The sequence below is a fragment of the Muntiacus reevesi genome, chromosome 9, assembly GCF_963930625.1.
Source record: "Muntiacus reevesi chromosome 9, mMunRee1.1, whole genome shotgun sequence".
In the NCBI taxonomy this organism is placed as follows: Eukaryota; Metazoa; Chordata; class Mammalia; order Artiodactyla; family Cervidae; genus Muntiacus; species Muntiacus reevesi.
This window is the reverse complement of record NC_089257.1, coordinates 12,010,985-12,083,073: the sequence shown is the minus strand read 5'-3', so window position 1 is coordinate 12,083,073 and position 72,089 is coordinate 12,010,985. Positions and strand designations below refer to the sequence as shown.

Genomic DNA, 72,089 nt, shown 5'->3' with positions numbered 1-72,089 from the left:
CCATGGACAAAGGAGCCTGGAGGGCTACAGTTAATGGGGTCACAAAACAGACGGACATGACTTAGTGACCAAACAACAGCAATGTTCCCAAAAAGATGCTGCTGAAAACTACAAAAGTCACTTTACAAAACTGTGGTTAGTATTTATGTATCAGCAAATAGATTGATTCTGTACATGTGAATTATTTTATATTGAATTTGAGACCATCATTGAGGACAATTGCGATCTTTCCAGATGGACCAAGAAGAACTGATGGAGAGGATGAGCAATGTAACAGAATTCATTCTCCTGGGCCTGACCCGGAACCCAGGGCTGCAGACACTCTTATCTGCTGTGTTTTTTATCCTCTACTTGATCACACTGGCAGGGAACCTGCTCATCTCAGTCACCATCTTCACCAGCCCACCCCTCGGTTCTCTCATGTACTATTTTCTGTCCTATTTGTCCATGATAGACAGCTTCTACTCTTCCTCCATAGCACCCAAGTTGGTCTTTGACTTGGTCTCTGGAAAGAACACCATATCCTTCAGTGGCTGCATGACTCAGGTCTTTGCTGAGCACTTCTTTGCTGGAGCCGTGATTGTCTTGTTGATTGTCATGGCCTACAACCGCTATGTAGCCATCTGTAAGCCCCTGCGCTACATGACCGCCATGAGTCGACCTGTGTGTGCTTCCCTGGTTGGAATGGCTGGGGCTTTAGGCTTTCTCCATGGAGGGGTCCAGATTTGGTTCCTGGCTCAGTTGCCGTTCTGTGGCCCCAATGTCATTGACCATTTCATGTATGATTTAATACCTGTCCTGGAGCTAGCCTGCACGGACACGCACACTCCGGGGCCCCTGATTTCTGCCAACAGTGGGTCACTGTGTTTGCTGACTTTCTCAATGCTGGTGGCTTCCTACGCTGCCATCCTGCGCTCCCTGAGGACCCACAGCTCTGAAAGGCGCCGCAAGGCCCTGTCCACCTGTGCCTCTCATGTCACAGTTGTCATCTTATTCTTTGTACCCTGTTCATTCCTCTACCTCAGACCCACGACCTCCTTCCCCACTGACAAAGCTGTGACTGTGTTTTGCACCATAGTGACTCCTATGCTGAACCCTTTAATCTACACCCTGAGAAATGCAGAAGTGAAAAATGTCATGAAGAAGCTCTGGGGACAAATAATGAAAACTGGTGATGAATAAACCTTGTGCAGGTTAAAAAAAAAATCACGAGTGATATTTTATAGAAACTGATCTCCTGTTTTAGTCTGGATCAGTTTTTTTTTCAGGGGCTCATATTTTGTAAGCCAGGGCTGATATCCATTAAGGCATAGTTGACACAGTGCCTACAGCCCACAATAGTTTAAAAAGCCCCTGAAATGGTTTAATTTTAAAGCAACAAGAAAAAATTAATATAATTTAAATTCAACTCAGATTATAGTCCTCTATACAACAATGCAGTCAGAAAATATGATTTTTAATATTTTATGGAGGAAATAGTCCATGAGGATGAAAGTGCCAAGGGCTCACAAAGGTCATAACGTTGCCCTGACTGTGGGTATGAAAGAGACCAACAGCAATATTGTTGAATGCTCACTATACCCAGCACGACAGCTAGAGTGAAGCTTTATTTTAAAAGAGGGAAAGCAACTACACGTGAAAAAAATGTTATACAGTAAAGGAAATCTTCTAAAAGTACATTTATCAAAGTATACTTTTTCTGATCACCCTAGGTTTGCGAGGTTTATAAATGTTCTCCCACTGCAGTAATTAAAAAAAACAACTTTTTACTTATCACTTTCCCAAGAAGAGAGAATTTGCACACAGAAGTAGTTTTCAAAAATTAAATTTCCATCATTCCCTGCAGTATACCGTAGTTCACAAAAAGAACTGGAAATAGAATATTGGCGAGCATAAAAGAAACATCATTTATAAAGTCTGTACAGTTAAAGCAGAAAGTACCTGTATGTTAAAGTAGTTTTAGACTCCAACAAAAGAAAAGAAGAGTCTGAAAATGAAGCAGCTCTTTTGGGAAATTACCAGTGATTTAAGAACAAGTGTGTGTCATAGAGGGTTTTGCTGGTGGCGGAGTGGTAAAGAATCCATCTACCAAGCCGGGAACGTGGATTCAGTTCTTGGTTTAGAAAGATCCCATGGAGAAGGAAATGCAACCCACTGCAGTACTCCTGTCTGGGAAATCCTATGGACACAGGAGCCTGGTGGGCTACGGTCCATGGCATCACAAAGAGTGGGACATGACTAAGTGACCAAGAGCAAGAATGTGTGCCCAGAACTTGGTAGCAATCACAAATCTGCGTTACAGCAAAGAGTCCGTACCATAAATGGAGTGAAATTCCAAGAGATTTAGAAACAGGCAGTTGTTTTGAAATCAGAGATTAAGAGCTTTGGCTTAAAAAGTCTTGATTTCGCATCTTGTCTACAGCGTGAATGAGCTTTGTCAGTGTTAGCAAGTTGCTTCACCTCTCTGCTTTTTTGTTGTTGTTTTTTCATCTGTAAAAGGGAATTGACATTATGCACTTGCTTAAGTTGTGAGGATTAAATGACTGAATTGGGAAAGTGAGTCTGCTGAAAATCTAAAATAGCTCAGACGTTGTAGCCTTCAGAGATGCCACCAGAACACATGGGATGCTGGGAACAGTGGTTCCTGACGGAGGAGCCCAGAAACCACCACTGTTTTTCACTAACCACAACCACAGGGAGACCAAACGTCCATCCCAGCCTCACTTCACTGCAAAATATGGCATGTCAGCCCGTGAGCAGGTCTCTGAATATTGAGAGCTAGTCCTCACCGACGCCCTATTCTGGGATTAAAATGTCCTTAAATATCTGTACAGTGACAAGTGGGAGAGCCGGTGGAATCAGCTGTGAGATACTTGAGCAGCACTTATTTCAGAAGCTCTCACTGATGGTGGATCCTGTCCTGGTTCCATCCTCTGGAAGAAAGAGAAGGGACAGCTCAGTTCCAGAGACCAAAAGGCCGATCTCTGTACAGAGCTTGGGATTTCTGAGGGAGAGCTCAGAAACTTGTTTTCATGAGATTTCTCAACCAAGGATTTGAATATCAGGCAATGCTGGCTTTCCATTTCTCATGTTCTTTGGACTTTATTATCAGGTTAGATCTCACTGTATATGTAAAGGCTTTAAAAATAGATATTTTATTTTGCCATAACCTCCTATGAGTGATCATTTTGTAAATATATGTAAGCAACTGTGTTTAAAAAAAATCACATGTATCTTTTAAACACCTAGTCGTAGTCCCCAAGAAAGCTGGAATGAAATAGGATGATGTAAAAGCAAAGACAATAGTGATGATAATGATAGCTGTTTACTGAGCCCTTTCTGTGAATAAAGTCTTCATCTGAGCACTCACTCATTTTATATGTTTTGGAGGAAATAGATTTGTGACCTTAATTTATGTCCTTCTTTAATTTGTCTCAAACTGTAGAACTTATTTCTGTCTTAAATATTTCTTCACCTGAACATAATGGTGAACCTATGCTAAGGATGGTGTGAATGTAAATAAATCAATGCTACTGTAAAGAATTATGACAGCTTTTCTTACTTGTGTTTTCACCCTGTGCAAAGTGGTTTATATTCGTTTTATTTAATTTTCACTACAGCCCAATAATTGCAGTCATATTAATGTTCCCACTTCATAAATTAGGAGACGAAGTGTCAGAGAGGTTAATTATATGACTAGAGATCAGTAATCTAAAGTTGGGCTGAACAAGAATTTAAATCTAAGCCTATGTGACCCACAGCCTTAGTGCTTTACCAAAATCATTTTGCACCCCTCTAACATAAACAGCCAATAAACTAAATCTCTCATGTTTCCCTTGAATCTTTAGAATTCTCTTCTTGAAACCTTTTAGCCTTCATGTGTTAACCAATTGGAAAGTGGACTTTCTTTCACAGACCTGAAATGTATGAGTCTGAGAAGACCCACCTAGTGACTGGGTGGTGATTCCAAAAATTTTTGATTCCCATATAACAGGAAATTCCTTTGAAATTATTTTCTTCTCCATCTGCACTAGTTTGTACATAATGATTGGCTTATACTGTAGTACTTTCCTTTGTTAATTTTTTAAAATTAACAAATATATTTGATATGAATATGTATTCATCCTGCTGTTGTCCATTAAAATATATAAAAATAAATAAAATAATGCTCTGCCTGAGGTAGGGGAGTTCCAGAGAGATGGTGAGCTTTTTATTAGGCAGCTGAGCAACAGCCGTGTAGCCATGACCAGTGGGATAATAACACCAGATACAGTTTGCTTTTATTCCACAAGTATATTTTCAACAATTCATTAAACTCGTATCACCTATTAGATACAAAGTTCTTCATAGTCAATCTCCTTTCATAAGGTCATAAGGATGAGATTGCCCTGCTTTTTAAATTTTTAAATTAAAAATTTTAATTAATTTTTTAAAATTAAAAATTAAATTTAATTAAAAAAATAAAATTAAAAAAATATTTATTTTGGCAAAAGAGGAGAGTGAAAAATTTGGCTTAAAACTCAGCATTCAGAAAGCTAAGATCATGGCATACGGTCCCATCACTTCATGGTAAATAGATGGGGAAACAATGGAAACAGTGACAGACTTTATTTTCTTGGGCTCCAAAATCACTACAGATGGTGATTGCAACCATGAAATTAAAAGACTCTTACTCCTTGGAAGAAAAGCTATGACCAATCAAGACAGCATATTTAAAAGCAAAGATATTACTTTGCCAACAAAGGTCCCTCTGGTCAAAGCTATGATTCTTCCAGTAGTCGTGTATGGGTATGAGAGTTGGACTATAACAAAAGCTGAGTGCAGAAGTATTGATGCTTTTAAACTGTGGTTTTGGAGAAGACTTGTGAGAGTTTCTTGGACTGCAAGGAGATCCAACCAGTCAATTCTAAAGAAAATCAGTCCTGAATATTCATTGGAAGGACTGATGCTGAAGCTGAAGCTCCAATACTTTGGCCACTTGATGCAAAGAACTGATTCATTGAAAAGACCGTGATGCTGGGAAAGATTGAAGGTAGGAGGAGAAGGGGACAACAGAGGATAAGATGGTTGGATGGCATCACCAATTTTATGAGCATGAGTTTGGGTAAGCTCCGGGAGTTGGTGATGGACAGGGAAGCCTGACGTGCTGCGATCCATGGGGTCACAAAGAGTTGTACACGACTGAGCGAATGAACCAAACTGAACTGGGCCTTGCTTCAGGCTCGTGGGCTTCTCTAGTCCTGGCCTGTGGGCACCAGAGCCCTAGGGCTCAGTAGCTGTGCTCTCAGGCTTCGTTGTGGTATCAGTTCCCTGACCAGGGACTGAATCTGGGCCCCCTGCAGTAGGAACGTGGAGTCTTAGCCGCTGGACCCTAAGGGAAGTCCCTAAACTGCCCATTGTTGGGTGTGCAAACTGAGGATCAGAAATGTTTGTTTGCCTAAGATGCCTTGTAAACTAAACAAATAAATAATTTAGCCCCAGAGAGTGACTTTTAGAATGGTAGAAGCTTAACCAAGTTTGTAGAAATAGCTGAAGGAATAAGTGAAAGAGAAGAAAAAGATGGTGATGATTCAAAGGATATTTATCAAATTGTTGATGGTGATTACCTCTAGGTAGTGGGCTTATAAGTGGATTTACACTCACTCACACATGCACACACACACACACACACACACACACACACACACACATGTGTCTTATTTTCTAAATTCTAAGAGATATGTGTTTAGGAGGAAAAAAAATCTTACATGGTCTTGGAGATAACACTTCCTTTGTAAACAAGATCAGCAATAATTTATAAATCATCTAGAAAACTTCTGGTGGTATTTAGTGATGTGTTTATTCCAACAGGTTGAAAATTTTCAAAAATGAGCAGTATTCATAAAATAATTGAGCCACTGTTAATCATAACTTGAACAACAAAAAAGATCAGTCCTTTTGGCTATTTGCTATTTTAACTGTAATAAGAATAAAAGTGCTTTTTGAATTTCAAAAGTATTCTTTTCTATAAAGCTTCCTGAGATTTAGCTGTGGGAAGCTGGCTTGGCTACTTTTTAGTAACCCTCCCAATGATTTCATATTTTGTAGTTAATTGGAGAATTAGCTTAATTATATTTTTATAATCTAACAGCAAAAATGAATTGGTAAAGGCTCAAGATATGCTATACTTAGCTATTATTAACTATTAATTAATGTGGTAAAGTTAAGAAAGACAATTATTTTGCCTAAGAATTCTGCAACTGTTGTTTTTGTTATGCATAGAAGTTCAGGGTAAAGCAATAAGTATTTCCTAATTATCTCTTGAACTTAATGGTTCTTGGAGACTGATTTTGAATACTTGTAGGAGGAAAATTATTTTTCCATGCTAATTTCTAGTTTTTTGGGGTTTTTTAATGTAAAAAATCAATATTTGTGGCATGGTGAATTACAAGTTATTTGTCAAACAAGGTATAAGCTTATTGTAAATTATAGGAATCCACACTTCTAAAGGGTGCAGCTTGGGATGGATATGGTCAGAGTTTCATTCCTCTCATTCCAGAAAAGGAATGAAACGAACATGGGTGCATGTTTTAAACTTCAGAACACTAGGATCCTTTAGAGTTTGAAACAGAAAGAGTCAGTAAATATATAAGGAAATGTCACTTTCCATCACTGGTCGAAAAATAAACCATTCTGTTCTAAATGAAGTATGTATTTCAAACTTTAAATAGATACAGGAAAGTGAAAGAAAGCAGCCTTTTCATGGAAGGTTACAGAAGGTTCAAGTAGAAATAGCAGCTAAATTTAGGGGGCCATATGTGCCATAAATTGGATTAAAAACTTTACATAGATTGTCTAATTTAATTCTTATGATAATTCTTTGGACATGTTTATTTTATGTCTATTTTCAAGACAAGCACCAGAGGCTTATAAAGATTTTGTCACTTGCTTTAGTTTGTGCCGCGAAGAAATATGGGAAATGAGACTCAAACTCAGGTGGATCTGTCTCCAGAACTGAGATCTCACCCTCTGCTGTATTGTAGTAACTGTACTGCTGATGCTATAAACAGTGATGAGAAGGAAGAGAAGCCAGACTTGTATGCACACAGACTACTACATATCACTGTGAGTGAAGTTATTTGCTTTAAGGGTTTTGTCTCTCATTTCTATAATTCAATTGATTATCACAAACTCCAATGATGTCAGCATAGATCGCCATTTAAAGATCGGTAAGACGGATCAAAAATAACTGATTCTGAGTTTTGTTTCAGGCAGTTCAAAGCTAGATAATTTTAATGAATCAATTAACCACATCAATAGATATGGCGTCTTCATTTCTAAAACAGGAATAATGATCATTCATGCCATATGCATTTCATATAGTTGTTTTATTATCAAATTAGGCAATTCATATGAAAGTCTAAGTAAATCATAAAGTCTGTGAAAATGAAAGAATGGATAAGATGGATTAAGATGTATATGGCAATAAGGAACAGGTTTTGGTTTGTTCCTCTTTCCAAAATAAAGTCATTTTATTTCCTACTTTCCAACTTATTAGCTACATTTAAGATCTTACTGTGTGAAGAACTTTGTCAAGGCATTCTTTACCTCTTCATTTCTGAGTGTAAATGAGTGGATTCAACATAGGAGTCAGGATACCATAAAACACTGCCATGGTTTTGTCTATAGACAAAGTAGATGATGGACGCATGTAGGTAAACATACAGGGCACGAAGAACAAGGCAACAACCGTGAAGTGGGCCCCACAGGTGGAGAGGGCTCTGCGCCTCCCCTCTGCACTGTGGGACCTCAAGGAGAGCAGGATGACGAGGTAGGAGGCGGCCAGCAGGAGGAAGTTCAGCAGGCAGATCACGCCGCTGTTGGCCACCACCAGCAGGCCGATGACAGAGGTGTCGGTGCAGGCAAGTTCCAGCAGGGGGTACAAGTCACAGACAAAGTGATTGATGACGTGAGGCCCGCAGAAGGGCAACTGCAGGACCAGCAGGAGCTGCGCCAGGGAATGCAGGAAGCCCCCGAGCCAAGCCAGCCCCACCAGCAGGGCACAGAGATGCCGGGTCATGACGGCCGTGTAGTGCAGGGGCTTGCAGATGGCCACGTAGCGGTCATAGGCCATCACCGTGAGCAGGATGATCTCAGCACCTTCAAAAACATGAGCTCCAAAGAGCTGAGCCATGCAGCCCTCATAGGAGATGGCTCTCCCCTCCTGCAAGGAGTCAGCTATGAGTCTAGGGGCCGAAGAAGAAGAATAACAGGTATCAGTAAAGGACAGGTTGGCCAGGAAAAAATACACAGGGGAAACCCAGGGTGGGCCTAAAGGTGATGGTGATCACGATGAGAATATTGCCACAAGCTGTGATCCCATATATGGTCAAAAAGGCCACAAAGAGAACTCTTGTACTTCTGGGTTCTGTGAGAGTCCCAGCATGAAAAATTCTGACATTGTATGGTATTTCCATAGAGTCCAAGGACACCAAGGATGCAAGTCCAGTATTGGCTATAAAGTCAAGAGAGAAACAAAATGTTACAAGATTTCCTTTGACCAAACCCACTTCTCTTTACCCCTCTTAACTCTTTCTATTCCAAAATTTGTGTACCAGTTCATCCTGTTAACTACAAAATGTAAGCATGTCTGTTAACTTTAGCATCACTGGGTAATAGATACCTAAGTTATTGTATGAAAATAATTATTTAATTATCTAGAATTTATTTTGTTAAGTGGAACATTTGGTGGACATCGATTTTCTAACTTGACCAGAGAACATCTCTTGACAGTTTTCAGTGGGGTTCCACATAGATACAAGGGCTCTCAAGAAACCCATGAATACTTAGGATCTTCTGAAATCTCTGCATGCATAGTTCATACCCTTTGAAGTAACTCTTTCTTCTCTGCAGTGAGGTTTGCTACATTTTCTGTTGTGCTTCCAATAGTAACAGAAATTATGCAAAGCAAACTGAAGTAGGGTAGGGAGAAGCCCAAGTTCTCTGTTTCTCTGCTTGTTCATTTATTCCCACTTCTGCCTCTGCTGTGGGCAGTATCATGTATAAGTTAAATTATTCTTCCCCTTGCTTCACACATTATATGTATGTCTGGGCTTTACTTTCTCTGGACCTGGTGAAATCCTTCTAGTTAAAGGCTTCCGGTCCTTCTACAGTCTACAGGGCTGAGTCAAAGTTAAAAAAAAAAGTGACCAGCAGTGAAAGATTCTATGATTATCCACCTATTCACTACATGAAGGAAGCTACAGGAGGAGGGAGAAGAGATACTCTGTCTTAACCAATGTCCTTGTAAATTATAATCTCATCTGACAAAATATTCCTACTCGTGCTTTATTCTCCTAATTATATTAAGGAAATGTCTGTGCTAGTCTAAGTTTTGATTAAACAACAACTGTCACTCATCCCACCCACCAACCATCTATTATTTTCCTGGAAACATAAATCTTCTTAAAGTAACTAAATCTCCCAACTTGCTGAGAATTTGATGCTCAGCATGATATGAATGAAAGGAGAATCATTGATTGTCAGAGGAAGAGACGCGCAAATCTAAGAATGCTGGAGAGAAGGTTCTTGTGTTGATCAGGAACCTGCACACTCTCTTTCTAAGCCTGGTTACAAAGGCAAATACAGTTTCTGCGGGAAACACATCTGACTGCGACCTTTTCAGAGGAGGACATTGTGGCCAAGAGTGTATGGCCACCTGTGTAACAGTCTTTGCAGGCACTGTCCTAAGTGTCTTAAATATATAAGCTCATTTAATCCTCATAACATCCCCATACGACAGATTATGATTTTTCTCCTCATTTCTTCAGAGGAAGAAAGTGAGAGGCACATTTAGAAACTTACAGAAGCACACTCAGCTAATAAGTTGCAGAGTTAAGACTTGCACCCAGGCAGTTCTGCTACAGAACTGTGGGCTTCACCATAGTATCCTGACACGTAAACTCACTTAAGCTTGAAAATTTCCAGTACCATTTATTTTCCATGTAATCATGGACAATTTCTCAAAGCCTCAATGTTCTCATCTATAAAATGAAAATAAGAGTACTGCTATGCCCTAAGTCTGCAAAGAGGGGTCAATGAAAACAGTGCATGTAAGTGTTTGTACAGAGCCTGGATATGATAACCACTCTAGCAATGGTATCGCTGAGGTCACCGTCATCAATGCCATGGACAACAACTTACATTTACTGGATCTGAGAGCAAAAGTATGTCATCAGGTGTTTTGTCTTCATTTTTGTTCTTTTATATCCTAACATCGTGAAATGGTGGACCTGGGCGAGTTACTAAAGGGTCACCTAGACTGCTCCAAGCATATCAACGCAAATATCTCTGCTTCATGTGCTTAAACTCCTGCGTGAGATTAAAACTCCTTTTCTCATTTAGGCAGATCTCAGACTGGGGAAGTACTGTTTATTGCAGGAATGCATCTGAGCTGAAAGTTTCTTAGACTAGTATTAGGAGAAAACCCCAAAGGGCATCATGCATTCATAAGCAGCTGAGAATTTGTTCCATTGTCCATTTCCCTCTTATTTCCTGAAAAACCCTATGGCATTTAAAACCACCCTTTCCAGTTGTCTCTGTTTTAAAGGTAGTGGATTTAAGGCTCAGAAAGATGCGGTGCAGACTGTCCAAAGTTGAACTGATGGTTCCTGGTGGAGGTGCAGCTGGAACCCAGGTCACTCAACACTCCAGGCTCTGTGCTTTCCAACATCACCACCCGTTTCCAATGTCTACTTTCTCTATCATTGACAAGCTATGCTGTGGCTCACGTTAGGGAGAAAAGACTTGAAACGAAATAGCTGGCTTGTCGTCCCTGCTTTCTACTAACAATGCTCGTCAACATGGTCTCAGAAACTCTTTCTCTTGCCACTGAGAAGGCTGACTTATACGGTGGGCGTGATGACACGGTGATTATCACTGCTAGGTTTCTCTGAAGACTGATGCTCTCCCCGCAGCATCACTTGCTGAAATAGTTCTGGGGCTTGGTTTTGCCTCATTCACAGGCTAGAACACAATGTGGTGCCGTTGTTAATTAGACCCTTTGAATGCAGTTTTGGTCTCACAAGGAAGAGACTTTTACATTTCTTCCTAAAAGTGCCCAGTGACCTTCTAGTGTCTAGAGAGAGTCCACAAGCTGTCAGGAGGAAAAGGGAGTTAGGATATTTTAGGAACAGATATTGGAGGGTTAGTGTCTTTAGGAAAATTACTGACTGGACAGCAAGGACAAAAATTAATAGCATTTACTGATCATCTTCGAGTTCTAAGTGCAGGTCCTAGGCGCTTTCATCTCCAGTATCCTTTGTCGTTTACTCCCTAAGTTGTGTCTGACTATTTGCGACCCCATGGACTGTAATCCACAGGCTCCTCTGTCCATGGAATTCTCCAGGCAGGAATACTGGAGTGGTTTGCCATTTCCTTCTTCAGGGGATTTTCCCAACCCAGGGATCGAACCCAGGTCTCCTGCATTGCATGTGACTCCTTACCGCTGAGCCGCTGGGGAGGCCATATATTACACACAACAATGTTAAGTAAATGTCAATATTACTGCACTTACTGGGCTTTAATAAGAATTAAAGAGCAAAGAAAAGCTCTTTGCACAGAGTAAACACACAAATAAGAAAAACTGCCATAATTATTTTTTTTACACTAGCATTGATTTTTTGATGTTTACCCCATCCTAAGGGTAGGGTCACCATTATGTTCAAATAAAGAAATATTTTAGACAGAGGTTTTCTCAGCTTGAGGATTAGAGAAAGTCATAAATTAAGGTCAGAAATCTGTTGCCTCCCAAACACATAGAATGAGTGCTCAGGTCAAGACTTTATTCACAGAAAGGGCTCAGTAAATAGCTGTTGTCATCAGCGTTACCAGTATCATCGTCACCCTCATCACCTTTTTCTCTATATCATCCTGTGACATTCCATGTTTCTTGGGAACTACAACTAGATGTTTAAAAGATAGCTTTGAGTTTTTAAACACACAGTTGCTTAAATATGTATTTTTTCAAAATAATCACTCATAGGAGTTTATGACAAAATATCTATTGTTTAAAGCCTTTATAAATACAGTGAGAACTAACCTGATAATAAAATCTTAAGAACATTAGAAATGCAATGCTGGCATCACCTTATGTTCAAATTCCTGGTTGGGAACTCTCCTGAAAACAAGTTTCTGAAGTCTTCTCCATAAATCACAAACTCTGTGCAGAGATTGATCTCTTGGTCTCTCCAACTGAGCTCTCCCTTTTTCTCTTTCTTCCAGAGGATGGAAACAAGATAAAAGGATTCATTACCAGTGAGAGCTTCTGAAATAAGTGCTGCTGAAGCTTCCCTGGTAGCTCAGCTGGTAAAGAATCCGCCTGCAATGCAGGAGACCCTGGTTTGATTCCTGGGTTGGAAAGACCCACTGGAGAAGGGATAGGCTCCCCACTCCAGTATTCCTGGGCTTCCCTGGTGGTTCAGCCGAAAAAGAAGCCACCTGCAATGTGGGACACATGGGTTTGATCGCTGGGTTGGGAAGATCCCCTGGAAGAGGGCGCTGGCTACCCATTCCAGTATTCTGGCCTGGAGAATTCCATGAACTGTACAGTCCATGGGGTCGCAAAGAGGCAGACACGACTGAGTGACTTTCATACATCTCATAGCTGATCCCACCGGCTCTCCCATTTGTCACTACAGAGATATTTAAGTGCATTTTATCTTTTTTTTTAATTAGTTGGAGGCTAATTATTTCACAACATTTCAGTGGGTTTTGTCATACATTGACATGAATCAGCCATAGAGTTACACGTATTCCCCATCCCGATCCCCCCTCCCACCTCCCTCTCCACCCGACTCCTCTGGGTCCTCCCAGTGTGGTTTAACCCCAGAATAGGGAGTTGGTGAGGCACCCGCTCTCAGTATTCAGAGAACTTTTTATTGGCTGAGATGACACATTTTGGAGTGAAGTGAGGCTGGGATGGACGTTTGGTCTCCCTACCATCCTGGTTAGTGAATAACAGTAGCGGTGCTCTTGGGCTCCTCTGTTAGGAGCCACTGTTTCCAGCATAGTTTATGCTCTGTTGGAATCTCTGAAAGTTGAAAAGAAGTCTGAGCAATTTTTTTTCTCATTTATTTTTATTAGTTGGAGGCTAATTACTTTACAATATTGTAGTGGTTTTTGCCATACATTGACATGAATCAGCCATGGATTTACATGCGTTCCCCATCCTGATCCCCCCTCCCACCTCCCTCCTGTCCCATCCCTCTGGGTCATCCCAGTGCACCAGCCCTGAGCACTTGTCTCATGCATCCAACCTGTGCTGGTGATCCGAGCAATTTTTGTTAATTTTTAGCTGACTCGGTTTTCCACTTGAAGTCATTTAATCTGCACAGTTTAAGGAAGCATGTAATGTTATTTTCCTATTTGCTGTTGCTGCTTAGCTGAGATGTTGTGCTTGACTCTTTGCAGCCCCACGGACTGTAGCCCACCAACTGTCCATGGGATTTCTCAGGCAAGAACACCGGAGTGAGGTGCCAAGTCCTCCTTCTCCAGGGGATCTTCCCAACCCAGGGATTGAACCTGTGTCTCCTGCTTGACAGGCAGATTCTTGACTACTGAGCTGCCTGGGAAATCATGTTTTCTTCTTATTAAAGATGAAAAAATTAGAGAGGTGAAACAATTTGCTAACATTTACTGGAATAATTAATGCTAGAGACAATAAGAGAAGTTAAGCCTGTTTGGTACAAAGCACTTAATCTCTGACTATTTTTGAATCTCTTAGAATTTCATCATGTACATGGTATGGATTCTTTACTCTAGCTCAGATTTGTGATTTTGTGCTGTTCCATGACAGCTCCATGACTTGTTCTTAAATCACTGGAAATTTCCTATAACCACTGTTTTGTCTTCAGAATCTTCTTTTCCTTTGTCGGTGTCTAAAACCAGACTTTAATGTATAGATGTTTTCTGCCTTAGCTCTATGGACTTTATCAATTATGTTTACTTTATGCCATCCAATTCTGTTTCTAATTCTTTTTGTAAACTCTTATATACTACAGGGAATGAAGAAATGTAATTTTCAAAAAGTACTTTTGTGTGCAAATGTTATTTTTGTGGGATTGTGATAAGTAAAAATTTCTTTTTATTGCTGTGTTTATTTTATTTATAAACCTCTCAAACCTGGAAAGATCAGAAAAAGTGTATCAATGTTCTTTTTGAAAATTTATTTCCTACGGTTCTGTCCCTTTTTCATGCATAGTTGTTTTCCCTCTTTTAAAATAAAGCTTCACTCTAGCTATGGTGCTGGGTATAGCGAGTGTGCAAGAATATTGCTGTTGATCTGTGTCATACAGTCAGGGCAACATTATGACTTTTGTGGACCCTTTGTACTTTTATCTTCTTGGGTCTTCTCCTCCATCAAAATGTTAAAAATTATCTTTTCTGCCTGCATTGCTATATAGATGACTATAATCTAAGCTGCATTTGGATTATATTAATTTCTTTCTTTCTGTTGTAAAAGAAATGAAAACACTTCATGGCCTCCTAAAACTATTGTGGGCTCTTGGCACTGTCTGTACTATGGCTTCTGAATATCAACCCTGGCTTTCAATGCGTGAGTCCCCAGAGAAGACTGATCCAGACATGAGAATCTTCCCAGTTCAATCAATTAAGAAGGGGAGAAAATCTCTGTAAAATATCAATAGATTTTATTTTTTTGCCTAAATACTTCACACAAAGTTTATTCATCACCACTTTTCATTATTTGTCCCCAGAGCTTCTTCGTGACACTTTTCACTTCTGCATTTCTCAGGGTGTAGATTAAAGGGTTCAGCATAGGAGTTACTATGGTGCAAAACACAGTCACAGCTTTGTCAGTGGGGAAGGAGGCCGTGGGTCTGAGGTAGAGGAATGAACAAGGAACAAAGAATAAGACGACAACTGTGACATGAGAGGCACAGGTGGACAGGGCCTTGCGGCGCCTTTCAGAGCTGTGGGTCCTCAGGGAGCGCAGGATAGCAGCGTAGGAAGCCACCAGCATTGGAAAAGTCAGCAAACACAGTGACCCACTGTTGGCAGAAATCAGGGGCCCCGGAGTGTGCGTGTCCCTGCAGGCTAACTCCAGGAGAGGTATTAAATCACACATGAAATGGTCAATGACATTGGGGCCACAGAACGGCAACTGAGCCAGGAACCAAATCTGGATCCCACCGTGGAGAAAGCCTAAAGCCCCAGCCATTCCAACCAGGGAAGCACACACAGGTCGACTCATGGCGGTCATGTAGCGCAGGGGCTTACAGATGGCCACATAGCGGTCGTAGGCCATGACAATCAACAAGGCAATCTCGGCTCCAGCAAAGAAGTGCTCAGCAAAGACCTGAGTCATGCAGCCACTGAAGGAAATGGTGTTCTTTCCAGAGACCAAGTCAAAGATCAACTTGGGTGCTATGGAGGAAGAGTAGAAGCCGTCTATCATGGACAAATAGGACAGAAAATAGTACATGGGAGAACCGAGGGCTGGGCTGGTGAAGATGGTGACTGAGATGAGCAGGTTCTCTGCCAGTGTGATCAAGTAGACGATTAAAAACACAGCAGATAAGAGTGTCTGCAGCCCTGGATTCTGGGTCAGGCCCAGGAGAATGAGTTCTGTTACATTGCTCATCCTCTCCATCAGTTCTTCTTGAGTTGTTATTAGCACATGTTTGATCTGGAAAGATCACAGTATTTCTGAGTGGTGATATTTTAAATTCGATAGAAAATATTTCACCGTCTCTGTAGCCCAGGTCCCTGGGACTGGTGGAGCTACTCCTTTCACTTACCTCTGATATTTTACAGCTAGCTGGAGAGAAGAATGGGAGGAGTTTGAGTCTCTCCTGATTCATATAATTTAAATATATCGTGACAATACCTTACAAATACCACAATAAAAGCAAGATTTTTTTTAATGAGTATTGACATGCAGTTAACTTCTAAATTTTCTTTTTAGCTCTGAATATCTCATAGATAGCTTTCTTTTACTCTGGGGGACAAATTTCATTGACAATTCTTTGTAAAGTTATATTAATGCTTGTCTATTAGAATGAATATTCATAGGTATATGAACACAATATTTTAAAAATTAACTTTGTATCTGACATGAAAAGTACCAATCAAACCTTACTCTATACCAGCTGTGTTCTGTGACCCGTTATTCCTTTTTTTCAAAGTAATGCACATGCACACGCAGAGGCAGAGCTGCAGATGGAGTTTTTGTCCCTTAAAATGCGAAGAAACTATCTTTATAACAGCTCTTTGAGCAGCATTCACTCAACAGCCCCGGATGTTGTGTCTGGCTCAATAAGATAGTTACGCTCACTCTTTCCACATCTTTGGATGTGAACACGTAAAAGTGGTGCAAAGTTCCCTGAAAAGTTCTCAATATTTCTGAAATGAACTTTCTGTGCAATTGTTCTTTCATCGCACTAGAATGATGCTCTGGGTTAGCTATATTACCCTACTCACATTTTGCTATGAAATGATATAAGTCAAGAAGTTTTCTTGAGTTTCCTATTGACCAGACAAAAATGTTAGGACCACTTGAAGTAATACAATTTCCCCTTTTGGAATAAGTTTTATCAATTAAGATGAACTTGAAATTTTCATTACTAATGAAAAATATTGAATATCTATAAGAATGCATTCTTTCTCTTGGGGAGTGAGCCTGTATATAGGTTTTCAAGATAGACTACACATTGTTGAAACCAAGATCATAAGTTATTTTATTCATTATCTTTCTTTTTCTCTTCTTTCCCTAATCCTTGCCAAAAACATAACCACATATTTTTTCCTCAAAAATTTCTGGGCACAGAAGTCAGCATCATGATCTCTCACGTTTCAATAAGGATGAGGTAAGACGGTTTAGAGTTTTCAGGAAAGCTTATGCCTGAGCTTTTTTTCTCTCTCCATGACTCCAACCATGGTGACTATGGCCAATCATTCTTCAAGATTTAACTCACAAATCCCGACTTCAGTGTGGTGACACGGAAGTCATGAAAAGAGGGAAGAATTTTTAATAATTGCAGAGATCTTCAGGATCAATCTACTTAGTGAGACTTAAATGTTAATCCCAAGCTTGTAAAAGTGGCTTTAGTGGTTCTCAGCATCATCTTGCCTGGGAACATTCCAGACAGTATTTCCTACTGACATTTTCACATCATTGTGTCCAAATTCATTTTTAGAGAGAAAGACTAAGTTTCAATTTACAGAATCTAACTACAAATATTATTTCAGTGAAATGAAATTGGCTAAGTTAACCTTCTTAAATTTTGGAGAAAAGAATTAGTTACCACTAACTTGGATCATTTGGTTGTGGATTCCTCAGTTTCTAGATTAAACCCAGACATTGCTTTCTTCCCACCAGGCATTTGCCCCACAGCTGCAGATAGGCTGTAAACTAAGGAGGAGGACAGTGGAATTCTTCTGTCTCTAGACAACTCTCCCGTTTTCTGGATTTACTCAGAAAACAAGCTGCTTTAGTTGGGAAACTTTGATAGCTTTCAGATTTAATTTTAATTCAATTTCTGGGCTTATTATGAGATTATAAACGCATCTTCAAAACATATATTATTCAAATGTATACATCAAATTATTCACATGATTCTTCAAAGTAAGAAAAAACTTGTATATGAAATTGTAGAATGTGTGTGAAAGTGAAAGTATTAGTCGCTTATTTGTGTTCAACTCTCTGTGACCCCATGGACTGTAGCCCGACAGGCTCCTCTATCCGTGGAGTTCTCCAGACAAGAATACTGGAGTGGGGTGCCATTTCCTCCTCCAGGGGGTCTTCCTGACCCACGGATCGAGCTCCTTTATTCCTGACTTAAGCCCTTCTTCTAGCTCATACTGACCTTGGGAGCAGGGTCTCCCAAACAGACCTTCACGTGTTGATGCATGGCTCTGTGGCTGTTATTTACTTCAAGGTACTTTTTTGTAATTCTTTCTTCACTGACTCTAGAGAAGTGTTTAAATAGACTTTCAAAAAAGCTCAGGGTTTGGTAATACATTGACCTCCAAAGTCCTCAGAGGATTAGTAATTGGCTCTGTTGGAATCTTTGCTAAAGCATCAGCCAAGGACTTTTTTTTTTGTTTTTTTTGCTTCTGTTTGACTCCCACAAACAACATTAGAGACCAGCTTTAGAAATGCTGTTGAGCTTTGGTTAAAAATATACTTCTAGCTATGGGCTTCCCTGGTGGCTCAGGTGGTGAAGAATCTGCCTGTAATGCAGGAGACGTTGTTGACCCCTGGGTTGGGAAGGTCCCCTGGAGAAGGGAATGGCTATCCACTCCAGTGTTCTTGCCTGGAGAATCCCATGGACAGAGGAGACGTGTGGGCAACAGTCTAGGAGGTTATAGAGTCAGACATGACTGACTCACACACACTTCTGGCTGTAGTTTAGGATGAAACTTAGGTAAGGTAAGTGCAAAGCTTGGTATTAGGATTTTGTTGCTCATTTTGATGTTGGTGACCTTGCCAAAGGATATATGGGGTGATTTTAGGCCTAAGTCAGAGTTCAGAGGATGGATTTCTCTCTGAAAACATGAGTGTTTGGTACTACATGGTTGCTCTCAGAGTAGAAATGTCAGTCTGGGCCAGATTACCCTCGGACATCGTGACATGTTTATTAGTGACCGACCGAGGAGACTTAAATAGCAGGTTCCCAGCTCCCAGTTAAAAGAAATCAGGGCAGTGGGACAGACTGAGAGTGAGGGTGGCCGCTAACAGGAGCAGCATCGTTAACCGCTGAGAACAGAACTGAAAGCATTGCTTCTCTCTCTGTTCTGAACACCAGGAATGCATCAGTTTGGTTTAAAGTTAAAGGCAGGTGAGAAAGAAACATGATTCTGTGCAGAGTTCCAGCCAGCTCTTCATCACCTCGAAGCTGAGGGAGAGAATACTGTATGGAGCACCCTTTCGAGTAATTTAAAAGTCATGAACATTTAAACTATCTCTGGGATGAGTACCTAGGTGACAGAGTCTCATGGTGTGTTATAGAGCTTGTGGCTCTGCCACACACAGAGAGAAGAACCACAGGAATGTATAGTGATTTTACTGCACTCTATGCTTTCTTGGAGGAGCCTTTGAAAAAAGTCACGCTCAGCCAAGCACGTATGTATAAAGACCTCCAGAGGGAAAGAATACAAACACTACAGAAAGGATGTTGTTTTATTTTTAATTTTTTTAATTTCTATTTTTTCCCATTTATTTTTATTAGTTGGAGGCTAATTACTTTACAATAATGTAGTGGTTTTTGCCATACATTGACATGAATCAGCCATGGATTTACATGTCTCACTACCTTTAACTTTAAACCAAACTGATGCATTCCTGGAGTTCAGAACGGAGAGAGAAGCAATGCTTTCAGTTCTCTTCTCAACAGTTAACGATGCTGCTTCTGTTAGCGGCCACCCTCACTCAGTCTGTCCCATGCCCCTGATTTTTTTTTAATTGTCATAAAACACAAATAAGATGAAATTTACCATTTTAAATACACACTTGAGTGGGATTAAATACCTCCACGTTGTTGTGCAAACACCTCACCAACCATCTTCATAATGTTTCACCTTCTCAGACTGAAACTCCATGTTCATTAAATGGTTATTTATCATTCCTCCCTCCCCTCACGTCCTAGGCATCACTATATAACTTTTTTTCATGAGGGTCTGCTACTGCTGCTAAGTCACTTCAGTCGTGTCCGACTCTGTGGGAGCCCATAGACGGCAGCCCACCAGGCTCCCCCATCCCTGGGATTCTCCAGGCAAGAACACTGGAGTGGGTTGCCATTACCTTCTCCAATGCATGAAAGTGAAAAGTGAAAGTGAAGTCGCTCAATCGAGAATGACTTTTAAGGACCCCATGGACTGCAACCTACCAGGCTCCTCCATCTATGGGATTTTCCAGGCAAGAGTACTGGAGTGGGGTGCCATTGCCTTCTCCCATGAGGGTCTAGGTGTCAATATATCATAATCTGTTTGGGAGAATAGAGGTTTGCTTCTATGATGGGGAATCTTGAGGACATAAGGATTATGTTTATGTGCAGAAGTGACTGAGAAAATCACACTCAGCCAAACTTCTTTGTAGAATACCCCTGTACGAAAATGAAGAAAAACCCTGTAAGTAGGAGATCTTTGCTTCTGTTTCCTCTTTTTCAGACTCTGATGAGGAGTTGATTGCAACCTTACCACCAATCATCTGGAGTGATGTAATTCACCGGGCAATTTGAGTTCAGGATGTTTTTCTACCTAAGGAGTGGATCAGGAGTAGGAATGGTTATGCTCCCTACCCACAGAACAGTGCCCTATTGAGAGGCTGTCTTTGAGGAAAATGTCAGAGTCCTTGGGAATTTAGAGAAACGCTTATTCACATAAGTAGAACATGGATTCCATCAGCTTGACTGGTTGGTTGGGGCTTTGTCCTGGGAGGAGGATGCCAGCAGACACAGGATGACTGACCCATAGTGGGACCTTCCTAGCAATGACCCATAATAATTACAATTCTGACTGATCATTGATTTCGAGAAGACAAGAAGGAAACTGCTTTTGTAATCATCCTTATTTTTTTTTCTTCTGGGACACAATCTCTTAGATTTATCAAGACCCAGAGACACTCTGAGAGATAGTGAGGGACAGGGAGGCCAGGCGTACTTCAAGTCAGTCCATGGGGTCTCAAAGAGGGGGCGTGACTTCATGACTGAACAACAACGACACGTGAGTGTGATCTGATAGCTGATAGAACGGTGAAATCATGCAAAAATATTGCGAATTCAGTAGGAAGAGCTGGTCTCCTAATTTATAGAAGGAAGGATGTATTGGAAAGGGAAATAAGCTAACAATGAGAATTTGGAGGGAGAGGGAAGAGTAGGGATGAGGTTAGGAATAACTGAGGAGGGACTTAAGTGATCACATAGATTGGAGCCAAAGGTACTGTTTCCTTGTTTTGACCCCAGATTGCGTGTGAATGGGGGTTCAGTTAGAGCATAAAGATTAATGACCAAAGGTCAAAATTTTGATAGTTAGCAAACTAAGATTTCTAAGAGGAGAGAAGGCAGTTGCATGCAGAACACACATAGCTACACTGAAACTAAATAGGAACCCTTGCATATCTATTAATAGCTTGCAATAGAGGGCAAAAAGGTGATATGGATACAATTATTGATGAGGAGGCTTGAGATTAACAGAAAGATTCTGTTTTGGTCCCGGTTTTTCCTGAGAAGCAGAGAGCATAGTATCCTCCTGAGATACATGGAAATTTTGTGGGGATAAAGTTTATAGGAGATCAGTGAAAATTTAGAACCTATACTAAAAAGAATGTGTGGGAAGAAGGAACTGTTTGGAACAGCCAGAACATTTGCTCAAGAAGTTTTGAAGACGTAATTTCAAGAAGTTGAAATTTTTGTTGTCACTCCTAGTTAATAATGGGCTCCCCAGGTGGCTCGGTGGTAGAGAATCTGCCTGCCAACGCAGGAGCTGCAGGAGACTCAGGTTAGATCCCTGGGTAGGGAAGATCCCCTGGAGGAAGAAATGGCCATCCACTTGAGTATTTTTGCCCAGAAAATCCCACTGACAGAGGAGCCTGGAGGGCTACAGTCAGCCCATGGAGTCACATATAGTCAGACATGACTGACCGACTGAGCAGCAATACCTAGTTAATAATTTTCTTCAAGATTGCCTTATATCTCAGGTGGAGGGAAAGACATGATTGTGTATGAACTTGTGGTTTAGATACTTCAGTTACTGTAGTGCATTTAGTTCAGTTCAGTTCAGTCACTCAGTCGTGTCCGACTCTCTGCGACCCCGTGAACCGCAGCACGCCAGACCTCCCTGTCCATCACCAATTCCCGGAGTTTACTCAAACCCATGTCCATCGAGTCGGTGATGCCATCCAACCATCTCATCCTCTGTCGTCCCCTTCTCTTCCTGCCTTCAATCTTTCCCAGCATCAGGGTCTTTTCAAATGAGTCAGCTCTTTGCATCAGGTGACCAAAGTATTGGAGTTTCAGCTTCAACATCAGTCCTTCCAAAGAACACCCAGGACTGATCTCCTTTAGGATGGACTGGTTGGATCTCCTTGTAGTCCAAAGGACTCTCAAGAGTCTTCTCCAAGACCACAGTTCAAAAGCATCAATTCTTCGGTGCTCAGCTTTCTTTATAGTCCAACTCTCACATCCACACATGACCACTGAAGCAAAAATGCTCTATTTGGACTTGTTTTTGTAAAGATTGTCATTTATTCATTCTGTGTTTTGAGAACGAAGATAACTGCAAAAGTGATGGAAACCTTTTCTCTCCTTGATATTTATAAGTCTTTTAAAAGATGAAATGAGTCAAGGTAACTAGTCAGGAAGGATTGTTTTGCTGTGGCAACAAATGAATCCTGAATTCTCAGTGGCTTATCACTTCAACTCTCATGTTGTGTTCAGGTCAAATTCACTGAGAGATAGTTGCTCCTCTAGGACAGTCCTCTTCCAGATAGCTACGGGTCGACACAGCTTGCTTCACTGGGTGGCCCTGCCATCTCAGTGTGTGTCTTCCAGGCTTGCTGTAGCAGGGAAAAAGAAATGGAAATAGTCCTGGCGAGGAACATACTGACTTCTCAATGTTTAAGCCTAACTGTGACACATATTACTTCCTGTTTAAAAACAAAGGGGCTGGAAAATATGGTAGTAACATATGGATTCTTAGTGATCAGCAAATGGATTGGTAACTACTCCAGTATTCTAGACTGGAAAATCCTGTGGACAGAGGAGTCTGGCGGACTGCAGTCCATGGAGTCAGAGTCAGACATGACTGAGTGTCTCCCATTTAGAATAAATTACTTACTAAACCATTGAAGATTAATGTATATGCAATGAACACCTTAGTTATGCCTGTGGAGTCATTTGGGTTAATTCAAGTCCTTCTGAAGGGAGACGTAACTTTGATGGATTTGCAAAACTTGAGTCCTGGCCCCAATTTGGATATCTTTCTTTTATGGGGTTATTTCCTTTAAACTTACACTGTGTCTATATCTCAAATTATTTTCCATCTCATTGGTTTATAATTGGTCTAAAATTTTCCATTCAAATTTGAATGTGCATGCTTTCTGACTTGATTACTTACCTATCACCAACTTAATTTTTGTTTGTATAGGATACTTTTCTATCCATTAGCTAAAGCACAAATCAGTTCACCCAAAATTATTTGGATATCTTTTACAAAAACAGTGCTCCACAAAACTCTGGCTGGGAAATTGTGTGCAAGATAGCTGTACAGCTGTGCCGGGAAGAATTTTATATCCCTTCTTGGCTTTAGACATAGATAATAATTCATTTTGATAAGAGCCCAGATTACACTGTAAAGGGCGCCCCTGGAATTGTGCAGCACTTGGTACTAATTTTGGAATGAGTCCTGTCTTTATGTCACTCTCATTTCTCAAAACTCATTCATTTCTCATTGGTCATCATCTCTCACAATAACAACTCTACCTTGACTACAGTACTAAAACTATTCATTTGAAAAAAAACTATGTGGTTGTTAGGACTTATTGTTTATTTAAATATTGTGGTTGTTAAAACTTATTTTAATTATTTGGCCTATTGGTTATGTACTGTATATCTGAAGCTTTACAGAGAATCATTCTACTGAAAATAGTAACTCAAAGTTTTTCCAGCCTCTGTGATTCTTTAAGGTGATTAACAATGCCCCTTTGAGGGCTTCCCTGGTGGTCCAGTGAAGAATCCACCTGTCATTGCAGGGGATACGGTTCAGTCTCTGATCCGGGAAGATCCCACATGCTGAGAAGCCACAACTGCAGAAGCCCACCACCACGACTGCTGAAGCCCTGACACCTAGAGCCCGTGCTCTGAAATTAGAGAAGCAGCTGCGGTGAGAAGCCCGAGCACCTCAACTAGAGAGACGCCCTCGCTCACTCCTACCAGAGAAAGCCGCGTGCTGCAACGAAGACTCAGTGTAGCAAAATAGAAAAAAAACAAAAACCCTGAAAAAATAAAATTAAAAAGTAATTTTTAAAAAAAAAACAACATCCCTTGATTAGTAGTAATTTATAGAAGCAAAGAAGTTTCTAATTGAAGAGCTTTAGTCATCATTTAATCAAATCTTGATGTTTTATGAAAGATGAACCATTAAAGATTCCAGAAAGCAAGGGGGTGAACAATATACTTAAAGTCACATATTTTAACTTAAAAATCATTATCCTTTCTATTAGTCACTCTTGTCCTTAAGATATGAATAGATTTTATCTTCTCTACTCACAAAAATTATTACCCAAGGTTACTCTTTGGCTCCAGAGCGTCTTCATGGCATTTTCACCTCTGAGTTTCTGAGGGTTAGATTAAAGGGTTTAACATGGGTGTTACCATGGTATAAAGCACAGCCGGCGCTTTATCAATAGGGAAGGTGATCTTGGGCCGAAGGTACATAAACATACAGGCTACAAAGAACAGGACCCCTACGGCAACATGGGAAGCGCAAGTGGAGGGAGCTTTCTGCTGTTCTGCAGTGCTGCGTGTTCTTAGGAGCAAAGGATGAGAACACAGGAGGTGATAAGAATGGAAAAGATGCATGCACATCAGCACCCTGTTGGCAGCAGCAAAAAGACCAAAGACGTGAGTGGCGGTGCAGGAGAGTTCAGCAGAGGGAAAAGGTCGCAGATGAAATGGTCAGTGACGCTGGGGCCACAGAAGGACAACCAGACTAAGAAAATAATCTGAAACAGAGCGTGAAGAAATCCTCTGACCCAGGCCGTGGTCACCAGGAGGCCACGCACTTGCCTGTTCACTGAGATGGTGTGCTGCACGGGCTTGCAGATGGCCACGTGGCGGTCACAGGCCCTCACCATGAGCAAGAGGATCTCAACTCCTCCAGAGAAATGCTCTGCAAAGAGCTGAGTCATACACCCGCTGAAGGAGATGGCTTTCTTTTGAGCAAGTAAGTCAAGTATCATTTTGGGGGCCATGGTAGAAGAGCAGCAGCAGTCTATGAAGGACAAGAAAGACAGGAAAAAATACATGGGGGAACCTGAGGCTCTGCTAGTGGCGACTGTCACAGTGAGAAAGCAGAGGAGGGTAAACAGAGCAAACAGGGGCTTCTGTACCTCCGGGCTCTGTGTCAGGCCAAGCAGGAGGAATTCTGTCACATTGTTCATTTGCTCCCGGAATCCAGTCTGGCGTTCAGATAACTGATTTCCCTGAGAATAGCACAGGGATCGCAATTGTGAGGATCAATTTAGACCAATCGCAGTAATTTTTCTCAGAATTATTTTCTGTAAGAAAAACATTAGGCAGATAAACCCAAGACTAAAGTTGGGCCATATTATTATTGGCCACAAAATGAACACGTAACTGTCTTCTCTCTCTCACACACACCCCCACTCACCCACACATGCACATACACATTCGTGTACACAAATGCAGTTTTATCACTGTTGACATTCCAGTCATCTTCCTACAAGTGTACATTGATGGGTATTCCCCCAAGAATGCTCATGTATTTTCTCCTGTAGGAAAAGAGGAATAAGAAGAGGACCCATACGAAGGAGCAGAGGCTTGAGTTCCTGAGAATTTCCCCCCTGTGTCCCTTCTCTAGTCACTTGTGCTGATGGGGTGCTGCAGAATTTATTATTCTTACTTTTAACTTGTTTCAGGATGAATATACAACATCAGGTAAACTCAACTCAAAATTAGGGATGATGTAATTACACCTCAGAAAAAACTGAACGGAATGAATGCTTAAGGCCCCACTAAGGTATAGCTTCTTTACTTAAGGTATACTTCTTAACGAGGTATCACTGAGGGTGTCCCGGGTGGCTCAGGTGGTAAAGAATTCACTTGCAAAGCAGGAGACCCTGGCTCAATCCCTTGCTAGGGAAGATCCCCTGGAGAAAGAAATGGCAACACACTCCAGTATTCCTGCCTGGAGAATCCCATGGATAGAGGAACCTGGGTGGGCTACAGTCCATTGGGGTCACAAAGAGTCGGACATCACTGAGCAACTTCACTTTTTGCACTTTCACTTTTGAGGTATAACTGGCAGTTATATTTGTGAATTTATATTACATTCAAATAAAACTTTCTAAGAATACCACCACACAAGAAGAAAAAAAAATATTTTGAAGAGGATAAAATAGCATGATGTAATGCAATATCTTGAAAATCACTGCAGATGGTGATTGCAGCCATGAAATTAAAAGACGCTTACTCCTTGGAAGGAAAGTTATGACAAACCTACATAGCATATTAAAAAGCAGAGACATTACTTTTCCAACAAAGATCCATTTAGTTAAGGCTATGGTTTTTCCAGTGGTCATGTGTGGATGTGAGAGTTGGACTGTGAAGAAAATTGAGTGCCAAAGAATTGATGCTTTTGAACTCTGGTGTTGGAGAAGACTCTTGAGAGTCCCTTGGACTGCAAGGAGGTCCAACCAGTCCATCCTAAAGGAGATCAGTCCTGGGTGTTCATTGGAAGGACTGATGCTGAAGCTGAAACTCCAGTACTTTGGCCACCTGATGCGAAGAGTTGATTCATTTGAAAAGACCTTGATGCTGGAAGGGATTGGGGGCAGGAGGAGAAGGGGATGACAGAGGATGAGATGGCTGGATGGCATCACCGACTCGATCGGTATGGGTTTGGGTAAACTCCGGGAATTGGTGATGGACAGGGAGGCCTGGTGTGCTGCGATTCATGGGGTCGCAAAGAGTCGGACACGACTGAGTGACTGAACTGAACTGAACTGAATTGAACTTTACCTGAAGCTGCTTTTTATTACTGAAGGACGTACATTATTGAAATCTAAAATACCCTGAATTATGTCAGATGATCATTCTAGTATGTCGGGAAATGAACAGAAAAGTTAGTTTATCAAGTAGGAAATCAAATTTAAGAATGTGTGGAGGCATGAGTCAAGTGCTCGGGCCTGTTGGGCTGGGAAGATCCAGGGGAATCGGGTGGAGAGGGAGGTGGGATGGGAGACCGGGATGGGGAATTCGTGTAACTCTATGGCTGATTCACATCAATGTATGACAAAACCCACTGAAAAAAAAAAAAATAAATAAAATTAAAAAAAAAAAAAAAAAGAATGTGTGAATGCGGCAATCATTGCATGTCTGAACAATGGCTGCTTTGCCTTCAAGCCCTATATTAGATCCTTCTGAAGAATATGTAAACCTCATGGCTGAAGGAGTCCCTCGCTATGATCAGTTATTGGAGGATGCCTAAAATCAGTATTATTTACAAATGGTGGCTCAAGAGTGAAAAGTCATCTCTCAATCTGGAAAGCAGCAGCATAGAAACCAATTCACTGAAGAGGAAAATGTAAATCTACTCAATGAATATAATTAAGAGTGGTGCTCCTTGTGTTGCAGGAAGGGGGACCCCTTCCAGGTCCCGAAATTGGACTCTTGTCTAACACTCAGAAATGAATTGTCCAAGGAGACACATGTGCTGATAAAGCAAGAGATTGTATTGGGAAAGGGCACTCGGGTGGACAGCAGGAGGGTGAGGGAACCCAGGAGAACTGCTCTGCGCGTGGCTTGCAGTCTTGGGTTTTATGGTGATGGGATTAGTTTCCGGGCGGTCTTTGGCCAATCATTCTAACTCAGAGTCTTTCCTGGTGGTGCAGGCATCGCTCAGCCAAGATGGATGCTAGCGAGAGGGATTCTGGGAAGTGGACCGACACGTGGTGTCTCCTTTCGAGCTTTCCGGAACTCTTCCGGTTGGTGGTGGCTTATTTGTTCCGTATCCCTTGTCAGGATCTCCTGTCATAAAACAACTCACGCAGATGGTCACTACGGTGCCTGGCCAGGGTGGGCGGTTTCAGTCAGTGTGCTTCCCCTGACACTTGTGGAATGAGAAGTGGATTAATGGTAGTGACATCAGATGGACTGTACTGATTCTTACTAAGTATCCAATGGATTCGTAATAGAGTCTGCAAAATGGGCCTTAGATAACTGGAAGATAGGGGGAACCCTGCATTATATCAAATGGGGGGATCTGAGTGAAAATTAATTCAAATAATAGAAACATAATTGTTGCTAAAAAGGGAGCCAGTAAATAAATCATAATGTACCTGTTTTTTATGTTAATACAGGTATAACTGGTAGGATTAATTTGATTTCAATGAAATCTGTGACAATACTGATATTGATGGTCAAACATGTTAGGAAATTGAATTTAAAATCTCTCCATGAGATTCATCCGATGAAAACTCATTTGTTAGAGGAGGAACTAGAGTTAGTTAACAATCAATGAATTGTTATATAATCAATATATTGATCCCTTTAATAAAGTTTAAATTATAGTGGTGGCAGGAGATAAAACAGTTATGAAACTCGTGCATCCTTATGAACAAGGGTGTGGCGAAATATTTGGTTAACTGAAATGCTTCTTTTAAAAACACCTGCACCTCATTTGATGATACCATGTATTAGCAGTTTGGCAGGCATCCATCTGTTTTTTTCTGTTCTATAAATGATATATGCAGGAGATGAATAATTATGAGTGATTTTAATTTAATGGCTTGACCAGGAGTCAGAGGATAGAATCTGTGGATTTCTGGGGCATGGTTTTCTGAAAAGTCTCAGAAATTTAATATAGCATTGGATATATTAAATACTATATTTAATATAGTATTGGAGGTCTTATCCAATATAATGTGCTAAGTTGCTTCAGTCGTGTCCTACTCCTTGCAAACCTATGGACTGTAGGTCAACAGGCTCCTCTTTCCATGGGATTCTCCAGGCACGAATACTGAAGTGACTTGCCATGCCCTCCTCCAGGAGATCTTCTTGACCCAGGGATCAAACCTGCGTCTCTTAGATAGATCTCCTGCATTGGAAGATGGGTTCTTTACCACTAGCACCATCTGGGAAGCCCATCCAATATAATACAACAGGAAAATAAAATGAAAGGCATAAAGATGGGAAAATAAAATATAAGACCATCATTATTCACAGATATCATAATTTTACATATAGACTCAAGGGCTCAGCTGAGCAGAAGAGAGAATTGAGTTGTCAGATGATAGAGGAGTGAATAAATTAATAATCCACAAATGAAGCAGCAGCCTTATCATTTGCTGACATAGTATAAGTGACAGGTTGAAACTTAAGTTAGTTAGTATCAACTTCCCCCTGTTCCTTTATCCCTCAAGAAACACTGTGCAGTGCATGGTTGCTGCTGAATGATAAGACTCTGGGATTCTTGGCCTCCGGAGGAGATGAATTCAATCCGGGGCCAGAGACGAGGCTGGATCGCTCAGAGCTTTTGTGTAATAAAGTTTTATTAAAGCATAAAGGAGATAGAGGAAGCTTCTGACACAGGCATAAGAAGGGGGCAGAAAGAGTGCCCCCCTGCTAGTCTTCGGCTGGATGTTACTTGGTCACTAGCAGTCTGTTAATGAAAAGAAAGGATGTCTTAAAACTCAGAATGGCACCAGGTAATTCATCCCAGACCATAAAACGATTGACTTGAATCTTGTAGAGGGGCAGATTACCACACAAATAGTTTTGCTTACATAGATTAGGGGAACAATATCTGAGTATAACATACCGGTTTGTCAAGTAGGTTGAGCCATTTGGCGGAACCAACATGAAGACAGTCTGGGATACATTAGCAGAGCTTAAGACAAATATTTCCATAAGAAAAAATGTATTGGTTAACTCAAGGTTTGAGAATAGTTAGTTTCAGGTGAAACCAGGTGTCATGGCAACACAGTATTTTAAGAGGAACCTCCTTCTAAATTTGTATAGAGAAGGAAAAAAATATCGGTAGTTTGTTTCCTCCTGCCGCTTAAGAGAGATAAAAATGTCTGACACTTGCAGCCTATTTCATCCGTTTGGAGACCCCTGCCTTCCTGCCTGTTACCCTCTCAGTAGTCAAGAGTTAGGTGGATTAGCACAGATATGGGAGTCATCTCATTGTTGAGGGAGCCCTGAATTACCAGTAATTTTATAAAATAGAAATGGTTTAGCACTCCAGTTAATAGGCAGAGATTGGCAGAATGGACAAAATCATGACTCATATATATTCTATCTACAAGGTTCATAATTCCAAGACACAGATAAGTAGAAAGTGAAAATGGCAAGAAATATATATTATGGAAATAGTAGCAAAAAGAGAGGTGAAAGAACAGACAATGCAAATATAGGACAAAATAAACTTTAGGCCATAAATTGTTGCTATAGACCAAGAAAGACATTTTATAATGGTTAAATAGTCAGTTACTCAAGATATAATAATCATGAACCTATATGTATCTCAACCTCCTCTGGTGACCTCAGTCAGTGAGTAAATTTTCTTAGGGATATTCCACCTGGATGAAACCCGACGGTTCCATCATTTAGAGTCCTTCGTGCCTCAGCTCTTGATACCCAAGGGCTTGCATGAAGAGTACTTTATCACATAGTTTTCCAGACCAAGAATACAGGCTGTCAAAGTTCAGGGGAAGAACCAATCAGGTGAAAATGTGTTGTTCATGGATGAATTCCCGCAGATACCTGCTTCTGGGCAAAACCTTAAAAAAAAAAACAGAGATAATTAATTCCTGGGAGGATAACGCCTTAGATAGAAAGGCTGGTTCTTTGATGTTCTCAGTGTCCTCTCTAAACACTAAGATTCATGGAGAAGATGTTTCCTCATTTTAAGAGAAGAGTAAGAAGGGCGTATTGGTAACAGAAGTATTTGCGTCTCTTCTTCTATGTCCATCGACTAGGTTCTGAAGGTCAGAAAGTTCCTCTTAGTACCTAAGACTTTGGGTTTCAAATTCAACATAGCATTTTCTTTTCTTTTGACTCGATTTTCCAAGGCATTGGAGCATGCTGAATCCATTTAAATAAATTTGTGTCATCTTGACAGAAATGCTTCCTGTAGAATTGTCCAGGCAGTGGGGACTTGAGAAACACACATGATTTGATATTACAAGTAATGGTTATTTCATATTTCTAAATACCTTGGGCATTCTTCTTAACCACAGGGAAGCCACAGTAAGTGAACTAGAATTGCTGTTTTTTTATAGAGTTTTTAATACTCCTGTTTTTTTCCAAGGGATTTTTACAGTGAAAATCATTAAAGATTTATTCTCTGATATTTTATGGGGGGTTACTTTTAGATACCCTGGGATCTTTAGCAGAAATATTTGTTCTTCCTGTATATGGATTTATCTATGATTTATCCAGAATAGGGTTACAATCTGTGGATTCTGAAGACAGTTTTTAAGTCTGCATGGGACTGAGGGGAAGGTCAGCATTTACATCATGTTTTTTGAAGGAATTTGTCAGCTCATATTGAATTCCAAATTGAGAATGTATAAATTTATAGCATTTACAAGGGAAAACGTACCCTTTGCTGTGGTTGGGAATACACATTAAACCCCAAGTTCTGAGGCACTTTTTATTCTGATTATTTTCAAACTTTCTTGGATCTTCTAACTAGCAAGATCTTATTTCTGCTGAAGTGGATGTGGTCCCTGCAATATAACTGAGATTTTGCATCCCTGACCTAAGACTTAGACCTTTCTCTTAGAGAGTCAAGGCACATATTGCTGAAGATAAGAGATGAAAGTTAATTTTCTTGGTCAGCTTAAGGTGATTTTTCTTTCCCCTTTGTATACACTAGACTTAAGTCATCTTATGGGAGGTAAGGTGTGGCGGGGTAATAAAATCACTGTGTTGGGCATTAAAAGACTTGGATTCTTACTGACCACTAATCAGCCATGTTCCCTCTCTGGGCCTCAGCTTCCTTATTTGAAAAGAGCATACGAGTTGATAAAATGCAAGGACCTGGAAGAATTTTCTTTTAAACTTTTTATTTGTATTGGAGTATAGCCAATTAACAATTCTGTGATAGCTTCAGGTGACTCAGCCGTACATATACACGTGTCCATTCTCCCCCAACTCCCCTCCCCTCCCGGGTGCCACATAACATTGAGCAGAGTTCCATGTGCTATACACTTCCAAGCATTGATCCATTTTAAATCCAGCAGTGTGTACACGTCCACCCCAAACGCTCTAACTATCCTTTGGTGCTGGAAGAATTTTAGGGCACAAAATTTCTGAACTTGTTAAATAGATCCTGAACTCATTAACATCTGACTATACATCACACAGCTTGCCAAAATAACTGCCATAGATTACACATGGTCATAGGTGGTGGCTTTGTCCGAACTCTGACATTGCTGATTCCAAGAAGTAAACTAGACCTATACTGGAGACCTAAATACCAAAGAGCTAGAGGCAGACATCCTGATTTTTTAATACAGACTGCTCTATTTTATTTTTCTATCATGACTCGGGCAAGTTGTTTACCTTCTAACCACATTTCCTTATCTTTAAAGTAGGTAATAGTTTACCAACCTCACAGGATTGTTGTGAAGTTGTTGTAAATGGAATAGTGAATGTAAAACTTAGTATAGTGTGAACACAGCAAAAACCCAACAACATTTAATGATTATTATAAGAATCATATGGTGAAAATTAATTTCTGCATTCTATTAAGAATGAGAAAACAGCAGATTTATAGTAAAAGTTTGTATTTCATAATGTGTGGGCATATGGAATTTAAACAAGTAATAAAGGTTTCTCCTCTTGGAAGGAAGTTTGTCTAAGTTCTTGCCTATCAACTGCAGTATGAATGCCCTTATGAGAGAAAAGAATTATTCTGTGAGATGAACACTTTATTTCTCATTTCTCCAAAAATATGTATTATAGAGGATTTGAATGTTAATAGGCATAGCTAAGGTACAGAACTACAGGTACACAGCGAAGGTACAAAGGAAGAAAATGATCATGTGTTTGAGTCTGTCTGTTAACAGAGGATATTGAAGACATTGATAAGAGAACTATTTTTAACTTATGTCCTGATTACTTGACGGTTTGCAAGAAGCTGAAACAATAAGTGAAATAATAAAAATGAATGAATCACATTTGAGATTTTCTATGTGATTTTGATCATGAAATCCAATCTTTGCTATAGGCCTTCAGGAAATTATAAAAATGTATTATTAGGTTCTTGGTTCTCCCAAGGGCCGTCTTCTCCAGGGAAGAAATGGCAGTTAGAAGCAACTTGTTCCTCAGGTGTTCTTTTTCATGGAAGGATTCTCTGATGCCCTGTCCTATCCAGAAGGGAGACCACTATCCTGGGGCTTGGAACTCTAAAGCTAGCTTCTCAATGAAGAGTTGATGGGATCATTTGTAAGAGGTTTCCTTTCCACATACCTCAATATTCAACTTGACCATGTGTAACTGGGAGAACTCATTTTACTCTTCACTGCTTTTTTTGCTTTAATAATATATAAAGAGAATAATGGAGTCTGAGATACAGGAAAAAGTGAACATTAATAATGTCATTATTGATGTCCTATAAAACTTAGTTTTATATACTACCTTAAAGTTTAATTGAATAATATGTGTATTCCTCATCAAGTAAGTTGAAATAGACTTTGTAGTAAACTGATCGGTTTGGTTATTCAGAGGACTTATTGGCTACAAGTATAAATGGTATAAGTTAAATGCAGAGGACAATAATCTTTGCATGGTAGAGTAAAGATGGGATTTAGGGTAGTTATGAGACCCATGGGGCAGTCAGGGCAGCCTCACGCCTCACAGTAATTTTCTCAAAGCAGTGAGCACCCAATCCTGCCCCTACTCTATGTCTAGCTGGTGAATTGATAACAATTTTGAGTATATTAGAGCAGTTACTTTAATTATATTCAGATATTTCTTGGGATCCCATGATGTGTCAAAATACAATTCCCTATGTCTGTTTTCTCATGCATATTCCAGTCAATTTAAAACCACATAGTTTCAGCTTTAGAACTCTAAGACAAAACATGAAGGTTATATTTAATTTCTAATCATAGAATTAGTTATGTAAGCTGTAGAAATTTGGAAAATATTGAAAAACATGGGAAATAAAATATAAACCATAATCTCACATTCAGGAGCAAATGTCCTCAATGTATTAAATTATTTATCTTACCAATCTTCTATGCATATGTTTAAACATAGATTAGAAAAGTTTATAACATTTTCTAAGTGAAATTGTTGAATTTGAACTTTATTTTTAAAAGGTGCATATAAAATCTGTAATCTTTAAATGCTAATTCAATAAATATATTCACCAAATTTCCCCCTATTTTTACATAATTTGTAAAAATAGACTATTTTGTGATTTTTCAATTCATGTTATTTTGTGCATAAACTTTTAGATTATCCTCCAAAATTGTTTCTACTAATGTCCAAATTATTCCAATAAATTGATGTTCCATTAAAGTATTTCAGACACTATGGCCAAGGAAATTGAATTTCTTTCTTTTGGTTACTCTATGTCTTATAGAAATAATTTGAGATTAGAATAAAAAAAGACTAGGTCAACTAAAATAACTTTTAAGACACTATTCCTATAGCATTTTGGGAAAAGCAAGACTCATCTGTGACATCATCAGAGTACTGTTAAAAGGCAGAGTTTCGGTATATTTCACTTTTTTCATGGTTCTTTTTTCTTTTCTTTTTAAGGCAAAGCATTCTTTCCCGAAATTTTTATTACCTGCACCACATAGATGGATCATGAAAGGAATGTGACTGTGTTCATTCTAGTAGGTCTTACACAGGACCCCCAAATGCAAAAGGTAGTGTTTGTGGGGTTTTTGGTCTTGTACATGGTAACCCTCTCAGGCAACCTGCTCGTTGTGGTCACCATCACCACCAGCCAGGCTCTGAACTCCCCCATGTGCTTCTTCCTGACCCACCTTTCCTTGATAGACACAATTTACTCTTCTTCTTCGGCTCCTAAGTTGATTGTGGACTCCCTTCGTGAGCTCAAGACAATCTCCTTTCATGGCTCTATGGCTCAGGTCTATGCAGAACACGTTTTTGGTGCTGCTGAGATCATCCTGCTGACGGAGATGGCCTATGACCGCCACGTGGCCATCTGCAGGCCTCTGCGCTACACGGCCATCGTGAGCCGCAGGCTGTGCCTGCTCCTGCTGGGGGTGGCCTGGACCGGAGGGTTTCTCCACGCAAGCGTTCAGATCCTCTTTACAGCCCGGCTGCCCTTCTGTGGCCCCAATGTCATAGACCACTTCATGTGTGACCTGTACCCTTTGTTGCAGCTTGTCTGCGTGGACACCCACATCCTTGGCCTCTTTGTTGCTGCCAACAGTGGGTTCATCTGCCTGTTAAGCCTCCTTCTCCTGTTGGTCTCCTATGTGGTCATCTTGCACTCCCTGAAGAACTCTAGCCTGGAGAGGAGACGCAGAGCCCTTTCTACATGTGGCTCTCACATCACGGTGGTTGTGTTATTCTTCGTGCCCTGCATGTTTGTGTATCTTCGCCCAGTCGCCACTCTGCCCGTTGATAAAGCTGTTGCTGTCTTTTACACTATGGTGGCCCCTATGTTAAATCCTTTAATCTATACCCTCAGAAATGCTGAGGTTAAACGTGCTATGAAGAAACTCTGGAAGAAAAAAGTGACTTCAGGTAATAGTTAAACAGAATCATTAAACGTTATGGATAGAAGTAATAGAGGTACTCTAGTCCAAGCCTCTTGATGATATATTGAATCTAACAAGGGAATGAATAACACTTGCTGATTGCCACTTAAGCACAAGAACTAAAGCTTGGGTTGGAATCCAGACTTACTGTGTCCCATCTCACTCTCCTTATCACAACTTAATGTGCCTTAATCAATAAATACTTATCTATTCACAGGAAATCTGGAAATACCTTCAGAAGCTAATAAGTAAAAGTCAAGAGTTTGAATTGGTCTTATTACGTAGCATGGAGATGTGTTGGTTACTACTGATTATTAAAACATGCCTAATGATACTCCTTTACTTTGGACTCTGGCCTCAATATAGAATTTTTTTGTGTGAATTTTCTTGTTCATTAAATCTTGACTGTACAGTAAAAGAAATACTATTTATGATATGCTTATAAGACTAGCATTGTATTACGTATTTTCCATATTGTATTAGGTGGGATCCAGTCAGAGAACAGAACAGAGTAATGTGAACTGAAAAAGTTCACATGCAATCAATAATTATGTCAGGGCTCTAACTATGAAAAGGGTAATGAGCTCTCCAAAAAAAGCCCTTTGACTGAGAAATGAGCATCCAAAGAAGGAATTAATTTAGAATGTGGACTTCCTTCCCAGGCCAGGATTTCAGTCTTTTGGAGGGAGTGTAGATTTTGCCCATGGATGAAGTGATGGCATGTTTGACCAAACTTCAAGTTAGTGGTAGAACTGAGATACATTCTGATACATACTCTTTATCCACATACTTTTTACTCATTAAACGCAACTCTAGTGTGTCTTTCCAGGCAGTTTGGACAGAAATGAGGTAATGAAACTGGTGATATTTATTAAAAAAAGCTTCACATGGTTTCCCACTGAACCTGATCCGATGGACCCAGATATGATCATTCGTTCATCAGCTGTGGCAGTGATCTCTACTCACATTGCACTTCATTGCTTATGCCACTTTTACTTTTTTCCCTTGAAGTTCTGGTTCTTATATCACAAGACAGTTTTAATTCTCATTAAAACAGTTAAAATACTGTTCTTTTATCAGTTCTAATTCTCTCTTCCTTTGCATCCATGTACCCATGTTGCTCAGACCAACTTGCTGCCACCACAAACTCATTCCCATATGTTTTTGTGTTTTTCTGTTGCTAATCACTGCTGTCAGCAGTTGCGGTTATGCCAAACTACACTCACATTTATAATTTTTATGAACAGTTTTGATTTGTGAAAATAATAATTGAAAACATTGGTGTCTTTATGTTAAGGTACAAACAACATATTATAATAATTACATCATATAATTTGGCCTTTAATTTTTAAAATAAAAACTTTTTCATATGTGAGGAAACCTATATAACACTTTATCATATTCATATTTAAAAATTAAACTGGGCACACACATTTCTACAGATCCTCATAGTTCTTTTTTAAAATTAGTTTTAATCAGAGTATAGTTGCTCTACAACGTTGCATTAGTTTCTTGATGTACAGCAAGGTGAATCAGTCATGCACATACGCATGTCCCCTCCTGTTTGGATTTCCTGTCCATTTAGGTCACCACTGAATAGAGTTCTCTGTGCTATACTGCGGGTTCTTATTGTTTATTTGTTTCATGCGTAGTAGAGTGTGTATGTCAGTCCCAATCTCCCAGCTCTTTCCACTCCCCCTTCCCCACTTGGTAACTGTGTTTGTTCTCTATTATGTGTGACTATTTTTGCTTTGCAAATAAGTTCATCTGTATCATTTTTTAGATTCCACATGTAAGTGATAATATTCAATGTTTGTTTTTCTCTTTCTGACTTACTTCACTCTGTATGATAGTCTCTAGGTCCGTCCACACATCCGTGAATGGCACGGTTTCATTTCTTAGGGCTGATTATATTCCATTGTGTATATGTACCGCATATTCTTTATCCATCCTCTGTTGATGGGCATTTAGGTTGCTTCTATGCCCTGGCTATTGTAAACAGTGCTGTAATGAACATTGGGGTGCGTTCGTCCCTTTAAATTGTGGATTTCTCTGGATATATTCCTAGGAGTTGAATCACTGAATCATATGGTAGTTCTATTTTTAGTTTTTTAAGGAACCTCCATACTGTTTTTCATAGTGGCTGTACAAATTTCTATTCCCTACACATTTCATGGTATCTTGTCCTTCCACTATTTTCTAATTTATAACACCTTGTTGTAATTTTTTACTTCCTCTTGGGAGTTTTTCAATGGATCTTAAGCTTTTTGAAGGCAGATCCAGGTTTCTGTCTGTCTAGCTCTCTTTTTTTAACCACTGCACCCCCAGCAACTATCAACATGACTAATACATTCTGTGTGCTCCAAATATTTGTTAGCTAGTGAATTAAGACAAAAAAGTATAAAAGGAGTGCGTTTATCTTAAAATTGCTTTATATGTAGACAGAACCATGTATTTTTAAAAACAGCTTTTAATAATGAAATGTTACTGAAAAGTAAATAGGTTAATTGAAGAATATCGCTTAAAGAGCTCATATTAATAAGATAAAAAAATTCTTGCTGAGAGCAGGGAGGATATTAAGGTAAAACATTCGCTCATATGCCGAGAGGTGTAGTTTAAATTTCTTTCTCATCCTCAGTTTAAACAGCAATAAAAGCAAATTGTAGTTCCCTCTGAGGTCAAGCCAGACTTTTCCTTGAAGTTCAATCAACTTAAAGGAGAAAGGAATTCCCTAGCCTCTAGTACTACTTCTTTCATTTTAGTGACTTTAATTGTTCTCCTTTATATGTTCACCCACACATTCAGTATTTACCATGCATATGATATTGTGCTATCTTGTAGAAACTATTGCTATATAGCAGGCATGTACTTTACAGTACTTTACAGAGGGTGACTGTCTATGGGAAAAACAGAAATGCTTTTCTGACATCAGAATGTCCTTTTATCTGAGTCTTTACTCTTTCTGATGTGTGACCGGCAGAGCCTGGGTTATATGAGCAATGCCAAAGGGTGCCGAAGGCTGCAAGGGAATTTGGAAATGGTGTAATATTCATTATCCCCCCCTCGGAGGGAGACAGGGCCAGTGCGTTTATAGCATTAAATAGTTACATACTATAATATTGCAGGTACCATGTGACTATCAATGGTGATATATAAAAACAAGCACAGTTATTAATGAAAAATTATTAGATTTTTAGTGATAATGATCCAATATATACACTGTTAATCACAGGTTCTGGCTCAGTAAATGGTTAGTAGTACAATTATCTGTAAACATTCTGACATCACTGCCTGGAACTTCATTGAAGTTCAGTGCCTGACCTGGGAAATTAGTCAATCTTGGTTACTGGCCTTCCAATACATTTGCTTTGATGCTTTTCTCTTTAGGACACTTTTTGATCCTTTCCTTTTTCTGCTTCCCAGGTGGTGCCAGTGATAAAGAATCTGCCTGCCAAAAAAAAAAAAAAAAAAGAATCTGCCTGCCAATGCAGGAGAATCAAGAGACACAGTTTCAATCCCCTGGTCGGGAAGATTCCCCTGGAGTAGGAATGGCAACCCACTCCACTATTCTTGCTTGGGAATCACAGGGACAGAGAGGGACCTACAGTCCATGGGGTCACAAAGAATTGGACAGGATTGAGCATGGGTGTATGCACACATATCTTTCTGCATATCTTCTTGGTTTATTATAGAGATTATTTGTTACTGTTCAGTCACCTATTTGTGTCTGACTCTTTGTGATGCCATGGACTGCAGCATGCCAGGCCTCCCTGTCCCTCAACATCTCCTGGAGTTTGCCCAAGTTTATGTTTATTGCATCAATGATGCCATCCAGCCACCACATCCTCTGATGCCCTCTTCTCCTTCTGCCCTCAATCTTTCCCATCATCAGGAACTTTTCCAATGAGTTGTCTGGAGTTTCAGCTTCAGCATCAGTCCTTCCAGTGAATATTCAGAGTTGATCTCCCTTAAGATTGACTGGTTTGATCTCCTTGCTGTCCAAGGGAGTTTTAGGAACCTGGAGTCTTCTCCAGAACCACGGTTTGTGCCATCTTTATGGTCCAGATCTCACAATCGTACGTGACCACTGGGAAGACCATAGCCTTGACTATATGGACTTTTCTTGGCAGAGTAATGTCTCTGCTTTTTAATATGCTGTCTGGGTTGGTCATAGCTTTTCTTCCAAGAAGCAAGTATCTTTTAATTTCATGGCTGGAGTCACCAACTGCAGTGATTTTGGAGCCCAAGAAAATAAAGTCTGTCACTGTGTCCACTGTTTCCCCGTCTATTTGCCATGATGTGATGGGACCAGATGCCATGATCTTCGTTTTCTGAATGTTGAGTTTTAAGCCAACTTTTCCACTCTCCTCTTTCACTTTCATCAAGAGGACCTTCACTTTCTGCCTTAAGGGTGGTGTCCTCTGCATATCTGAGGTTATTGATATTTCTCCTGGCAATCTTGAGTCTAGCTTACGCTTCCTCCAGCCCAGCATTTTGCATGAGGTACTCTGCATATAAGTTAAATAAGCAGGGTGACAATATACAGCCTTGACCTACTCCTTTCCCAATTTGGAACCAGTCTATTGTTCCATGTCCAGTTCTAACTGTTGCTTCTCAACCTGCATACCTATTTCTCAGAAATCAGGTAAGGCGGTCTGTCTGGTATTCACATCTTGATGATTATTACATGTCACGCAAATACTTTGTGGAATATAACTACATATATAATAAATAAAATTCCTGTCTAATGATATTTTTGAATCATCACTTTTTATGATTATTTTTCAACCTAAGATGGTGTCATGAGCAGTACTAGATATTCTGAAACCTTACAAGAAAATTGGAAAAGATTGTGCAATCTTCATTCAATGGTTACAGAAGTTCAATGACGCATTGCTTTTATAGCTATGTAATAACTATATACTACAATGTGACAGTCAACATACAACTGTCAACAATAATATATAGAGTTACTAGTGAAAGTTAATGGAATTTTTATTTATAGTAATGAAACAGTATATTCAATCTGTCAAGCATGCAAAATAAGTGAAAGTCCTAGCTGTTCATTTGTGCCCAACTCTTTGCGACCCCATGGACTGCAGCTCACCAGACTCCTTTGTCCATGGGATTTTCCAAGCAAGGAGACTGGAGTGGGTAGCCATTTCCTTCTCCAGGGGATCTTCCAGGCCTAGGTATTGAACTCACGTCTTCTGTACTGCAGGCAGATTCTTTACTGACTGAGCTACCAGGAAGCCCAACTCCTGGCTTAATAAACGGTGAAGTGAAAGTGAAAGTCACTCAGTGGTGTCCCACTCTTTGAGACCTCATGGACTATATAGTCCATGGAATTCTCCAGGCCAGAATACTGGAGTGGATAGCCATTCCCTTCTCCAGGGGATCTTCCCAACCCAGGGATTGATCTCCCACATTGCAGGTGGATTCTTTACCAACTGAGCAACTATTAATTATATTACTTTTCCACCATAATTGCAGGAGAGTGTACCAGAGCATTTAAGATTATGGTCTGGAGAATCAATCATATTCTGATTACTGACTCTTTCAATATGTCTGTTTTAATATCCTCCCCATTCTGAATATTTCCTCACTTACAAAATTGGGATGATAGCAGTGCCTGCTTCTTAGGATTCCTGTAAAGATTACTGCTCAAAACCAAACTACTTAGCATTTTCAAAATCTTATCAGAAGGAAAGTCTACAAATTCACATTCATGGTTGCTGTTGTAAAATTTAACATCAATTTGGTAGAATCTTCTATGTATGAAAGAAATAGTACTGGGTTATGTTTTTCTCCTTTTGTGTAGCTATTTCTGTTCCATTCAATGAGAAATGCTATAATTTTCTGTAGTTAATTTCTTTATCCCTTGAGTAGTTCTTACTGAGCTCATCCAAAATGTCATTTTGACATTTGCCTGGTGGGCTACATACAGTCCATGGCATTGCAGAGTCAGACACAACTGAGTGACTAACACTAATCAATGTTGAGTTCTAGGTACATTTATCTGTCTGCTGAAATAACTTTCCTACTGCACAATTGCCTAATGGCATTTTTTCATCTGGGCATTTCTCAAGGTATAGATTAAGGGATTTAACATGGGAGTTATCATAGTGTAGAATACAGCAACTGCTTTATCAATAGGTAAAGTAGCTGCGGGTCTCATGTACACAAATGTGCAGGGCACAAAAAATAAGACAACCACTGTGATGTGGGAAACACAGGTGGAGAAGGCTTTGCGTCTTGCCTCCAAACTGTAGGTCTTTAGGGAGTAAAGGATGGCCACATAGGAGACCAGCAGGAGAAGGAAGTTTAACAGACAGATTAAACCACTGTTGGCAGCAACAAAGAGCCCTAGAGTGTGGGTATCAGTGCAGACAAGACTGAGCAAAGGGTTCAGGTCACACATAAAGTGATCTATGACATTAGGGCCACAGAAGGGTAAGTGGAAAATAAAGAGGACCTGAATGAATACATGAAGAAAGCCTCCCACCCAAGCGGCTCCCGCTAGCAGCCCACACACCCGCCAGTTCATGATGGTTGTATAGTGCAAGGGCTTGCAGATGGCCACATAGCGGTCATAAGCCATCACGGTGAGCAGGATTATCTCAGCAGCTCCAAAGAGATGTTCCCCAAAGATTTGGGTCATGCAACCATTAAATAGGATAGTCTTCTTTTCATAGAGTGAATCGGCAATCAGTTTGGGGGTACTTACAGAGGAATAGCAGACATCAACAAAGGAGAGATGGGCCAGGAAAAAGTACATGGGAGACCTCAGTGATGAACTGGCATTGATGATGACCATGATGAGCACATTCCCTACCACAGTGGTGAGGTAGATGACCAGAAACACAACAAATACAATTTTCTGCATCTTTGGATTCTCTGTGAGCCCTAGTAGAACAAACTCTGTCACGTTCCTGTTCTCCATGTGTATCATATAATGTTTCATTTCATTACCTGAAAGAAACCTGTAATTTTCAATCATGCAACTTTGAATATATTATACTCCATTCCAATAAGTGATAAGTGCCCAGGATATAATGAGTGTGGATTCTTTTGAGTTTATTTGACAAATAAAATGTTCTAAGTTTTTAAGATTACTCCTGTTGCCGCCTAGAGAAATTTCTGTTAAGAGTATAGACACAAGGAACTTTAGTAACCACATATGCAGGAGACCTTTATCTTCTGAGATCTCAAGTTACAACTAAACTGAAGTAGTAGATTTCCCAAATAATGGTATATATGTTTGAAAGGAGTTATAAAATGGACATAAAACCCATGAATATAAAGTTTGGAAGTTTCTTTTTACTCCCTAAGAAATGGGGAATTTTGGAAGGTTGTTAATATGTGTAGAGGGATGAAAGGAATTTGATCAAGAGGGAATCTTGCATGTTATTCTAGTAAAGATCTTTAAGTGTCTTAGATGAAGCTGGCTGAGGTTCACTAAAGGGATGTAAGATGGAGACAGAAACCACAGAAGCTTCTTATGAGTTGGAAAAGGAGTAACAGGAAGGTGGTGATGGGAATATAAAAAATGAATATAAGAGCTAATTAAAAGTATTTATAATGCATGTTGACTAAATCTAATCACTTAGCATTAATGTAAGCCTTATAAGTTAGTCACTCAGTCATGTCCAACTCTTTGCAAACCCATGGACTGTAGCCTGCCAGGCTCCTCTGTCCTTGAAATTCTCTAGGCAAGAATACTGGAGTGGGTTGCAATTTCCTTCTCCAGGGGAATCATCCCAAACGAAATATCGAACCCAGGTCTCCTACACTGCAGGCAGATTCTTTACCACTGAGCCACCAGGAGACCCCATGAATGATTGGCTACCTTAGTAGGTTAGAGGTAAAGAATCTCCCTGCTAATGCAGGAGACAATGCTGTCTTCAATCTCTGGTTTGGGAAGATCTCCTGGGGAAGGGAATGGCAACCCCCTCTCATATTCTTACCTGTAAAATCACCTGGACAGAGGAAACTGGCAGGCTCCAGTCCATGGGGCTGCAAAGCGTCAGGTAGGATTTAGTGACTAAACAGCCACAGGAATGGATGAGCGCTGTGTGCACGCTGTTTCATTCCCTCGCTTCCTTTTCTCAGCAATGCAGCCCGTGCAGTTGCCGGCGTATCATCCCCTCTGCAGGTGAGGAAGCAGTGCCGGAGACTAACGGTAGCAGCTGTAGTAGCAACGCTTGCACTAAAGCTGCACGCTTTCTGTGGCTTTAAGTGCTCACGTAGACACGTGACCCTCACCCCAAAGCTAAAATGTCCTCAGTGCTGCCACTTTTATACTGATCTTATACATTAGGAAAGAGAAGCATAGAGAAATTTAGGATTTTGTCCACCACCAAGCGGTTAATAATGGGCAGGGCCAACATTAAATCTCAGGTTAATCTTATTTATTAATTTTCCCTTCAAAATTTTAACCTATGCCCAGCATTGTTAAGTTAGGATAGACAATGTTGAACTAATAATCTCATTTTGATAATAATTCAAATTACTTTAATACTACTTCAGAAGCTAGTTTATACAGAACAATTTCATCTGCTCTCTCACACACACAGACACACAGACACACAGACACACAGACACACACACACACACACACGATGACGTCTTTGAAATCTCAAGTAGTAAGTAAAATGTGGTATTGCATTCATTGAATGGTCCTTCCATCTTGACTTTTCCCTCAGGCCTATCTCTCCATTCTCTTATACCACTCCAAAGACTTCTGGGACATCAGATTTCTCTGAAAAATGTTAAAAAATAAATACTGCTTGAGTATCAGAAAGACCTGATTCAAGTTCTGTTCTTCTGAATGCAATCTCTTTCATCGAAGGTACATTTCTTTGTCACCTCATATCCTTGTTTTCTCAGCTAGAAATTTATAATAATGATATCCACCTCATAGATCATTGTGATAATTGAAGGAATATGTATGAACACATCCACCACGGTACCATGGATGCAAAAAAGAGCTTTTGGTTACTTCTGTGACTGTGTATATCCCTGTGGGATAGAAGAGATAGCAGTTGGAGCAGAAATGCAGAGAACGGTTTAACTGTGCAATGAGCTCCAGAAGAATCATCACCGATTTTACTCTCAAAGATGCAATGGAGATTCATCTTATTCTTAGCAGTTTTTTTCATGAGAGCTTCCATATTTGTGTTTGATGAAACCACTAATGATTTATGTCACTGATATTTGTAATTTCCTCTTTTATATATGTGAAATGTATTTACATTTTGTTTTAATCCTCATCAATAGTTTTGCTTACTAAAAGAGAAGTCTCATGACAAAGCCTAGTTCATAGTGTCAGAGAACTGGGCGTCTACAATTTGTTAAACCTCTATGAGCCTCAAAATATCCAACTTTCAAATTAAGTTAATAAAATCACAAATTACCTTTTGAAGAATTGGAATGAAGATGAAATGTTCTATGACTATATCTGGAAAGTGCTGACAAATAATGAGTGCTATGCATGGGAAGTAATAACCTATAATAAATATTGGTACTATTGAGAAACTTACCTCAGCTCTCTTAGATGATTTTAGTGATATTTGAGGTGTCCAGAAAAAAATCCTATATTCAAATTGACCAATTCTTACTTTCAGTATGAAAAATGTCTCACTTGAGCAGAGTTTATTCACATAATTAACTGTGAAATGAGCAATTGTTAAGACACTGTATGCCTTCAATATGTGTACTCTTTTGGGAATATTGATTATACCTCAATAAATCTGTTAAAAAAAAAAAAAAGAAAGCCTTAGAAATAAAAATCTTTCCACCTAGCTTAAAGCCTCAAAATTTCTCCAAGAAGACCTGTTGAAATCTGTTCTCTTGTTTGAATTTAGAACAGGTTCACTAGAAACACTATGGAGAAGTGATCTTAAATAAATCTCTCTGGTCCCACAGGGCAAGGGGCAGAGAGTGTGGAGGAAGCATATTCAAACGGTTCACTGTGCTCATGATGAATCTTGCTTTGGAGAAATGAGCTACAAGACCGGTCATTTCCACCTTGTCCTTTATTGCTGTTTACAGAGATTCCCATAAGGTTCAGGGATCTTGTCCTGCGGTTGTTGCTTTCTCTCCGAGGAATTGCCTCCTTTAATGAAAAGGCTTTGCCTTAGAAGCAGGTATTCAGGAGTGACATATCAGAGATCCACCCATTCTGTAGCAAACAACTAAATTCTCTACAACTGAAACTAAGTTTATGGGAGTCCTTTTGCCTGAACCTGGACTGTTAAGAAAAATGAGCATCATGTAACAACAAAGGGGCACAATCCCAATGTGTGGACCTGTGAAGTAATTTCCCCATTGAATCAAGTCATGGAAGAGTTCCTATTTTGTTATGAATGTTAAACCCTTATTGGAAACCACAGCTGATTACTTGAGAGCCAGATCAGTGAGGGCACAAAATTAATGAGAACCATTTGAAGTTCTTGGCTCTGAAACTGTTTTTCTCTCTGCCTCATTTATTGAAACATCATCAGTTCAGTTCAGTTCAGTTGCTCAGTCGTGTCCGACTCTTTGCAACCCCATGAAACACAGCATGCCAGGCCTCCCTGTCCATCACCAACTCCCGGAGTCCATCCAAACTCATGTCCATTGAGTCGGTGATGCCATTCAACCATCTCATCCTGTCGTCCCCTTCTCCTCCTGTCCTCAATCTTTCCCAGCATCAGGGTCTTTTCAAATAAGTTAACTCTTCGCATAAGGTGGCCAAAGTATTGGAGTTTCAGCTTCAACATCAGTCCTTCCAATGAACATCCAAGACTAATCTCCCCTAGGATGGACTGGTTGGATTTCCTTGCAGCCCAAGGGACTCTCAAGAGTCTTCCCCAACACCACAGTTGAGCATCAATTCTTTGGTGCTCAGCTTTCTTTATAGTTCAACTCTCACATCCATACATGACTACTGGAAAAACCATAGCATTGACTAGACAGACCTTTGTTGGCACAGTAATGTCTCTGTTTTGTAATATGCTGTTTAGGTTGGTCATAACTTTCCTTCCAAGGAGTAAGCGTCTTTTAATTTCATGACTGCAATCACCATCTGCCATGATTTTGGAGACCCCCAAAATAAAGTCAGCCACTGTTTCCACGGTTTCTCCATCTATTTGCCATGAAGTGATGGAACCAGATGCCATGATCTTAGTTTCCTGAATGTTGAGCTTTAAGCCAACCTTTTCACTCTCCTCTTTCAATTTCATCAAGAGGCTTTTTAGTTCTTCTTCACTTTCTTCCATAATGGTGGTGTCATCTGCATATCTGAGGTTAGTGATATTTCTCCCGGCAATCTTGATTCCAACTTGTGCTTCCTCCAGCCCAGTGTTTCTCATGATGTACTCTGCATGTAAGTTAAATAAGCAGGGTGATAATATACAGCCTTGACACACTCATTTTCCTATTTGGAACCAGTCTGTTGTTCCGTGTCCAGTTCTAACTGTTGCTTCCTGACCTGCATACAGGTTTCTCAAGAGGCAGGTCAGGTGGTCAGGTATTCCGATCTCTTTCAGAATTTTCCAGTTTATTGTGTATATCATGGAGAAATAAAATTGTGTGTGTGAAGATATATAATGAGAGTTTGATACAACTATTCAAAGTGTAGTGCTGGAGAAGACTCTTAAGAGTCCCTCGGTCAGCAAGGAGATCAAACCTGTCAGTCCTAAAGGAAATCAACCCTAAATATTCATTGGAAGGACTGATGTTGAAGCTGAAGCTCCAATACTTTGGCCAACTGATATGAAGAGCCTACTTATTGGAAAAGACCCTGATGCTGGGAAAGATTGTGGGCAGGGCGAGACGGGGGCGAGAGAGGATGAGATGGTTGGATAGCATCATCAATTTAATGGACATGAGTTTGAGCAAACTTCAGGAGATAGTGAAGGGCAGAGAAGCTTGGGGTGCTGCAGTCCATGGGGTTGCAAAGAGTTGGACAGGACTTAGCAACTGAACAGCAACAACAATATACCTTGTCACAACAATATAATTACTACAATCAGCTATTTTACATATTCATGACTTACATTGTTACTAACTTTTCTTTTTTTTTTCTTCCATTGGTGTTTGGGGATAACACCTAACATCCACTCACCTAGGAAATTTCAAGTGTACAATGCAGTGTTGCTAACTATAATCACATTGCTGTAAAAGAGATTTCCAGATATTCTTCATCTTCGTCTTGTATAACTGAAACTTTGTTCCCCCAATCAGTGCCTCCCTATTTCTTGCTCCCCAATCTTTGGCAATCACTATCGTACTTTCTGGTTCTATAAGTTTGACATTTTAGATTCCATATATATGTAAGGTCCTGCATTATTTCTCTTCTCCCTCTTGCTCATTTTACTTTGCATAACATTCCCTAGGTTTATTCATGTCATAGATTGTTTTTCCTTTTCATAAAGGCTACATGATATTTTATGATATTCTAAATTTATATCACACTACCTATTCAGCCATCAATGGGTGCATAAATTGCTTCCATATCCTGGTTAATGGGAATAATCTGCAATGAACATGAGTGCAGATATCTCTTTGAGATATTGTAATTGATTTGAATTCCTTTGAATATACACCCAGAAATAGGATTGATGGATTAAAAGTAGTTCTATTTTTATTTTTTAGAGGAATCTCCCTGCTGTTTTCCATAATGGTTATGCCAAAGTATTTCCCACCAAGAGTACAAAAGTGTTCCCTTTCTCCATATCCCTACCACTGCTTTTTATATTTTATCATTTTGATAATTATCATACTTAAAAATGTGAAGTGATAACTTATTGTGGTTTGAAATTGCATTTTCTTGATTATTAGTGATGTTGAACATGTTTTTACACAACTGGTGATCATTTGAATGTCTTCTTTTTAGAAATGTCTATTCAGGTTCTTTGCCCATTTTGTTTAAAATTTGCTTTACTTCTAGTTTATTGATATGTAATTGATATATAGAACTGTGTAAGTTTAAGACGTAGATAATAATTATTTGATTTACACACACCATGAAATGATTACCACAATAAGTTTAGTGAACATTCATCATCTGATGCAGATAAAAATTAAAGAAATAATTTTGTGTCTGTGTGATGAACTCTTAGGATTTATTCCCTTAAAAACTTTTATATATCACATACAGCAGTGTTAATTATATTTATCATGTTGTATATCATATTCCTACTACTTATTTATCTTATAACTGGAAGTTTGTATTCACTTTTGACTTCTCTTCATTTTTTCCCCCTTCTCCTACCGTCTCTGGTAACCACAAATGTATTCTTTTCCTCAGTGAGTTTGTAAGTCTATAGTTTGTTTTTGAAGTATAGTTGACTTACAACATTATGTTATTTTCTGTTACAAAACATAGTGACTTTTTCTATACATTTCAAAATGATCACTAAAAGTCTAATTATGATATGTATCATAAAGCTATTACTTAGTTATTGATTATATTTTCCACACTGTACTTTTTATCACCATGATTCATTTATTTTTTCAGCTGGAAGTTATTCTTCTTCATTTTCTTCAACTATTTCTTTCCTCTCCCCATTCCTTCTCCTTTGGTATATAACTGCTATTTCTCTGTGACTGTTTATGTTTTGCTCTGTTTGATTATTGGTTTTGTTTTTTAGATTCAACATATACATGAAATCATACAGTATTTGTCTCTGACATTTCACTCAGCATAATATCCTCTAGGTCCATTCATGTTGTCACAAATGACAAGATTTAATTCTTTATTTTTTTATAGCCAAGTAATATTCCACTGATTCTACATAACACATCTTCTTTATCCATTCATCTATTTATGGGTACTTGGAATCATTCTATGTCTTGGCTCTTATAAATAATTCTGCCATGAACATAGAGTGCTTATGTCTTTTTTAATTGAATATGAATGAATATGTCTTCTTTGGAAAAATGTCTATTCAGGTACTGTCCTCATTTTGTAAAATCTGGAATGTTTGTTTTCTTGATGTATGAGTTGTATGAGGTTTTTTTTTGTATATTGTGAATATTAACCTCTTATCAAATATATTGTTTACAACAAATATATTCTCTCACTTAGTAGACCTTTTGGTTTGTTGATCGCTTTGTTCACTGTGCAAAAGGCTTTCACTTTAATGTATCCTCAACTGTTTATCTTTCCTTTTGTTTCTTTTGCCAAAGGAAACATATCCAAAAATTATTGCTAAGATAGATGCCAAAGAGTGTACAGTCTATATTTTCTTCTAGGAGTTTTATCATTTCAGGTCTTATATTCAAGTATTATTCCATTTTGAATTTATTTTTGTGCATGGTGTGAGAGAGTGGTTAATTTGACTCATCTTGTAGCTTTCCAATTTTTCCAAGTGTTTGTTGAAGAGACTGTCCTTTCCCCTTGCCTCCTTTGTCATGGATTAACTGATCATATAACTGTAGGTCCCTTTTTGGGCTCTCTATTTTGCTTCATTGATCACTGTGTCTGTTTTTGTTTAAGCCACACTGTTTGATTACTACAGGTGTGCAGTGTAATCTGAAATCAGCGAGTGTGCTTCTTCTACTTTGCTCTTTCTCAAGACTGTTCTGGCTACTCAGGGTATTTATATTTTCATATAAATTTTAGAACTATTTGTTCTAATTTTGTGAAAAATAGCATTGGTGTTTTGGCAGAGATTTCATCGAACCTGTAGATTGCCTGGGATTTTAATGATATTAATCCTTCCAGTTCATGAACATGATGTATATTTACATATATTTGTGCAGTCTTCAGTTTCTTTCATCTGTCTATTAGAGCTTACCAAGTCCAGATCGTTTACCTTCTTAATTAGATTTATTCCTCAGTATTTTATTCTTTGTCATGTGATTGTGAATTGGATTGTTCTCTTCATTTCTATTTCTGACGGGTTCTTGCTAGGGTGTTGAAGAAATACAACAGATTTCTGTATATAAGTTTTGTATTCTGAAACTTTACTAAATTCTCTGATGAGCTCTAGTCGCTTTTCAAAGATTTTCTATGTATATTGTTATATCAGCTGCAGTAAGTTTTACTTCTTCCTTTCTAATTTGAATTTCTTTATTTCTTTTCTCTGATCCCTATGGGTAGAATTTCCAACAAATAATAAATGTGGCAAGAGTAAACATATTTGCCTCTTTTCCTTATCTTAGAGGAAATACTTTCTGTGGATAACATTATATACTGAGTATAATGTTAACTGTGGGATTATCATGTTGAGTTCAGTTCAGTTCAGTCACTCAGTCGTGTCCGACTCTTTGCGACCCCATCAAGTGCAGCACGCCAGGCCTCCCTGTCCATCACCAACCCCCGGAGTCCACCCAAACTCATGCCCATCGAGTCGGTGGTGCCATCCAACCATCTCATCGTCTGTCGTCTCCTTCTTCTCCTGCCCCCAATGTTTCCCAGCATCAGGGTCTTTTCCAATGAGTCAGCTCTTCGCATCAGGTGACCAAAGATTGGAGTTTCAGCTTCAGCATCAGTCCGTCCAATGAACACCCAGGACTGATCTCCTTTAGGATGGACTGGTTGGATCTCCTTGCAGTCCAAGGGACTCTCAAGAATCTTCTCCAACACCACAGTTCAAAAGCATCAATTCTTCGGCACTCAACTTTCTTCACAGTCCGACTCTCACATCCATACATGACTACTGGAAAAACCATAGCTTTGAATAGACAGACATTTGTTGGCAAAGTAATGTCTCTGCTTTTTAATATGCTATCTAAGATGGTAATAACTTTCCTTCCAAGGAGTAAGCGTCTTTTAATTTCACGACTGCAATAACCATCTGTCGTGGTTTTGGAGCCCTCAAAATATAGTCAGCCACTGTTTCCATGGTTTCCCCATCTATTTGCCATGAAGTGATGGGACCAGATGCCATGATCTTAGTTTTCTGAATGTTGAGCTTCAAGCCAACCTTTTCACTTTTTTCTCCTCTTTCACTTTCATCAAGAGGCTCTTTAGTTCTTCTTCACTTTCTGCCATAAGGATGGGGTAATCTGCATATCTGAGGTTATTGATATTTCTCCCAGTAATCTTGATTCCAGCTTGTGCTTCATCCAACCCAGCGTTTCTCATGATGTACTCTGCATCTAAGTTAAATAAGCAGGGTGACACTATATAGCCTTGATGTATTCCTTTTCCTATTTTCAACCAATCTGTTGTTCTATGTCCAGTTCTAACTGTTGCTTCCTGACCTGCATACAGATTTCTCAAGAGGCAGGTCAGGTGGTCTGGTATTCCCATCTCCTTCAGAATTTTCCACAGTTTACTGTGATCCACAGAGTCAAAGGCTTTGGTACAGTCAATAAAGCAGAAATAGATGTTTTTCTAGAACTCTCTTGCTTTTTCGGTGATCTGGCAGATATTAGCAATTTGATCTCTGGTTCCTCTGCCTTTTCTGAAACCAGCTTGAACATTAGCAAGTTCATGTTTCATATATTGCTGAAGCCTGGTTTGGAGAATTTTGAGCATTACTTTACTAGCATGTGAGATGAGTGCAATTGTGTGGTAGTTTGAGCTTTCTTTGGCATTGCCTTCCTTTGGGATTGGAATGAAAACTGACCTTTTCCAGTCCTGTGGCCACTGCTGAGTTTTCCAAATTTGCTGGCATATTGAGTGCAACACTTTCACAGCATCATCTTTCAGGATTTGAAATAGCTCGACTGAAAAATCAAATAAACACACAAACAAATAACAACAACAGAAAGAAATAGCTCGACTGGAATGAATTCTGGAATTCCAGCTTTGTTCATAATGATGCTTCCTAAGACCCACTTGACTTCACAGTCCAGGATGTCTGGCTCTAGGTGAGTGATCACACCATTGTGATTATCTGAGTCATGAAGATCTTTTTTGTATAGTTCTTCTGTGTATTCTTGCCACTTCTTCTTAATATCTTCTGCTTCTGTTATGTCCATACCATTTCTGTCCTTTATTGAGTCCATCTTTGCATGAAATGTTCCCTTGGTATTTCTAATTTTCTTGAAGAGATCTCTAGTCTTTCCCATTCTACTGTTTTCCTCTACTTCTTTGCATCGGTTGCTGAGGAAGGCTTTCTTATCTCTCCTTGCTATTCATTGAAACTCTGCATTCAGATGGGTATATCTTTCCTTTTCTCTGCTTTTCACTTCTCTTCTTTTCACAGCTCTTTGTAAGGCCTCCTCAGACAACCATTTTGCCTTTTTGCATTTCTTTTTCTTGGGGATGATCCTTTTTTTTTTTTTTTTAATTTTGTTTATTTTACCTTACAACATTGTATTGGTTTTGCCATACATTGACTTGAACCTGCCATGGGTGTACATGTGTTCCCCATCCTGAACCCCCCTCCCAACTCCCACCCCATCCCATCCCTCTGGGTCACCCCAGTGCACCAGCCCCCAGCATCCTGTATCATGCATCAAATCTGGACTGGTGATTCATTTCACATATGATAATTATGATCCTGATCCCTGTCTCCTGTACAATGTCATGAACATCTGTCCAAAGTTCATCAGGCACTCTGTCTTTCAGGTCTAGTGCCTTAAGTCTATTTCTCACTTCAACTGTATAGTCATAAGGGATTTGATTTAGGTCATACCTTCATGGTCTAGTGGTTTCCCCCACTTTCTTCAATTTAAGTCTGAATGTGGCAATAAGGAGTTCATGATCTGAGCTACAGTCATTTCCTGGTCTTATTTTTGCTGACTTTATAGATCTTCTCCATCTTTGGCTGTAAAGAATATAATCAATCTGATTTTGGTGTTGACCATCTGGTGATGTCCATGTGTGGAGTCTTCTCTTGTGTTGTTGGAAGAGGGTGTTTGCTATGACCAGTGTATTTTCTTGGCAAAACTCTATTAGCCTTTGTCCTGCTTCATTCTGTACTCCAAGGCCAAATTTGTCTATTACCCCAGGTGTTTCTTGACTTCCTACTTTTGCATTCCAGTTCCCTATAATGAAAGGACATCTTTTTTGGGTGTTAATTCTAAAAGGTCTTGTAGGTCTTCATAGAACCGTTCAACTTAAACTTCTTCAATATTAGTGGTCGAGGCATTGGATTACCATGATATTGAATGATTTGCTTTGGAAACGAACAGAGATCATTCTGTTGTTTTTGAGATTGCATCCAAGTGCTGCATTTTGGACTCTTGTTGACTATGATGGCTACTCCATTTCTTCTAAGGGATTCCTGCCCACAGTAGTAGATATAATGGTCATCTGAGTTAAAGTCACCCGTTCCAGTCCATGTTAGTTCGCAGATTCCTTGAATGTCGATGCTCAGTCTTGCCATCTCCTGTTTGACCACTTCCAATTTGCCTTGATTCATGGACCTAGCATTCCAGGTTCCTATGCAACATTGCTCTTTACAGCATCAGATCTTGCTTCTATCACCAGTCACATCCACAACTGGGTGATGTTTTTGCTTTGGTTTCGTCCCTTCATTCTTTCTGGAGTTATTTCTCCACTGATCTCCAGTAGCATATCGGGCACCTACCCACCGGGGAGTTCGTCTTTCAGTGTCCTATCATTTTGCCTTCTCATACTGCTCATGGAATTCTCAAGGCAAGAATACTGAAGTGGTTTGCCATTCCCTTCTCCAGTGGACCACACTCTGTCAGACCTCTCCACCATGACCCGTCTGTCCTGGGTGGCCCGACACGGCATGGCTTAGTTTCATTGAGTTAGACATGCTGTGGTTCATGTGATCAGATTGGTTAGTTGTCTGTGATTGTGGTTACAGTCTGTCTGCCCTCTGATGCCCTCTCTCAGCACCCACCGTCTTACTTGGGTTTCTCTTGCCTTGGACGTGGTGTATTTCTTCATGGCTGCTCCAGAAAAGCACAGCCTCTGCTCTTTCCCTTGGATTATCATGAATGGCCTTTATTACATTGAGATTTGTTTCCTCTATTCCCACTTTCTGAAGAGTTTTTGTCCCAGATGGGTGAAGAGCTTTGTCAAAAGCTTTCTTTGCCTATATTAAGATGATTAAGTGATTTTTATCCCTCAATTTGTTAGTCTGGTATATCACATTGATTGCTTTATTGATACTGAACTATCCTTATATCTCTGGGATAAATCCTATTTGATCATGGTGTATGATCCTTTCAACTTATATTGAATTTAGTTGCTAATATTTTGTTGAAGAATTTTGCATCTAGGTTTATTAGTATATTGGCCTGTAATTTTCTCTCTTTCTGTGATATTTTTGTCTGGTTTTGGGTGATGCAGGCCTCATAGAGTGGGTTCAGAACCATCCCTTTCCCTGTAAATTTTTTGAAGTAGTTTCAGAAAGACAGGTGCTAAGTCTTCACTAAATGTTTGGTAGAACTTACCTGTGAAGTAATCTGGTCCTGGACTTTTTTATTTTTAATTGAAAGTGTGTGTTAGTTGCTCAGTCGTGTCTGACACTTTGTGACCCTATGAACTGTAACCTTCCAGGTTCCTCTGTCGGTGGAATTCTCCAGGCAAGAATACTGGAGTGGGTTGCCATTTTCTCTTCCAGGGGATCTTCCCAACCCAGTAGTTGAACCCTGGTCTCCTGCATTGCAGGTGGACTCTTTACCACCTGAGCCACCATAACCTTAATTTTTTATAAAATTATTTAATTTAATTACTGGTAATTGATATGTTCATATTCCCTATTTTTTCCTAGTTCAGTCTTGCTGGATTGTGCATTGCTAGGAATTTGTCCATTTCTTCTAAGTTGCTTATTTTATTGGCATAAAATTGTTTGCAGTAATCTCTTATGATCCTTTTTGCTTTCTGTGGGATTATTTGTAACTTGTCTTTTTTCAATTTTTGTTTTTATTGATCTGGGCCTTGATGAGTCTGGCTAAAGTTTTGTCAATTTTGCTTATCTTTTCAATGAACCAGGTCTTAGTTTTCATTATTATTATTATTGTTTTTATTATTTTTAGCCTCTTTTCCCATGTATTTCTATTCTGATCATTATGATTTCTTTCCTTCTAATAACTTTGGGACTTGTTTATTTTCTATTTCTTTTAGGTGAATAGTTAGATTGTTAGTTGAGATTTCCCCTGTTTCTTGAAGCAGGCTTCTACTGCTCTAAGCTTCCCTCTTAGAACTGCTTCTGCTGCATCCTATAGACTCCTGGAGGAGGGCGTGGCACCCTGCTCCAGTCTTCTTGCCTGGAGAATTCCCATGAACAGAGGAGCCTGGTGGAGTACAGTCCGCAGAGTCACCCAGAGTGGGATACAACTGAAGCAAGCAGCTAGCACACGTAGATTCTAGGTCATTTTGGTTTTTTGTTTGTTTCTGTTTTAATTTGTCTTCACCCATTTTAAAATTTCTTCTTTCTTTCAGTGATTCATTGGTTGTTTAGTTTTGTATTGTTTAGCCTCCACTTGCTTTTTCAGTTTTTTCCCCCCTATTGTTGATTTCTAGTTTTGTCGTATTATGGCCAAAAAGTAAATTTCTTGATATGGTTATACTATTATTACTATTTCCCCTGTTCTCCATCCTCTGCCTGGCCATAATATTTAAATGTAATAGCTGCATCAAGTGGTACAACATGTGACTTAAACCCTCTCCTCTAGGCTGCAGAGTATTTACTAGCTCTATGTGTTGCACTGTCCTGAGGATAATGCATGTGAGGAAAATTTGAAAAGAAATCTTTTTGCCTAGGCAGACTTCTTTTATTGAATGACAAGTGGAATTCACAAAAGTCTAAAATAGTCAGTGAGAAGGCATATGATTATATGTTTCTATATTTCTACACCGGAAGTGTTGGTACTAGAATATTAAACTCATTTGTTCCCCAACTCTAGATATCACACTTACTGAAAATATAGCAAGTCCCAAGGTTCCTGTAGATAGTGTATGTCCCGATGTGTTTATAGTACAGCTGAGAGCTTGACTCAGAACCTCACCCTCGTCTGGTGACCTTAGCTAGTGAGGAGATGCTCTCAGGGATATGCAACCTCGATAAAACCCCATGGAATTGTTCACATAGTGTTTACTATCCTCTATGTCTCAGTTCATGATACCCTAAGGCTTACACGAGGATTGCTTTCTCACACAAATTTCCAACCAGGAATGGAAACTGTTATCACATTAGTTGAAAGTTCATGGAGAAGAACCAACCAGGTGAAGATGTACTATGTGTAGACAAATTCTCCCAAATATTTGTTTTTAAGGCAAAATCTTAAAAAAAAAAAAAAAAAACCACAGAGATAATTAATTCCTAGGAGGGCAAAGCCTTAGATATTAATAGAAAAATCAGTCTTTTAACATTGTCTGTATCCTCTTTAAATACTAAGATTCAAGAAGAAGCTGTTTTCTTATTCTAAGAGCAGAATAAGAGGAGCTTATTAAGAATTGAAATATTTCTATTTCTCATTGTGGAATCATGAATCTAAGTGCTGAAGATCAGAAGATTCTCCTTAGTACCTAAGAAGTTTGGGTTTCAAATTTATCACAGCATTTTATTTTCCTTTGATGTGAATTTCCAAGACAGTGGAGCTTTGAAAATGTTTGCTGAATCCGTTTGAATAAATCTGTGCCGTCTTGACATTCTCTACTTCCTGTAGAATCGTCCAGTCACTGGGAAGACTTGAAAAACATCCATTACATGACATGATACTTGAGCAGCTACAAATAATGATTATTTCTTATTCCTGAGTACACTGATCATTCTTCTTAAGGACAGAGGCCACCAAAGTAAGTTAACTAGCACTGTTGATTTTTAATCTGGTTTTTACATTTCCATTATCTTCTAAGGGGTTTAGAATTAAAATAATTAAAGTTTTCCTTCCTGATATTGATGGTTTTAGATGTTTTAGGATATTTTCCAGAAATATTTGTTTTTCTCACTGTTTATGAGTTTAACTATATTAATAAGAAATAGGTTTATAGTTTATGGATTCCCATGGAGAATCAATGGGAGAGAGAAGGACAGCACTTGGAGTTTGTTTTTTTTTGCAGAAAAACTCAGTTCAAAAACCAAAGAGAAAATGAATTAAAATATGACATTAAAAATGTACCCTCTGCTGTGAATCAGCCAGTTCAGCCATTCAAGCATGTCTGACTCTTCAGGCCTCCCTGTCCATCACCAACTCCCAGAGTTTACTTAAACTCATGTCCATTGAGTTAGTGATGCTATCCAACCATCTCATCCTCTGTCGTCCCCTTCTCCTCCTGCCTTGAATCTTTCCCAGCATCAGGGTCTTTTCAAATAAGTCAGCTCTTTGCTTCAGGTGGCCTGCTGTGATTGTGAGTCTTTATTAAACTCCAAGCTCAAAGGCTATTTTATTCTAATCCTATTCAAACGTTGGTGGATCTTGTTAGATCTTATTTTTCTTCAGTGTACGTGGTCCCAGTAGCATGACTGAATTTCTGTTCCCCTGAACTGGACTTCCCTGGTGGCTCAGTGGTAAAGAGTCCATTTGCTAAAGAAAGAGATGCAAGAGATGCAGATTTGATCCTTAGGTTGGGAAGATCCTCTGGAGTAGGAAATGGCAGCCCACTCCAGTGTTCTTGTCTGGAAAATTCCATGAACAAAGCAGCCTGGCGGGCTGCAGTCCATGGGGTCACAAAGACTTGGACATGACTGAACACACACACACACACACACACACACACACACACACACACACGACCTTAGACTTTCGTCTTTTTCTTAGAGAGTCAAAACAGGTATTGCTAAATACGAGAGATGAAAGCTAATTCTCTTTGTCACTGTATGGTGATTTTTTTTCCTTGTATACCATCACTTTAAGGTGTCTGAACAGAGTAAGATGTTTTGCTGTGAAAAAAAAATTACTGTTTTGGGCATTAGAAGATTTGGATTCTTGTGTTCTACAGATCAGTTAGCTGTGTTTCTTTCTGGGTCTCAGTTTCCTCATCTTTAAAGAGGATCAGAACATTTGGTCCCATCACTTCATGGCAAATAGATGGGGAAGCAATGGAAATAGTGACACATTTTATTTTCTTGAGCTCCAAAATCACTGCAGATTGTGACTATAGCCATGAAATTAAAAGATGCTTGCTCCTTGGAAGAAAAGCTATGACCAAACTAGACAGCATATTAAAAAGCAGAGACATTACTTTGCCAACAAAGGTCCATCTAGTCTAAGTTATGGTTTTTCCAGTAGTCATGTATGGATGTTAGAATTGGAACATAAAGAAAGTTGAGTGCTGAAGAATTGATGCATTTGAACTGTGGTGTTGGAGAAGATGCTTGAGAGTCCCTTGGACAGCAAGACAATCCAACCAGTCAATTCTCAAGGAAATCAGTCCTGAATGTTCATTGGCAGAATTGATGCTGAAGCTGAAATTCCAATACTTTGGCCTACTGATGCAAAGAACTGACTCATGTGAAAAGACCTTGATGCTGGGAAAGATTGAGGGCAGGAGGAGAAAGGGATGACAGAGGATGAGATGGTTGGATGGAATCACTGACTCGATGGACAAGAATTTGAGCAAGCTCCGGATTTGGTGATGGACAGGGAGGCCTGGCGTGCTGTAGTCCATGTGGGTCTCAAAGAGTCGGACATGACTGAGCAACTGAACTGAACTGAACTGATGAGATTATAAAGTGCAAAGTACTGGGAGTTTTTTGTGTACACAGTTCTAGGTCTTTTCCAATCGACTCTGGATACCATTAACATCTTTCACTGTATTTCATAGGTTAGCAAAAGAACGGCCTGGATTTCATGTGGTCACCAGTGGTCATGTCTAAACTCTGACATTGCTGATTCCCAGAAGTAAGCTGGATTCCTCCTGGAGAGGCACTCAGTGGTAAAGAGCTAGAGACAGGCGTCCTGGATTTGAATATGGTCTTCTATATTAAGTTTTCCATCATCATTACTTTGGGCAAGTCATTCATCTTCTTGTAACCACAGTTTCTTCTTCTTTATAATACAGACAACAGTACACCAATCTCACAAGGATCATTTGAAAGACCACGTACATGTAAATTATTATTTAGCATAATGCCTAGTACGTTGTGAAACTCAACAAATCTGATATTTATTATAGAAGTGCCATGGTGTCAAAAATAAATCTCTGCATTCTATAAAGATTGAGAAAAACAGACTTATAGGAAAAGTGCATTTCCCAATATTTGAGTATACTGAATGTAATCAAGTAACAAAGATTTCCCTGCTTAAGAAGTAGTGTGTCTCCTGAAGTTCTTACCTCTCAATTGCAGTCTGGGTGCCATTTTATGGACGGTCAAGATTATTTTGCTATATTATAACTTTTGGCCATTTCTCATATTTCCAAAATTATGAGTATTAGAGAATATGAGTGGAAATAGGAACAGAACTGGTCTTTGGACTAAGACAAAAAACCCAAAAACCTGAATATTATCCTGTGTTTGGGTCTATCAATGAAGAGAGGACATCAAAAATGTCCCCTGAGCTGTTTCATTTGTGAGTTGGTTATTGTGTTGTGTGGGATAAAAGGAGCTGATATAAATTGTAAAAGAGATCTGTTTTAAAACTAACGGCTTCAAAGTTTGCAAGAAACTGAAGTAATAAGTGAAATAATGAGGATGAATGGGTTAAGTTTGTGATTTTCTGTCTGATTTTGATCATGAGATCCAACCTTTGGTACAGACCATTGGGAAAGTATAAAAATATACCAGTTGGTTCTTGGTTCTCCCAGGTGCCATCTTCTCCAGAGAAGAGTTGGCAATTAGAAGTGCACACAGTATTTCTTCTCAAGTGTTCTTGTCCCTGGAAGGATTCTCTGATACCCTGGGCTATCCAGAAGGGAGCCCACTATGGGGACTTGGAACTCTAAAGATAGCTTCTCAACAAAGAGTTTGTGAGATTATCTGGAAGAGTTCCCTGGTGCAGAGAATCTGGGGCTTCCCTGGTGGCTCAGATGGTAAGGCATCTGCCTGCGATGCAGGAGTCCTGGGTTCCATCCCTGGGTCTGGAAGATCCCAGGGAGAAGGGAATGGCAACCCACTCCAGGACTCTTGCCTGGAAAATTCCATGGACAGAGGAGCCTGGTAGGCTACAGTCCATGGGACCACAAAGAGTTGGACAAGACTGAACAACTTCACTGGAAGAGTTACCTTGCCCACTTGTAACATAGGTAATTCATTTTACCCTTCACTGCCTATTTGCTTTTAAAATACATAAATATAAAGAGAATAATGAAATCTTAGTTACTGTAAAATGAAAAGATTAATAATGACAATACTTAGTTGTATGTGTGCGTGCTAAGTCATTTCAGTTATGACTGACTCTTGGACTGTTGCCCACCAGGCCCTTATGTCCATGGGATTCTCCAGACAAGCATCCTGGAGTGGGTTGCCATGCCCTTCTCCAGGGGATCTTCCCAACCCAGGGATCAAACCCACATCTCTTATGTCTTCTGCATTGGCACGCAGGTTCTTTACCACTAGTGCCATCTGGGAAGCCCACTTAGTTATATATATTACCTTAAAGTTGACTTGACTAATACATGGATTCCTTATCAAGGAAATGGAAATAGACTTTGCATTACAGTGATCTGGTTGATGACTGAGACTAGGCTTATTATTTGTTAGCATTAATGGCATATGTTAAAACTGGTGATCAATAATTTTTAGATGGTAGACTAAAGACAGCATCTAGGATGACTAAAAGTGGTCCATGGGGCAGCTGGGGCAGACTCACCCCCTGTCCTATCCTCTAAATCTGTTAGAGTCAGCAAGGCCCTCATTCTGTGTTCATTTCATGAACTGATAGCAGTAACTTTATGAGCACATTAAAGTGATCTCCTCAAATATTAATATATTCAGATCATATATTTTTGGGGTCCCACAATATACCAGTACACAACTTCCTATATTTCTTTTCCCATACATATACCATTCAATTAAAAAGTTCATATGGCTAACAAACACATGAAAAGATGCTCAACATCACTCATTATTAGAGAAATGCAAATCAAAACCACAATGAGGTACCATTACACGCCAGTCAGGATGGCTGCTATCCAAAAGTCTACAAGCAATAAATGCTGGAGAGGGTGTGGAGAAAAGGGAACCCTCTTACACTGTTGGTGGGAATGCAAACTAGTACAGCCGCTATGGAAAACAGTGTGGAGATTTTTTAAAAAACTGAAAATAGAACTGCCATATGACCCAGCAATACCACTTCTGGGCATACACACCGAGGAAACCAGATCTGAAAGAGACACGTGCACCCCAATGTTCATTGCAGCACTGTTTATAATAGCCAGGACATGGAGGCAACCTAGATGCCCATCAGCAGATGAATGGATAAGGAAGCTGTGGTACATATACACCATGGAATATTACTCAGCCGTTAAAAAGAATTCATTTGAATCAGTTCTAACGAGATGCACGAACCTGGAGCCCATTATACAGAGTGAAGTAAGCCAGAAAGATAAAGAACATTACAGCATACTAACACATATATACGGAAGTTAGAAAGATGGTAACGATAACCCTATATTCAAAACAGAAAAAGAGACACAGAAGTACAGAACAGACTTTTGAACTCTGTGGGAGAAGGTGAGGGTGGGATGTTTCGAAAGAACAGCAGGTATATTATCTATGGTGAAACAGATCACCAGCCCAGGTGGGATGTATGAGTCAAGTGCTTGGGCCTGGTGCACTGGGAGGACCCAGAGGAGTCGGGTGGAGAGGGAGGTGGGATGGGGGACCTGGATGGGGAATACGTGTAACTCTATGGCTGATTCATGTCAATGTATGACAAAACCCACTGAAATGTTGTGAAGTAATTAGCCTCCAACTAATTAAAAAAATTAAAAAAAAAATAAAAGGTAGGATTTCCAGGAAAAAAAAAATTCATTGTTTCAACCTAAGGCCTCCAAGAAAAAAACATGTACGTTATATGTATTTTCTGATTAAAATTAGTAATGTAAGCTCCAGAATTTTGGAAAATATTAAAAAATGTAAAAAAAAATCTAAGAGAGTCAACTAAGAGAAATTTTGATGCATGGGTTCCTAGACAGTTTGGGGAAAAGAAGGAATCATTTGTGATATTGTCAGAGTACTGTTAAAAGGTAGCATTTTGCAGTAATTCTTTCTTTTATATTCCCTTTTCCTTTTTTTCTTTCTTAAAAGTAAAGTGTTCCTTGCCAGTGTTTACATTACCCGCACCACATAGATGGAGCATGAAAGGAATGTGACTGTGTTCATTCTAGTAGGTCTTACACAGGACCCCCAAATGCAAAAGGTAGTGTTTGTGGTGTTCTTGATCTTGTACATGGTAACCCTCTCAGGCAACCTGCTCATTGTGGTCACCATCACCACCAGCCAGGCTCTGAACTCCCCCATGTACTTCTTCCTGACCCACCTTTCCTTGATAGACACAATTTACTCTTCTTCTTCGGCTCCTAAGTTGATTGTGGACTCCCTTCATGAGCTCAAGACAATCTCCTTTCATGGCTGTATGGCTCAGGTCTATGCGGAACACGTTTTTGGTGCTGCTGAGATCATCCTGCTGACGGAGATGGCCTATGACCGCCACGTGGCCATCTGCAGGCCTCTGCACTACACGGCCATCGTGAGCCGCAGGCTGTGCCTGCTCCTGCTGGGGTGGCCTGGACCGGAGGGTGTCTCCATGCAAGCGTTCAGATCCTCTTTACAGCCCGGCTGCCCTTCTGTGGCCCCAGTGTCATAGACCACCTCATGTGTGACCTGTACCCTTTTTTGCAGCTTGTCTGCGTGGACACCCACATCCTTGGTCTCTTTGTTGCTGCCAACAGTGGATCCACCTGCCTGTTAAGCCTCCTTCTCCTGTTGGTCTCCTATGTGGTCATCTTGCACTCCCTGAGGGCTCACAGTTTGGAGGGGAGACGCAGAGCCCTTTCTGCATGTGGCTCTCACATCACGGTGGTTGTGTTATTCTTCGTGCCCTGCGTGTTTGTGTATCTTCGCCCAGCCACCACTCTGCCCATTGATAAAGCTGTTGCTGTCTTTTACACTATGGTGGCCCCTATGTTAAATCCTTTAATCTATACCCTCAGAAATGCTGAGGTTAAACGTGCTATGAAGAAACTCTGGGAGAAAAAAGTGACTTCATGTATTCCCCATCCCTATCCCCTCTCCCACCTCCCTCTCCACACGACCCCTCTGGGTCTTCCCAGTAAATCCATGGCTGATTCATGTCAATGTATGGCAAAACCCACTACAATATTGTAAAGTAATTAGCCTCCAACTAATAAAAATAAATAGAAAGAAATAAGAAAAAAGTGACTTCAGATAATAGTTAAACATAATCATTAAACGTTACGGATAGAAGTAATAGAAGTACTCTAGTCCAAGCCTCTTGATGATATATCAAATTTAACAAAGGAATGAATAACACTTGCTGATTGCCACTTAAGCACAAGAACTAAAGCTTGGGTTGGAATCCAGACTTACTGTCTCCCATCTCACTCTCCTTATCACAACTTAATGCACCTTAATCAATAAATACTTATCTATTCACAGGAAATCTGGAAATATCTTCAGAAGGTGAAAAGTACAAATTGAGAGTTTTGAATTGGTCTTATTATGTAGCATGGAGATGTGTTGGTTACTACTGATTATTAAAACATGCCTAATGATACTCCTTTACTTTGGACTCTGGCCTCAATATAGAATTTTTTGTGTGAATGTTCTTGTTTATTAAATCTTGGTTGTACAGTAAAAGAAATACTAATTATGACATGCTTATAAGACTAGCATTGTATTACGTATTTTCCATATTGTATTAGGTGGGGTCCAGTCAGGGAACGGAACAGAGTGATTTTAACTGAAAAAGTTCACATGCAATCAATAATTATGTCAGGGTTCTAACTAAAAAGGGTAATGAGCTCTCCAAAAAAAGCCCTTTGACTGAGAAATGAGCACCCAAAGAAGGAATTCATTTTGAATGTGGACTTCCTTCCCAGGCCGGGATTTCAATCTTTTGGAGAGAGTGTAGATTTTGCCCATGGATGAGGGATGGCATGTTTGACCAAACTTCAAGTTAGTGGTAGAACTGAGATACATACTGAGTTATTACTTTGTCCACATACTTTTTACTCATTAAACGCAACTCTAGGGTGTCTTTCCAGGCAGTTTGGACAGAAATGAGGTAATGAAACTGGTGATATTTATTAAAAAAAAAACTTCACATGGTTTCCCATTGAGCCTGATCCGATGGTCCCAGAGATGATCATTCGTTCATCAGCTGTAACAGTGATCTCTACTCACATTGCACTTCATTGCTTATGCCACTTTTACTTTTTTCTCTTGAAGTTCTGGTTCTTATATCACAAGACAGTTTGAATTCTCATTAAAACAGTTAAAATACTGTTCTTTTATCAGTTCTAATTCCTCTTCCTTTGCATCCATGTACCCATGTTCCTAGATCAGCCTGTTGCCACCACAGACTCATTCCCATATGTTTTTGTGTTTTTCTGTTGCTAATCACTGCTGTCAGCAGTTGTAGTTATGCCAAACTACACTCACATTTATAATTTTTATGAACAGTTTTGATTTGTGAAAATAATAATTGAAAACATTGGTATCTTTATGTTAAGTTACCAACAGCATATTATATAATAATTACATCATATAATTTGGCCTCTAATTTTTAAAATAAAAGCTTTTTCATATGTGAGGAAACCTATATAACACTTTATTTTATTCATATTTAAACATTAAACTGGGCACACACATTTCTACAGATCCTCACAGTTTTTTATTAAAATTAGTTTTAATCAGAGTATAGTTGCTCTACAATGTTGCGTTAGTTTCTTGATGTACAGCAAAGTGAGTCAGTCATGCACATACGCATGTCCCCTCTTGTTAGGATTTCCTGTCCATTTAGGTCACCACTGAATAGAGTTCTCTGTGCTATACTGCGGGTTCTTATTATTTGTTTCATGCATAGTAGAGTGTATATGTCAGTCCCAATCTCCCAGTTCTTTCCACTCCCCCTTCTCCACTTGGTAACCGTGTTTGTTCTCTATTATGTGTGACTCTATTTTTGCTTTGCAAATAAGTTCATCTGTACCGTTTTTTTAGATTACACATGTAAGTGATATTATTTAATGTTTGTTTTTCTCTTTCTGACTTACTTCACTCTGTGTGAGAGTCTCTAGGTCCGTCCACATCTCCGTGAATGGCACGGTTTCATTTCTTAGGGCTGATTATATTCCATTGTATATATGTACCACATATTCTTTATCCAGTCTCTGTTGATGGGCATCTAGGTTGCTTCTATGCCCTGGCTGTTGTAAACAGTGCTGTAATGAACATTGGGGTGCGTTCGTCCCTTCAAATTGTGCTTTGCTCTGGATATGTTCCTAGGAGTTGGATCACTGAATCATATTAGTTTTTTAAGGAACCTCGTACAGTTTTCCATAGTGGCTGTACAAATTTCTATTCCCTACACATTTCATGGTACCTTGTCCTTCCACTATTTTATAATTTATAACACCTTGTTGTAATTTTTTACTTCCTCTTGGGAATTTTTCAATGGATCTTAAGCTTTTTGAAGACAGAATCCAGGTCTCTCTCTGTCTCTCTCTCTCTCTCTCTCTCTTTTTTTTACCATTGCAACCCCAGCAATTATGAACATCTGATATAGTGTGCTCAAAATGCTTTTAGTGAATTAAGACAAAAAATAGTAAAAGGAGTGCATTTATCTTGAAATTGCTTTGTATGTAGTGAGCCATGCATTTTTAAAAACAGCTTTTAACAATGAAATGTTACTGAAAAGTAAATAGATTAACTGTAGAATATAGCTTAAAGAGCTCCTATTAATAAGATAGAAAATCTTGCTGAGAGCAGGGAGAATATTAAGATAAGCTATTAGTTCATATGCTGAGAAATGTAGTTTAAATTTCTTTCTCATCCTCAGTTTAAACAGGAATAAAAGCAAATTGTAGTCCCCCCTGAGGTCAAGCCAGACTTTTCCTTGAAGTTCAATCAACTTAAAGGAGAAAGGAATTCCCTAGCCTCTAGTACTACTTCTTTCATTTTAATGAAGTTAATTGTTCTCCTTTATATGTTCACCCACACATTCAGTATTTACCATGCATATGGTACTGTGCTATCTCGTAGAAACTATTGCTATATAGCAGGCATGCACTTTACAGTACTTTACAGAGTGTGACTGTATATGGGAAAGACAGAAATGCTTTTTTGACATCAGAATGTCCTTTTATCTGAGTCTTTACTCTTTCTGATGTGTGACCGGCAGAGCCTGGGTTATATGAGCAATGCCAAAGGGTGCCGAAGGCTGCAAGGGAATTTGGAAATGGTGTAACATTCATTATCCACCCCTTGGAGGGAGACAGGGCCAGTGCGTTTATAGTGTTAAATAGTTACATACTATAATATTACATGTACCATGTGACTGTAAATTGTGATATATAAAAACAACCATAGTTATTAATGAAAAATTATTAGATTTTTAGTGATAATGATCCAACACATACTCTGTTAAGCAGAGGTTCTGGCTCAGTAAATGGTTAGCAGTATAATTATCTAAACATTGTGTCATCATTGCCTGGAAGTTCATTGAAGTTCAGTGCCTGACCTGGGAAATTAGTCAATCTTGGTTACTGGCTTTCCAATACATCTGCTTTGATGCTTTTCTCTTTAGGACACTTTTTGATACTTTCCTTTTTCTGCTTCCCAGGTGGTGCCAGTGATAAAGAATCTGCCTGCCAGTGCAGGAGAGTTAAGAGACATAATTTCAATCCCCTAGTTGGGAAGATTCCCCTTTAGTAGGAATGGCAAGTCACTCCACTCTTCTTGTCTGGGAATCACAAGGACAGAGAGGGGCCTACAGTCCATGGGGTCACAAAGAATTGGACAGGATTGAGCATGCGTGTATGCAACATATCTTTATGCATACCTTCTTGGGTTATTTTAGAAATTATTTGTTATTGTTCAGTCACCCAGTTGTGTCCGACTATTTGTGATGCCATGGACTGCAGCACGCCATGCCTCCTGTCCCTCGTCATCTCCCAGAGTTTGCCCAAGTTCATGTTTATTGCATCAATGATGCCATCCAGCCATCTCATCCTCTGATGCCCTCTTCTCCTTCTGCCCTCAATCTTTCCCAGCACCAGGGACTTTTCCAATGAGTTGTCTGGAACTTCAGCTTCAGCATCAGTCCTTCCAGTGAATATTCAGGGTTGATCTCCCTTAAGATTGTCCAGTTTGATCTCCCTGCTGTCCAAGGGACACACAATTTGAAGAAATTCTGCCTTCTTTATGGTCCAGCTGTAAGAATAGTACGTGACCACTGGGAAGACCATAGCCTTGACTATCCAGAGCTTTGTTGGCAAATCATTGCCTTCCTGCCAAGAAGCATGATTTCATGTCTGCAGTCACCGTCTGCAGTGATTTTGGAGCCCACTAAGAGGAAATCTGTTACTATTTCCACCTTTTCCCCTTATACTTGCCATGCAGTAATGGGGCCGGGTGCTATCATCTTAGTTTTTTTTAATATTTAGTTTTAAGCTGGCTCTTTCACTCTCTTTCTTCATCAAGGGGCTATTTATCTCTTCCTCATCAAGAGGCTATTTAGCTTCTCTTTGCTTTCTGTCACTAGAGTGGTATCATCCGTATATCTGAGGTTGTGATGAATTATAGAAATTATTACTTGATGGCAATAAATTCCATTATTTCTTTAATTTGTTATTAGAAGAAAAACCTTTGAATTTATGTAACTGGTTGAAGCTAGTAAAACTAAACCCGAATCTGGTAGAATTTCAAGCATATGGAAAGAGTAGTTATGGGTCATTTTTCTCTCTTTTCTTGCACTCATTTCTGATCTACTCAACGCAGAATCTGTGATTTGTAGCAGTTAATTTTTTTTCTTTATCCCATAAGTATTCCTTGCTGAGATCATCCATGATGTCCTTCTGACCATTGCCTCTATTGAATCAATGTTGTGTTCCAAGCAGATTTATTTATCACGTAAAATTTCTTTCCTACTACACAATTTCCTAATGGCATTTTTCATCTGGGCATTTCTCAAAGTATAGATTAAGGGATTTAACATGGGTGTGATGATAGTGTAGAATAAAGCAACTGCTTTATCAATGGCTAAAGTAGCGGCAGGTCTCATGTACACAAATACACAAGGCACAAAGAATAAGATGACCACTGTGATGTGGGAGACACAGGTGGACAGAGCCTTGCGCCTCGCCTCTAAGCTATATGTCCTTAGGGAACGCAAGATGACCACGTAGGAGACCATCAAAAGGAGGAAGTTTAATAGGCAGATGAAGCCACTGTTGGCAGCGACAAAGAGCCCTAGGGTGTGGGTATCCGTGCAGGCAAGATTGAGCAAAGGGTTCAGGTCACACATAAAGTGGTCTATGACGTTAGGGCCACAGAAGGGCAAGCGGGAGATGAAGAGGATCTGTATGGTTGCGTGAAGAAAGCCTCCCACCCACACCACCCCCACTAGAAGTCCACACACTCGCCGATTCATGATGGTTGTATAGTGCAAGGGCTTGCAGATGGCCACGAAACGATCATAGGCCATCACAGTAAGAAGGATGCCCTCAGCTCCTCCAAAGAAATGTTCCCCAAAAATTTGGGTCATGCATCCATTGAATAGGATAGTTTTACTTTCATGGAGTGAATCTACGATCAACTTGGGAGTATTGACGGAAGAATAAGAGGCATCAATAAAGGAGAGATAAGCTAGGAAAAAGTACATGGGGGATTCCAGTAACGAACTGGTAGTAATGGTGACCACGATGAGCATATTTCCTACCACAGTGATGATATAGATGACCAAAAAAGCAGCAAATATGACTTTCTGCATCTTTGGATTCGGTGTGAGCCCCAGTAGAACAAACTCTGTCACATTGTTCCTGTTCTCCATGTGTTTCCTGTGATGGGTAATTGCATTACCTGAAGAGAAAACATATTTTATTAATGCACCCTTGGGTTTATGAAACTTCTCATTCTAATATATAATAATTTTAGAAAATTCTATCAAGTATTGAATTCTTTTGATTCGTGTGTGTGTGCTTGTATTGAAAAGATTGTGAGTTCTTCATGATTAATCTCATTGCTTCCCAGGTGAAGTCCTTATTAAGATTGTAGAAATGAATAAATTTTGTAAACATACAGGCAGGAGACCTGCTGTGTACACTTTCTCATTCCAGGTTACTAAGAGTTTGACACAGGACATCACATACATAATAGCAATAAATCCTGAAAAGGAGGTAGAAGTTTGGTGTAAAATCTATAAGTGAAAAGCTATAAAATTTTCATTTTAGTCTTTTGGAAATGGGGAATCATGAAAACTGAGACTATGGGTGAATTGGTGAACAGGAATATGAAGCGGAATCTTGGATGTTATTCTAGTAAAGATCTTTGTTTGTCTTGGATGAAATGGCCTGTAATTAAGTAAGGGGGTGGAAGGCAGACACAAGAACCCAAGTTGTATTAATAGACTGCTGATAATGATTGCGTAAGGAGCAACAGAACATTGGTGATGGGAATCTAAGGAATGGATACCAGAGGAACTTAGAAGTAGTCGTAATGCATGCTTCCTAAGTCCAGTAACTTTACAACAGCTAATAATGCATACTTTAAAATAATTGATTTCTGTATGCCCAAGATAGTAGCCATTGTTTTGTACGTATCCCTTTTCATGTGATAACAACCTGTGTGCTTGGTAAAATATCATCCACTTTGCAGCTGAGGATGCAATCTCAGAAACTAGTGCTAGTAGTTGTAATAACAAGGATAATATTAACTAAAACCTATCCAACACTTGGTGCGTGCTAAATGATTTTGCAAACGTTTGCTATTTTAACCCTTAGTGCAAACTTAAAGGTGGTTACTGCTATCATTCTATACCTATTTTTATACATTAGGAAATAAAAGCATAAAAAGTTAAGGATTCTCCTTAGGACCAAGCGTTAATAAAGGGGAGGACCAAGGTTAGATCAGATTACACTTGTTAATTTTTTTCTCTCTCCAAATTCTTAACCCATGCTCTGTTTCACTATGTTAAAATAAACAATGTTGAACTAGTAATCTTTTTTCTGAGATGACTGTAATGATTATAATCACATTAATACTACTAATACACTAATATTTCAGAGGCAGGTTTATATGCAGCAGTTTAATCAGTTCACACACACACACACACACACACACACACACACACACACACCATAATAACATACTGGGACCCCCAAATGTTAAGAAAAATGTGGTGCTTCTTTCATTGAACAGCCCTTTTATCTTGGCCTCTCTCTTAGCCCCAAATATTTCCTCCTTTATCTCCTTACAAAATATGAACTCACAGACACTTCTGAAAAATATCTAAAGTGATTATCCCAGTGGTTAAGTGATTTTGTTTGAGAATTAGAAAAACCAGATTAGTTCCTGGTTCTTCTCTCTTCCCTTCCCTAATCTGGGTACATTACCTTAACACATTATATTCTGTTTCTTCATCTGTGACCTGAGAATGAGATCCAGCTCACAGGCTGTTATAGGAATTATTTGAGTTGACATATATGGCATCCTCATTATGGTGTTTGGAATACACATAGCTCTTCTATTAATTTTATCGCTGTGTGTACAACTAGGAGGTAGAAAGTATTGACAGCTTGAGTAATAATATGACTTAACTATGCAGTGATCTCAGGAAGAATCATTACCAATTTTACCCTCAAGGAATCCCCCCAAACTCATATTATTCATAATAGTTGATCCCTGGAGAGGTTCTCTATGCTTGTGTTGGAACTAACAGCTGATGATTTATGTCATTTAATATTCATGAATGTCTTCCATGTGTGTAAAATGTAGTCTAATTTGTTCTCATTTATGATCAGTCTTCCTTATTAAAGGAGATATCTAAGGCAAAAAGTTTGGTGCCTAGTATTAGGGAGCTGGGTCCTACAATTTGCTTGATTTCTATTAGTCTCAAATTTTTCAACCATCAAGTTAGGTTAAGGATAACTATAGCAAATGAAGAAACAGACAAAGGATTAATCTCAAAAATATACAAGCAACTCCTGAAGCTCAATTCCAGAAAAATAAACGACCCAATCAAAAAATGGTCCAAAGAACTAAAGAGACATTTCTCCAAAGAAGACATACAGATGGCTAACAAACACATGAAAAGATGCTCAACATCACTCATTATTAGAGAAATGCAAATCAAAACCACAATGAGGTACCGTTACACGCCAGTCAGGATGGCTGCTATCCAAAAGTCTACAAGCAATAAATGCTGGAGAGGGTGTGGAGAAAAGGGAACCCTCTTACACTGTTGGTGGGAATGCAAACTAGTACAGCCACTATGGAGAACAGTGTGGAGATTTCTTAAAAAACTGGAAGTAGAACTGCCATATGACCCAGCAATACCACTTCTGGGCATACACACCGAGGAAACCAGATCTGAAAGAGACACGTGCACCCCAGTGTTCATCGCAGCACTGTTTATAATAGCCAGGACATGGAAGCAACCTAGATGCCCATCCGCAGATGAATGGATAAGGAAGCTGTGGTACATATACACCATGGAATATTACTCAGCCGTTAAAAAGAATTCATTTGAATCAGTTCTAATGAGATGGACGAAACTGGAGCCCATTATACAGAGTGAAGTAAGCCAGAAAGATAAAGAACATTACAGCATA

General features: G+C 39.5%; 6 protein-coding genes and 2 pseudogenes across 6 annotated transcripts; 3 read left to right on the top strand and 5 right to left on the bottom strand.

Annotated features, from left to right (window-relative positions):
• Nucleotides 1–252: 252 nt before the first annotated feature.
• On the top strand, nucleotides 253–1,182 carry LOC136173980 (olfactory receptor 4C45-like). Its single transcript, XM_065943741.1, has one exon. It carries the CDS (start codon nucleotides 253–255, stop codon nucleotides 1,180–1,182), a length of 930 nt encoding a protein of 309 aa, XP_065799813.1.
• A 6,369-nt stretch (nucleotides 1,183–7,551) lies between these two features.
• On the bottom strand, nucleotides 7,552–8,440 carry LOC136175639 (olfactory receptor 4C3-like; annotated as a pseudogene).
• A 6,279-nt stretch (nucleotides 8,441–14,719) lies between these two features.
• On the bottom strand, nucleotides 14,720–15,649 carry LOC136173977 (olfactory receptor 4C45-like). Its single transcript, XM_065943738.1, has one exon. It carries the CDS (start codon nucleotides 15,647–15,649, stop codon nucleotides 14,720–14,722), a length of 930 nt encoding a protein of 309 aa, XP_065799810.1.
• An 8,931-nt stretch (nucleotides 15,650–24,580) lies between these two features.
• LOC136175638 (olfactory receptor 4C5-like) lies at nucleotides 24,581–25,156 on the bottom strand. Its single transcript, XM_065945888.1, has one exon. The coding sequence runs from the start codon at nucleotides 25,154–25,156 to the stop codon at nucleotides 24,581–24,583; it is 576 nt and encodes a 191-aa protein (XP_065801960.1).
• Nucleotides 25,157–34,561: 9,405 nt separating this feature from the next.
• Nucleotides 34,562–35,491, top strand: LOC136175637 (olfactory receptor 4C12-like). The gene has a single exon (XM_065945887.1). The coding sequence runs from the start codon at nucleotides 34,562–34,564 to the stop codon at nucleotides 35,489–35,491; it is 930 nt and encodes a 309-aa protein (XP_065801959.1).
• Nucleotides 35,492–41,549: 6,058 nt separating this feature from the next.
• Nucleotides 41,550–42,437, bottom strand: LOC136174041 (olfactory receptor 4C46-like). The gene has a single exon (XM_065943834.1). It carries the CDS (start codon nucleotides 42,435–42,437, stop codon nucleotides 41,550–41,552), a length of 888 nt encoding a protein of 295 aa, XP_065799906.1.
• A 20,153-nt stretch (nucleotides 42,438–62,590) lies between these two features.
• Nucleotides 62,591–64,740, top strand: LOC136175636 (olfactory receptor 4C12-like; annotated as a pseudogene).
• Nucleotides 64,741–68,380: 3,640 nt separating this feature from the next.
• Nucleotides 68,381–69,310, bottom strand: LOC136174616 (olfactory receptor 4C46-like). Its single transcript, XM_065944788.1, has one exon. It carries the CDS (start codon nucleotides 69,308–69,310, stop codon nucleotides 68,381–68,383), a length of 930 nt encoding a protein of 309 aa, XP_065800860.1.
• Between the last annotated feature and the right edge of the window lie 2,779 nt (nucleotides 69,311–72,089).

What these genes read in the sequence shown, in the direction of transcription:
- LOC136173980 (XM_065943741.1), top strand. Translation starts at nt 253, where the DNA reads ATGGAGAGGATGAGCAATGTAACAGAATTCATTCTCCTGGGCCTGACC.
- LOC136173977 (XM_065943738.1), bottom strand. Translation starts at nt 15,649, where the DNA reads ATGGAGAGGATGAGCAATGTAACAGAACTCATTCTCCTGGGCCTGACC.
- LOC136175638 (XM_065945888.1), bottom strand. Translation starts at nt 25,156, where the DNA reads ATGAACAATGTGACAGAATTCCTCCTGCTTGGCCTGACACAGAGCCCG.
- LOC136175637 (XM_065945887.1), top strand. Translation starts at nt 34,562, where the DNA reads ATGGATCATGAAAGGAATGTGACTGTGTTCATTCTAGTAGGTCTTACA.
- LOC136174041 (XM_065943834.1), bottom strand. Translation starts at nt 42,437, where the DNA reads ATGGAGAACAGGAACGTGACAGAGTTTGTTCTACTAGGGCTCACAGAG.
- LOC136174616 (XM_065944788.1), bottom strand. Translation starts at nt 69,310, where the DNA reads ATGGAGAACAGGAACAATGTGACAGAGTTTGTTCTACTGGGGCTCACA.